Genomic DNA, 72089 nt, shown 5'->3' with positions numbered 1-72089 from the left:
CATAAATCTTCTCCACCAGGACAAAAGCCGACCTTTACCTTTATGAGTTATTTCCATTTGTTTTCCAGTGACACTGCATTTCTAGGATCCCTGCCGCAATGCATGAGCCTGGGTGGTTGTATGAGCCATCTACACACTAAGTTAGTTTGAAAGGGGAATTTTATGTATGCAGGGCTGATATGAACATCCTTGGAAGAAAGGAGGAGAGTCCCATTACTAAGAGGCTGAAAGCACTTGAAACCTATGGGAGATCCTTTCCACTTCGGATCTCCATTTCCAGTTTCCCAGAGGGTCCAGCTAACTCTGAGAAGCACCAGAATGTGTGCACCCTTGTGAGCAGAATCTATTTCATGTAGACATTGTCCATTTTTCAGAGAAAAAGACGTGAACTAATTCTCAGCTGTGTTTTCCAAGCAACCCCATCTAACCATGAAGGGCTACATTTTTTCCCCCAAAGCCAAGGTTTCTAAACAGCTTTATTAAACATCAGCTGTCTGTTTGATGATGTACAAAACATAATTGACTCTATAGGCAGCACAGCCAAAAACACCTCTGCTAAAGTCAAGGTTGCATTTAGGATAAGTTTATCTTAATCTCAAGGGTGATCATTTTTGTTCCATTGCCCTACAGAGGGATGGTATTTCATTAATAAAAGACATTGAAAAGGACATTTAAATTAGATGACAACATGAGGGGGCAGTACTCAGCTAGCAACCAGTCCTATCAGTTCATTGAACAGCTGTGTTTATATGGAGCTGTTTGCAAAATTTACATTTGAGTTTGTTTTAATCTTACTTTATTGCCATTGGAGAAACAATAGATCTTTTTCCATCAAGTACCACATTAAAATTCAGCAGGAGGGGTAAAACTTCCTATGACTCTTCTGCCCACAAATCTCTGATTATGTATATACGTTTTTTTTGTAAAATAGAAAAAAACTGTGTGATCTGAGATGTCTTCTTCTCAGTGAACTGCCTGAACCGTATTTCATCCATGCAGGTTCTTATGCTTTTTTTCTCCCTGTGACTGCCTGATCTTTTTACAGGAGGGTTGATGCTCAATTTCTCAGCCCCTGGCAAGGTCAGACACATCCCAACTGAGTGTGAGCAGGCAAACAAAACCTCGCACAATTCTGTAGGATATGGATTTTAGATCTTCCCTCACGGGAAGGTATCCCCTCTGTGGGTAGGTAGATCAAACACATTATTTCAGGCATCTCCTGACTCTTCTGGGATTTGTCTTACTCCAAGCCATCTCACTGCTTATGACTTCTCCCTTCAGGCCTCTTGCAAGAGAATATCACCTCCTCCACTTGCTGCTGGTTTTCTGCTATATGACTGAGTCTGCTGCAGGAACTGGCCTCATTTCCACATCTGCAGTTCAGGTCCAGGTCTCCTATACCCTGCAGGACGCAGAGGGGATCCTTGTGTGACCTTTCCCCAGTCTACCTGGGAGGACCAACCCCATTCCCTCCTGAGACTGCGCTGGGCTCCAGTTCTTCTGAATCCTTCCGATAATCCAACCCTTTCCTTTCTCTTCCTTGGTCTTCTAATTCCTGCCAGTGACATGCCAGGTGGCTGGGTCTGGTATTCAGGGAGGGTTGCCCTGTCCTCCATCCTCAGATCAAGGCTCTGACTGAGCTCCTCTTAGCTCCGGGTCACTAATATCAGCTATCACTGTCACTGTCATCAGGGCTGTATCTCAGCATCCCCAACATTACCTTCTGCGATATAATTCATATTCGTTCTGTGGCTTTCCACATCCATCCTACCCTAAGAAGCAGGAGTCCTACCACAACTCAAATCCCCTGGACTGCTGTCAGCTGCTTCACTGTTGCTACACATCATCTCTTGGATCAATGCCCTCCTGTATGTTCTGAGAAAAACAGCCACTCCTGGCATCCGCTCTTTGGCCTAATGCCAGGTTATAGTGCCATCAGTCCTGCGCCTGTGTCATCCTGCTTGTCCCTGGCCTTGTTCAACATCTCTGAAAAATGGCCATCCTCATGGATGTGCTCTGCATCATGACCTCTCTTTGGATGCTGCTCATTTCCCTCTGTTTACTAATGCCCTAAACTGAGATTCCTCGGTCTCACCTGCTACATTGCTCTCCTCTTTGGTACTCCTTGAGCCTCTTCCAAAACACTGAGGGGAAGGTGGGGAGGGAAAACCAGCTAAAGGCTGAGGGGGATAATCTCCCCCATCCCTTGTCCAGGTAAGCGGTGCTCCCTGGTTAGTACCTACCAGCCTCTACTTTGCCTCTTGCTGCCAGCCTTCACACCTCAATGTCAGCTCCCTTGACAGGCGTAGGAGCTTTATTTCGTACTTCACTTACATTCTTGCATACTGGTTTCTATCTCATCTGCGCCACTGGGCTAAGCGTAGACCGTTACAGTGGTTACTAAGTCAGGCTGCACTTAGAGGACCTCGCAGCCCTTGATGCGTTATCTCCAGCATCCCTGTCCTCTGGCAGCCCTGTCTTGAGCTGCTCTTATCTGCACATGAGGAAGTGGAGAGCAGAGTGCCGAGGCCAAAGGCACGCTGGAGGCTGGTGGCAAAGCAGGTTCAATTTGGAGCAATTCTCCAAATACTCCATCCCGTCCATATGCACTCCATCCTGGAGCTGGACATTTTAATTAATAGCTGTGCAGACTTACAGCCGCTAATGAGAACTATTTCCTCGCACAGCGTGCAATCAGCCTACATCCACCACAAGAGGTTAAAGAGCCGGACACCAGAGCTGGATTTTAAATACAGTTCTTAATAAAGCTAGCAGCCAACAACAGCTGTGGTTTTGCTAAAGTCGCCTCAAGCCTCTGGATGTGAACACAGGAGCGCTGGGCTGAGGAAGAACCATCCTCACCCTGCCCAGCGTTGCCTTCTGCAGCAGCTAGTTAGTGCTGCAGGCAGGACATCAGGTGTGATGGACGGAAGCTGGAAGCCTTTACAGCAAATTCGGTGTCCCAAATGCTTCCTCAGCTCGTTGCATCTTGGAGACCATGGCAGGTACATTGATCTAGCTGACAGACTAAGGTCCTGTAGCTCAGTTTTATATAGATGAAGTGTAATTTTAGTAATAGGATGTTTAAATAATATTGTGTCACTTTTACATCTCACCTCCCTTTCCTTTGAATGAGAGTGCCTGTCCACTTTTGACAGGCAGATTTTTTTTTCCTTTTCCCCACAAAGACTTTGCCTGAAGGACATCAGGAGTCATAATAATGGTTGATGCTTTCATGAGATTCTTACAGATTACGGCTAAATGGAATGGCGCTGTAATGTGATTACCTCCCCACTTTTACTCCTGCTGTGCCATGTAATGGCATGGCAGGGCTCTCCACTGGGATTAAAGCCAGTCAGACTGAAAATTTACTTGCCTTGGGGGCCATCAAGCAAATTTAAACGGCTACTTCAAGATTCTGCCTGCCAGTGAGCAATTTCTTCAGAGGATTAGCAAAATGAATGAAATATGAAGACGGGTAGGCAGTAAAAATTGTTCCATTAGCCGCACATTCACTCACTCTCCTGCTCTCTAATTTTGCTCTGAACACTAATTCTAGTTCCTTGTGATTTCTCTGTGTTTTGCTTTGTGCTAGAAATGTGGAAGGAGCTCAGCACACAAAAAAGCCAGCGCCCCTGCCTTTGCTGTCAAGGAATTGCAAGTGGGCTGCCGGGAAGGGAGGAGGGGAAGGGGTCTTTCCCTTCTGTTTCACACATTTCCCCTGGGACAGAGGCTCCTCCAGAGAGAATTCACAATACAAAAGCTTGGTTTCTGCCCTGAATCACCCTCAGAAGTAATTCCTTTTGCAAGGCTAAAGCTGAGCCAGGGGAAGGAGTGAATGTCCCCATCACTCTTGTGATCAGGCTCTTCTCTCACTGCATGGGTATGGGAGCTTGTTTCCCATGCACCATAACCTTCTGGTTATCCTGAGACTATAGAACTATATGTCAGCAGAATGGGTAGAAATAGGTTTCTGGCTCCCCAAACATGCTCATTTGAGGTGAAGACCCATTGCGGCAAATCCTCACCGTTAGGCTTGCTCTAGGAATGTCTTAGGCATCTGAGGAGGATTCACACCTACTCCTTTGCCATCTAGTGCCCATTTGGTGGCCCCTGATCGTATATTCCTTTGCTTTCTTGATTAAGTGAATGGGATTTAAGCATGTTTAGGTACTGCCATGAATATAAATGTTTTCCTACCTCAGGTCCATCGTCTGAAACAAACTTCTAAATTGATTCCTTCTCTCAAGAATGCTGAGACTGGACTAGTAAATTCTTGAGTCATTTACAAAAAGACATTCATGAGATGGGACTTTGAATATCGCAGTTACACCACAGCTTTCCTTGGCAGCTCAGCCTATTCTTTTTTTTAGTTATTTTCTTAATATTCAGTCAAAAAATTTCCCTGATGCAGCAGAAGTTTAATTACTTCTTTCTCTATCATTGCTGACTAATGATAATAATTACTTCCTGTTCTCTGGTGCAACACTCTTTTCTTTATCTGCAGACAGTTATTGCGTCTCCCTTTGGTATTATTTCCTCTAGTTTGAAATTGCCGAGAAGCACAGTCCTATTTCTTGTCTAGCTGCTTAATAAACCCCAGAAATATAGCAAGGAAAGTGAAAGCTGGGTGGTGGTCGGGTGAGGGGGACGGACAGGCGGGATGACCCAGGAGACTTGAACTGGCAGAGCGTTTTGCTCTGCAGTAGGTCGCTCTGACAGCTCTTTGACAACTCACACAAAAGGAACTGATGGTCTCAGCCCAGGTACTAATGGATTAAATTCTACATTACAGGTACTGGTAGTTTCTATCTTTATTACAGTTCCATAGCAGAAGTTCAGGCCTGAGTGACTATGGAGATTGACACGCTATTTTTCCCCAGAAAGGCTTTTTCCAGAAAAGGATGGGAAGAAAGTAGCCAGTAGCTCCATTTTAGAGAGGCGAAGTCTGAGAGCTGAATGGAGTTGACAGGGTCACAGAGTCAGGAAGAAGAAATAGGTCCAACTCCCAAATCCAAGGTAACCTCCTTAAATCACATTGTTTAAATTTTTGCAATTTCCTTCAGCATAATAAAACTCTAATTATCATCAGAAGTGCAGGATGAGGTCTCCAAGTCTTAGACAAGACTATTCACATGCTTAAAGCTCCAAATATGTTTTTAAGTACGTTGCTGGCATGGGGTTTTCTCTCTTCAAGTATCTCTCTAGTCAAAATCAGTGTCCACAGAGAGATTCAGTCAGGGTGTTACACTTCTGTCACTGATTTCAATATGCAATTCCTTTCTATGAACAAACTTTTTTTTTTTTTTTTTAATGCAAAGGCTATTTTCTACTTCTTTGGACAGGGGTGTGTGTGTGGGGGGAATTAAAGCTCCATGGGGAAAAAAAAGACAGATTTTGGTGTCTGTTAACAGCATGGACTTCCTGAAAATATCTGTAAATAGGTCTTCATTCAGCCAACAAAACTGGCTACAAATTAAACTCTTCAAAGATTCTTCAAAGAGTCTTTTCTTTCTTTCTTTCTTTCTTTCTTTCTTTCTTTCTTTCTTTCTTTCTTTTTTTTTTACTGAAGGAATGCATTTTTTATTTAAATAAAACTCAGGCAGAGTTCTCCCTTCTGGTAACCCCCAAGGTAATAGCTTCAGAATCCCATTGCTAGACAACAAAGACCTTTGGGAAGAAAGTGTGAAAAGGGGCATCTTTTGGGAAGGGTGAAGGTTACCTCATTGCTGAAAGTAGAGGTAGTATGGCTCATTGGATAAAGCATTGAATTGAGATTATGAAGTTTCTGCTGGCTAACTTGCTGTGTTCACCTTTCTCTTGTTGTGTACTTAGATTAAAATTGCATGGAGGCAGGGACTTTTTCTTAGTAAGCATTTCTATTCCTGATCTTAACAGAGACTTCTATGTGCACTCAAAAAAAAAAAAAAAAAAAAAAAAAAAGGTTAGAGACTGGGCCAGGGCTCTCTTAACTATTTCTTTGTCATTTTCCCTCCATTGTTAGCTCTTTGTATTGTGTACCTTGTCTGTAGGTAAACATCTGAAAAAGAAAGTCCTTGCCCAAAACAGCTAAGATATTAATTTAAGATGAGAGCTGGCAGGCAGTAAAAATGGAGAGAAGGAAGCTGTTATAAACATGGTAATAAACATCTGAAACACGCAACTGGTGAACAACTGTCAAATGTTTTAAAGACCTCATGGCAATTGATTTCCACCGTCACTCAATGACCAGTTAGGTCTCCTATATTTTGGCTGCAGATGATGCAGCCCCTGTGGTTGTTCACCGAGATAAAAGCATAAGGTAGGAACAAGAGAGCTAACCCAGAGGTCTGACAAACCAACAGCGAAGGGCAATCCGTTGGTGAACCAGAGAGCAGAGTTTTCTCTGCGTAGGACAGGGAAGGGGAATGGAACAGACAAAAGAAAAGCAGTTTCTGCTTAATCTACAAATCCAAGGCACTTTCCCACCTACCAGCGAGCAAGTTGCAGCTCGTTATTGTTACGAGGCTAGAGGTGGTTGCACAAAAGAATGGATGAAACAGCAGTATCTTACTCAGGCTGAAATTCTGAAGTCACTACCTTTGGGAAGAAAAAGTCTCTCCAGCATGTGTCCTTGCCTGTGTTGCAGATAAAAGGTGCGGGAGGGAAAATCCTATCACCAACAAACAAAAGCTTTTCTGTTGGAACGATGACAGTACATTTCAGCCAAGGTTAAAGCACCTCCATTTTTTGTATTATGTGAAAATTACATATATTCTGATTTTTCAGTTTTGTCCACCATGACCATGTTGGAAGTTTATCTCCCCTGTTTCTCTAAAGGCAAACCAAAGGATCAACAACCTCAGGAGACTGGAGATGGTGACCTTGAAAGTACTTAGATGGCTTGGCTAAGCACATAAATGCAATGAGGCAGCACTAATTCTTGTCCAGGTGTCCGGGAGGCAAAGAACAATATAACTCAATATAACTAAGCAGTGGGAGGTGGGGTGGGGGGAAGAAGGAAAGCGTTATCACAACCACTCTGTGTTCAGCTGAGCAATGGTGGCTTCACCACTTCCACAGCATCCTGCCATCCCTCTGTCTGTCAGTGCTGTCTGTCACCCGGCTCTTATCCATGAAGTGTGGACAGCAGCTGTTTCGCTTTACTGAGGTTTTGGCTCATAACAATTTTGTGTAAAAGATGTAATTAGAAAAAAATACATTGACGAACTTCCTACAAGGAAATGAGAAGCACCGATTTAAGCAGCTTTTACCAAGCAAGATGCCTCTATGTGTTTCAGGTTGTATCACTTTATGCTGCTCTTGTTAAAATATGTTAAAACATGGATGACTGGACCTCCAAAAAGTGGCACCAGCAAGATCAAATGCTAGGCAAAATTATTCACAGGAACAACCTTCCAGCACCCAGGTTGTCTTTTCCTTTACTCCTAAGTGTGGATTGTAGAAAGCTCTGAGTATGTCTATGTCTTGAAAAATACATGACTTGGGCATTGAGGGATGTGTGCCCCTGCTTTGCCTTTAGTTTCATAAGTAGCCTGTAGTCAAATGGTGGCTATGCAATGAGCTGCACTGAGAGTCATTGACATATGGGCCCTTTAACATCTTAAGTGTGGGAGTCCTCTTTTTATGGTATTACTGCATTCAGAATGAAAAAAAAAGTTTTTTTCTACAGAGACTATCTTTCCTTGGAGGTCTTCCTGGCACATCTGAGAGTAAGCTGCAAGACAAAAGGGACAAGTTGCTAATGGTGCCACTGGAGTAGAATTAATAAAGTGAAGCTTGATCACTACAAGTTAAAGAGGTGGAATATCCTGAAGTGTTTTCAAATGAGCCATTGGGACAGCGAGTTGCAATTAGGACCTATTAAAAGAAGATGCTTCCGATTCATTTCATACAGTTAACATACTTCTGGGTACTGAATCCCTCCACCACCATCAGTGTGTACCACATCCTCCCTTTAGAGAAACTTGAATTACTTTCCAAATGTTTTTTTTCCAATTTCAGACGAAAACTGTTTCAGACAATAGCACAGCAGTGTCTCCAGGATGAGAGTTGTTCTCTTCTATGAAGGAAATTAACGTCTCGTTTTGTTCAAACACTTTCTGTCTTCTCCACACGCTGATAATCTATTCTGAGTTATATTTAATGGTAAAAAAGCTGCAGCAGCTGAAGTCACATTCAAAGTGAACTATCTTCCCATTTAGAAAGTAGAACATCTGTCTTTCACTTGAGATACAAAATGATTGGCCCTGACCAGTTACGGTTGCTGATGAGAGGCTTGCAGCACTACCTAAGAAAACAACTGACCATTTGTTTTCCTTTGGCCTGAAAACCTTGTTGCAGTTTCAGACTGGGGAAGTTCTTTGCTTCTTTCCCAGAGCTTTTGTTTGGTGTTTGTAGCTGCCTTAAAACAGCTGCTGTCTGCTTCAAAGGCAACTGCATTTTAATGGTGGATTGAGGGGAGCCTAGAATGAAGAAATGTAGAAAGACGGTGCTACACCAGAAAGGGATTAAAACATCTGTGTTTTACCATATGTCAGAAGCATTAAGCTGGTAAGAAAATCTTCTAGTTGGAGAAATGAGTCAGAGAACATGGGAATGGGTCAAGGAAGAAAGATGGTTCTCCAGGAGAGGACATTTCTTCTAGTTTCAGTGGAAAACTAAATTTACTAGTTTTGGTGATGTTGTACATCCTATTATCCAAGCCATTTGGAAAGCTGAGGAAGGCAAATCTCTTTATATGGACTTCAGAGTTATGATATCTTTGAGACTAGCTTTCCCTATCAAAGCTCAATTTTTAGAAGAGTTCTTTTTCAATTATTTCAGGTAGATTTCCAGAGGGATTCAGTTTCCCAGGAGCTGACCAACACTGAATGTTCATGTAAAACTGATTCCAAATACAAACTGCATATTTTAAAAATACTATATTAGTGTGAGAGATGGGTAACTCTGACAATAAATAACTCAGGGGGGTTGATTCTCCATGAGTAGGAGGCTAACCATCCCTCCCTGAGGAAAGGGAAGGACTCACTGTGAACTCATCTGTCTTTGAGGTACTTGAGATAATTGTGGTAAACTGATTTGATTCAGAAATGGAAAAAGAGTGTTCTTTTTGTTCTTCTAATTATTCAGGGATGAATGTCTACTTTCACAGCACCTTCAGTTAGTTCTCTACAGACTGGCCTCCACCCTATTGACTAAATTCTGGGATCTGTGTTTGGAGTCAAAGCGTTCCTCAGCTACAAAGTTCTCAGCTAAATTATTTCTTTCAAAAGTTACATTTGGGTAGCTGAGAAAAACAAAACACCAAGCTTGCCATAGTTTGATAATTGCATTTCAACTGTTCCCCGCCTCCCTTCGAGCTGAGCCATGCAAGGAGTCAAACAAGCCATACACTGTCTGCAGTGTTTCTGTTTGATGTTCAAGTTCTTTTCTTTTCCCCCTCAGCAACAAGCAAGACCAAAGGGAGTCTACAGCAGAGTTTTAAATAGCCAAAGCCTAATGGGTGTAAAATTAAAAAGAAAAAGAAAAAAGAAAGAAAAAACCTTTATCCCAGCTGTTCAAGTATTAAAATATGCAATTCTGAGAGAGTGTAAACTAAAGTGCAAGCCAAATCCAGAAGAGTTCAAAAGAATTCAGTGGAAAAAAGGAGCAAGAAGAGCAGAGACACTGGAGACAGATGCCTTTAAGGTGCTGATGACTTAAATATGCTCAGCCCAGGCTACAGCTACGGAAGCACGGCTGAATGCAAGGCTGTGAGATACCCCGCCTGTCCCTATACAGCAACAATTTCAACTCCTTTCTCATCTGGTTTTGAAGGGCAGTTTCCCCACAGCCAGCTCACTGACTGTAGCAGCTTGACTCACTCACATGCTTTTTGGCAGCAATATTATTCTCATATTCTGCCCTTTCTTAGTCCTTGTCTCTTTAGGTCAAATTTTTGCATCCTTTAAGGGAAGAATTTGAAAGTGATTATATATCTGACAAATCAATCTCCCTAGCTACAAAGCCTGAGCTGGGAAGACAGGAACAGGTTAGTCAGTTGTTAAAGCTATTATTGTTCATTTTGACCATTTTTTCTGGTGCAGGACTATTGTCTAAAGTACTTAGGTGCATTTATCCTTTTTATGTAGATACTTAGTACAGTCAGTAGAGGAAGATATTTATAGGAGTGGACAAGTTTTTTCAGTCTCAAGGCAATATTTCGTGGTGAAGACTTTGGAACAAAAGTTTACAAGCTTTTTGACTCACAGCCCTCATTTTCAGGCTCAGGAATCCACTTTCACTTGCATTTTGAAACTCATGACTCATGTTTTAAAGTTGTTCCATTATGAGATCTTTCGTATTTTCAGAAAGTCTTTGCTAAGTTGAAGATTTGAAGACAAAAGGACACCCTGCTCATAAAACCTCAGAGTTAAAAGAGAATGGATTTTGACCAGGCAGAGGGTGCTGGAAACTCCATTTTTTAAACAGAATTTGCTTGTCAAAGTTCATGTTCTCTAGACATCCCAGTTCTGTTTTTTCCTGAAAACGTCATGACATTGAAAGCCCTTCTACCACTGGCACCTTGAACAAATTGCAATGCTTGTGCGGGAGTGAAGGATTATCAGTGCTTGCCGCTGCACAGAGCATAATGTTCCCCGTTCAGTGTGATGCAGGGTGAGTGCACTCAGATGAAGGTAAACTGCGTCCTCTCCTGCTGCCTGAGCAGAAAAGTTCATCAAACCCCCACCGGGGTGAACCTGCTTGTTCTAGGCAGTGCCCCAGCTTTGAGGAACCCAGTGCTGGCCCTGTTTGAGCTGGAAAGTTGGGATATGGAGTGTTGTGAGGCATGAGAGGAGAAGAGAGAAGGGAGAAGGGAAACGTTTCTTTTTACTGTCCTAAGAAACTATTCTGCACCTGGAAAATGCACAAACTGCCCAACACAAACGGTTAACATCTTAATGGAGGCACTTTGCAGTCGTCATTCACTTGAGGCTTCTGAGGTGGATTTTGTCATTTCTAAGTTCAGTTACCAAGGAAGAGTCTAGAAACAGGGGAGCAGGCTTGACAGCTTCCTGGGATTTTTATTTTAGTGTGTTTATTTTTCAAGGAGGTGTTCTTGGTTATCAGCAGGAAATAGATTGCACAAACAGTTTTCCATTAAGGGTGCTTGACCGTAGCCCTGAGCCACAATGGATGTTCAAAGAATTGAATGAGTTTCCCAGAGCATCCGTGAGTTTCTAGGGAGGCGTGTGCAGGCTTTCACGCTGAAGCCTCTGATTAAAGCAAGCACTACGCAAAGGGAAAATGCAGCCTCCTTTTGTGAAGAGCAATTCCATGCACTGTTAGGTAAATTGCTAGGTGCACGCTTACTGCGGGAACAGAGAAGGCAAGGGAAGGGGCACTTAACCACTGCAGCAGATGCAAAGAAGCTTCTTAAAGGTTAGCGGTGGATAAAAAATGTTACAAATGTCAGATATATTTGTGAAGTTCCTGTTGGTCATCGGGATCCTTGATCAAGGTGTTGAAATCTTGCCTGTGTTCCTGCCCCTCTTTCCCAGGTTTAGAGACTAGAAGTGACATGAAGGGAATTGACATACCACAATTGAGACTAAGGGAAAATTTACTGGTAAAGACCCAGGAGGACATAATCACAAGACTGACTCTTCTGAGGATCCTGTTTTCTTGTCCTGGTCAAGCAGATGTGCTGGGAATTCAAAGAGCCTTTGTTCTTACATCTAATCTATCTGGCAAGTCTTGATAAGCCATAGAAACAGCTTGAATACTCTTCCCTGCTGCTACAAGAGCTGTAATGCCCTTCTTAGACGGGGGAAAGTATTCAGTGGATGCCTGGAAGTTCTTCCTAGGAGAAACCTCCATATTTTGCAACTTCAAGTCAGAGAAAAAAGACAGAAAACATAGGCCTACCTATGACAAAACAGGAGGAGGAAAAAAAGGAGAAGAAAAATGAGCCTTTGGATAATTTCCCCATTTTATACCAGGACAGCTACTAATTGCATGATCCTTATTCCACCCTCCTGCCTCAGAAGAGCAAGGAATTGTAGTGGTGCAGAGGGGACCAGGATGAGGTGATGACTGGGGAGGCACCACTCTCCAGGAGGTACCAGGCTATCAAGGGTTTAAGCCTCACCAAGGACTTTCCACCTCTATAAGTCCAGAAGGAATTGGCACTGAGGGCAGTGTCTGAGCTTTGCACTGAACATGTAGGTCACTACTCTCTGTCCTAGAAAGTTGTAGTGTCAGTGCTACTTTGCTAATTGTCTGCAGGCCAGTGAAAAAAAGGGTTTATGCTGAAACTAATTAACTTTCAAAGTTTGCATGAGTGAAAAAGGAGTTCTACAGATGCCATTTTTACATCAGTTTCACTAGTAGAGTCTTAACAACATTTTGTTTGCTTTATGCAGGCCCTGTGTACGTCCTCCCCTCTCCTGAGATGCACCCATGCACCGAGATGCACACTCAGAAACAGTATCTGCGGTGAGGGATTCTTAAGTGCATTTTCCCTTGCAGAATCCATAAGACCAGTTTCTGCATTTTCACGCACTTTAGCAATCAATCACTTTTATAAATAAGACCTTTCTGTTTCAGTTGCTCTGGACAGCTGTGCAGGAAGGATTTTCCCCTCAAAAATACACCACCAGTTTCTCAGCCTTTCTGATTACTGGGTGGAATGGTTTTCCCTTGAGGCTGCCTCAGTGAACATAGAGCAGGTGTGTTATTATTGAACAAAAGCAGAAGCTACAGTGAAGGAATGGAAGTGAGAAGAAAAGAATAATTGGAATTATTCTCTTAGGAATTACCTGAGAATGGCCTCCAAGACTTTAAGAATCAGGGGCCCAATTCTCATTTCAGTCTCCTCTCTCAAGAAGTATCGTGACAGCACAAGGACCTGTGGTCCTTGACACGTGAGAAAATTCCTGTCCCACAGAGCTAGCCGTGTGTACATGTGTGTGAAAGATTTGGCTTGTCAGGTTTGGTGTGCCTCCCCCATCCTTTCCCAGAGGGCACTCTCATGCGAACATTATAAACAAGCAGACACTACATGCGTGCAAAGCAGAGGAGAAATGAAAACAGGATTTTGAAAACAGTCATGTTATAATGAGGGTTTGCTGCATTAGAAAGGCATTAACAGTGCGTTCTCAGCTCTGACTTTTCAGTAGAGCTGAAGTGCTTTACCTTGGATTGGAGAATATTGTTTAGAATGGCTTTTTGTTATTTTTGTTCTTTGAAATTTCTGAGCTTGCCCTATCTGAGACTGGAGCATGTGGACAGGATGAATAACTCTCTGAAAACGCTTTAATGATGGTTTGCTGGGTTATCCGTTCTGACCAATGATCACCTGGACAGATAAAAGGCAGTTGTTTTCTCCTTTCCCCCTACCTCCTCTCTCCAAAAAACACTCAGAAAATTAAGTCACTGGAAAGAAGCCAGCTAATCCCTAATGCGATTAGATAAAAAGTAGGCAATTGCTGTTACAGTTTATATTTAGTTCATAAAATTCTTTTAAATAAGAAATGTCACTTTTATCTACAGCATCCTTCTAGACTTCGCTTCGTCATAAATGATGCCAAATACAGGGAAAAATACTCTAGGCAAAAGTCTTTGTTTGCCCGAACTTTGTTGGGATGCTGCATAGAATAGTTTCAGGGTGCACTGTACACGTGCAGGCAGATGGGAGCTAGTTCTGGCAGAGTTTCAAACAGCATGGGCTAAAGCTCACTGGGATGGAAGCTGTGGCTGGTCTGTAGTCTGATCTGTAGTTGCGATGGAGGTAAAGATCTCAACAAGACCTTTTACCTTGGGTATGATATGGTGGTGACATAGTTTGTGGATGTCACTGAAGCTCACAACTCACACATAAGCTGCTTAGACTTGTTACATCGATGGTGTTATCTGAAAGATGACTCTTTCCAAGCTCTCTCTGGAGCAGAGCAACTAGGCTTCATCCTTGTGTTGCTTTGGCAATTCACAAAGGCCACAGATTGCAACCCAGTGTTTCATTTTGGTAGGAAGAAGGGTTTTGCTGGATGTTTCCTCTTCCATAACACTAACAAGGCCTTTGGAGCAAGCGAAGACAAGACCTATTGCAACTTTCACAGCGAGTCCAGAGCCGGTCATGTCAGCTCTGGAAGGCTACTGAGTGGCAGGCTGTGAAGAAGTCATCAAGTATTGCCATAACTGCTTCCCTGCTGGTATATGAGCTTTCTGGAGAATTTTGCCAAATATAGAATTTGATCAGAGATAATTCATAAACTGCAGAGGTGGTTTTTGTCTTCCCTGGGTGGTACAGCCTTTCATTTCTGTCACTATTATTTCTTGCATCTCTGAGCTATCCTCACCTTTTCCTCAGAGATAGGGGAATAAGGAAAATATTTTCCCAAACTTCCTGGGCCACCACCCTCATGAACAGCAGTATTTCCATGCCAGGACTCACATCTTATGCTGCTATTTATTGCTCTAAGTCATCTCGTTACGCTCCTGCACAGGGGCCGTTAGCATTTCCAGGCTTTGGCCTATTTCTCATCAAGACTATCCCCACTGTAACTCTTATATAAGCCTGTCACTCCAGAGCCCACATCACACGGTAGCAATGGTTTCCTTCTTTTTCGTAGGTCTTGCCATGCTCAGAGGCTCATCAAACACATTTCGAAACTTCCACCCACTTCTGAGCTGCAGGGCAGCAATTCTGCAGTTTGTTTCTCTTCCCTGCTTGGCTTTGCTATTGCCTTCAATCAGACGTGTTCTCTAGGAAAACAAGGGAAAACAGGATCAGGCTAGGCCCTGGAGAAAAGCCCTGCCTGCTCTTGCTGTTTGAAGCATGTGGTGCTGACCTTTTCATTAATGCAAGCCCTGGCAGCAAGGGCAGAACACCTGTGTGCGGGTACCTGCTTTGCCTGTGCCTTGAGTCAAACATGGTTTCCCACCATTCTGTGGAGATTATGGACTTCGATTTAAGAAGTAATTGGAAGTGCTTGCTGACTATGCCACGTACCATGGGACATATCTATCAACTCCTTTTTACTACTAGGATCAATCCAACAGCACAAAGATCACTGCTCCTTTCCACTGGAACTCAAGTAACATCACTACTGTGCAGAAGAAACAGGTCTTCATCTTTCCTAGAGCCAGAAGCTGGAGGCATGCAATCAGAGGCACTAGTGTATTGAATTTACATGTTAAACAGGAATCCAAGGCCCCTGGAATCTGTAACATCATATCAAAGATTGAAGTAGGAGATCAAGGCCTGAAATTTATGTTGTAACCCAATGGACTGCATTTGCCTTTCAGGCCATGCCTTGCACACTACTTATGAAGGCCAGCTTGCCATGAACGAGGCCATAGCCAGGTACTCTGGAGCGACTGGCACTGTAATAGCTGGATGCTAGATCTCATTCTCATGCAGTCTGTGTACAGCAGTCTCTTTCATCCTCGCCCTTAACTTCTGTTTGCTCAATGAAAACAGCACGTAGGCAAATAACATTTTGCATTTTTAAAGAGTTTTAATTTGTAGCTGTTTTCAAAGTACACACCAGGGCTAATGAATAGTCACTCCATTCTCTAGGATACATGGGAACAACTGACTAAAATTATCATTAATTAGCTGAATTACAATAGCACCAAGAGGCTTCAACTGAGCTTGGGGTCTTTTTCACTAGGTTTGGGATGAGCATGCTGTGTGAAGCAGGTACAGGTTGGTGTAGTTGTCATTATAATGTAAGGAAGAGGTGGCCATGGAGTGACTTCAGTCTTGAGATATCTTGAGATGCAGCAGCTGGTGTTGCAGATGCTTCAGAGAACTGTAGTGAGCAGTGGGTCCCGGCTGCTCCTGGGTCATTTGCATTGTCACTTCAATATTACTTCAAACCCATCTCTCATCTGTTAATTTATTTCTACTCATCTCACTGATCTGGCCTAGAGAATGGTCTCACGAGTGGTTGTACTAGCCCTTCTGAGGAGCTGGAATACCACCGTGGAGAAGGGCAGGACAGGAGGGAAGCAAGAGCTGTTGGAAACATCCTCATCTGTTTTTCCTGAAAGAGAAGTATTTAAATACTATCCCTTCCTTCATAGGAGCTGCATGCTTTGTCTCCATGGGCAAGAGCTGCTTGGTTCAGCCAAACAAGGCAAAGAGTAGCAGAGAGAGGAAGGGAGGAAGCATCTTGCTCCAAGCCACCCCCATCTCTGAAAGCAGAAAGTAGTTCAAATCCCCTGTATGGTGCAGGGCTCACACCGCTACCCTCCAACGTTACTGCAGGGACCTAATGAGCTCTCCCTTGAGGGGCAGTTTAAGAAGACAGTGCTTTTTTGCTACTGCTCTGCTTGACTAACTTCACTAGACGAGAGCAGAAAGGTCTTGGAGAAAGGGTCCTTGCAACCCTACCTCCATTCCATGAGATTTCATCTTTAACACTCCCCTGTAAAGAGCTATTATTGTAAGATTTTTTTGCAATAGGCAGCACAGAAAATTTGGTAATAGCTCTGCACTGTGCATAAGGTTTCCCTGTTGTTTCTTTTGTCTTCACATAAACGTTGATAAACATTTAATGCGATCTGAGCATGAGTGAAAAGTACCAGATTTGCAGTTCTGAAGTTAGGCACTCTGTTATCCCTGAGCTGAGACCATCTTCCTTGCAGGTTTGTGACTCAAACCTGTTACGTGAGAGAGGGGACGAAGACCCATTCAATTTGTCACAGTTTTTCTTCTGACCTATCAGCTATGCCTTTCCCTCAGAGAAACTTTTTGCTGGATTTGCTCATTGTTTCTATGCTTTGGCACTGGTCTACTTAAAATTTGACAAAGAAAGCCAATTGATTTCACTCAGCCCCTCTGACTACTGATGGATGATAATTAAAATGAAGGCAATGTCAGGCTGAGATTATGCTGCAGAACGTAGATTGTATATTGGCTTGGTCTGATGATACAGGAATATTGAATATTGCTTCTTTCCAACTTCCTTCTACTTATTGTGCTTCCCAGAATGAGACAATGACCTCTTTGACCAGCAGCAACTCCACTGGTGACCTTACAAAATCAAACAAAAGAGTAGGAGAACCAGAGTTAAAAAGGCAGGTGCAGAGCTAGAGTCAGAGAAGGCAAACAAAACCACAAATACCAAAACATAAAGAAATGAGTGATTCATGGAACTCAGAAGTCTAGACCAGTTCAAATAAATGTTCCAAACTTTTTTTCAAATGACCCCACTCTTCACTAGCTTCCAAAACTACCTTCAGCAAGTTAATTGCTACTGATGGGGACCTCCCTGGAAGCTAATCCATTAGCTGGATGCATCTGCACAGTCCATTGCAGGCAACCACCAACTCATTCTGCCTGTGCTAGGATATTAGTCAACTCCCGTCCAAAAACTGTGTGCCCCCAATAGCAGGGCACTGGCCCAGAGATAATACATTGAACTTTCCCAAAGTTTTTAGCCTCTCAGTAAAGCTAATTATCTCATTTTGCTGCTACACATCTTTTGCCCGGGAGCTGACTCATCTCTTTGATGCATCTTCCCACAATGTACCATGTAGACAAGTTCAGAAATCTGAGGGGCAATTTGGTGTCCCACACTTTCAGAGCAATCACACAGTAAATTTCATCTCTCCTGCACTCTGACTGGAAGAAGGAGGAGGGAGGAGGAGTATCCAACCTACTTCATGTCTCCCAGGCCATGAGGGGTTTCTCAAGGTTTCCCTTCTGAAAAAAACAGGGCTCCCAGAATCTCTCGCCTCCTTCCTCGCAAAGAATGGAGGCTTTCAAGCATATCTTCCCTCCAAAAGAAAGAGGCTCATTTTTTCTCATACCACCTAGGAAAGTGAATGGCAAGGAACAGCCTTTTTTCCTCCCTTGCTTTCTGTATCTTTTCACCAAGGCTTTTGGGGAAGGTCTAGCCGATGGGTCTTTGATGTGATGTATCTGACAGCTAGTTCAGCCTGCCCAAGCCCCGCTCTCAGCCTTAGCAGTCCCTCCCACTTGTGCCGCAGAACTGTACCAGCTGCTGCAGCATGGTCTGCAAGACACAGAAACACATAGACTAAGCTAGATTAAATAAAATAATATATGAATAGATGTAGAGGGGCTAGATTTTCATCCTTTAAGTGGGTCAAACCCACAGGGCTGCTTCAGACTGTGTTTGGTCTGTTCCAAACTCTGGAAGGAGGATTTTACAGGGAAAAGGCTGCTTTTGACATATTAAAGTTGGGAGGAGGGGAAAGGAGGGGGGGATACTTTGCTTCTGCTTTGGAGATACTGTTGCTGCATCCCTGAAGTCCCTGTATGGAGTCAGGGAAATGGTGGTGGTCCCTCAGTTGTTTTCTGGAAGCAGACAGGAATTTATCTGGGGCAGCACTCAGAATTTGATTTAGCCTGTGCTCCATTATACTTGAAATGGGCTTTCTTAATGTTTCTTGCATTAGAAAGTATTTTTATAGCAGTCAGCAGAAGAGAATAAAGCTCTGATTGCACTGATAGCCTGTAGCAATAGTATTGCTTCGCTAAGTGTAGGGAGAGGTCTTCTGTTTTTTCCTTAGGTGAACATTTCTTTGTTGGAAAGACAAAACACCTGACTACTAAGCTAGCAGAAATGTCTAGCTGCAGCTCAAAACATTGTGATATGTCTGTTGACTAAAACACCTTGCGGTCTGCCAGACAGTGCTGCTTTTCGCTGTGGCCTGAGGTCAGCTAATTCACAATCATCAAATAGTAATGACTTGCTCAGGGCTTGCCATTTCCTATTATATAAAAATAAAGCTAAACAAGTGTCAGGTATTCAGGAAGTCAGTGAGTAACATCAGTTTTATAGCTACATAAAAATATACCTTTGTGGATGCATACTCCTTTGAGATTAAGATGTTGGAGTGGAAATTGAGAGAGTAGAAGACCTGTTAGCTTTCTGGTCAACCTTTTTCCAAGGCAAGATAGCACAATCCTGTGTGCTTTGTCTGTTTTTAAATATTTCTATATAAGCGGGAGGAAAAGGTTCATCTCTTCTCTTGGGAGAGTCTTCAGCTTTCATCTCAGGCAGAAGATTTAAAATCTGTAAGAATGTCGCCCTTGGGTTATAAAGTTAATTTATTTGCACTCCCTAATTGCATATGAGATGTGCTCAGTTTACAAGTTAAAACCTGTTTTTTTTTTTTAAGATGTTGGCTTTACAGACTCTTTCCAGAATTGGAAAATAAACAGAATTTTCTGTTTTCAATGCCACTTCTAGCTGTATTAATTTTTCAGGGTATAAGAAGATTATTTCATTGACAAAGTGGGAAGCAGCATAGACTCCTGCTTACCTTCTGTTTAGTGACAGTCACTTTGCAAAGTTAGCTAGAGAAAAAGCTGCATCATAAGACAGATCATCTGAAGGTCTAAACTACTGCAATTTATGCCAGCTGCCCTGAGACACATGCTGTTATCACGTTATTCTAACAAACATTAAAGTCCTAAAATACTTTGGTCCAAAATAGCATGACTCTGCAGATTTTATTAAAAGATACCTTATTTTGCTGCAGCTGAGCATCTGACCCAACAAGCAGATTTTGTGTTTCCAGTTGGAGTCATTATTTGTTTGTCTGTGGGAAGAGTCAGCCCATGTTTACGCCCAAATCAAGAATGTCGGACTCAGCAGTAAAATATATAGACTCAGAGCATTAGTGAACACCTTTGTGCGACATAAATATTCTGATAGAACTGGCCAAACTCCCAAAGTCCTAGCCTAATATTCAGTGTGATTTCATTTATGAGGTGTATCTCCCCCAATGTTTTCAGTGTCTTAGCTGAGGAATCGGGAGAAGCTTTGCCAGGAGAGATGAATTTTCAGAAATAGGAATTCACATCTGGGGATGGACATCCTAGATTAACATTAATAAATGGGGTGGAACATTGGCTGGCTGGTGAGTTGTGACAAAACCAACCATTTTCCTCACCTTCTAAAAGCTGGCTTCAGTCAGTGTCCTCAATCTGCCAAGTGTAACGAGAAGAGAGAAAAAAGAAAGAAATCTAATGGCTATTAAGTCCTGATTCCTACATCTGAAAACATGCAAAATAGCTGTTTCTCTGTCAGTGCTGATTGTGCCACCAAATCTGGGCCATGAATGAAGGAGCAATAGGGTCCCTTCCAGGAGCTCAGATTCCCTCTGTTGTTTGCCTGAAAATAAAGAAAGCTAATGTGCCCTTTGTTAAGAAAAAGCTGTGATTCCTGATGTGTTTTTTGCCCAGGATGCAACTCATAGGCCAGCCTGACTTGGGGAGATCCAGATGGTCCATTTGAAATTTAGATCTCGAGGAGGGGCAGGGGGGCATCAAGCACATTGTGACGTTATCACAGGGTTTCTCCTTCCATATCTGATAGGAGAGAAAAACTGGTTTCCTTGCACTTATGGCTGGCTGCTTGATGGCAGTTTTACAGACCGAACAGACAGCCCTGCTGGAAACTTGACACAGAGGGACCAACACAGGGCTTCTGCATTGCTACTATTATTACACCCCAGGTACGTTGCTTCTTTTTCGCACATCTTTAAACTAATGACTTTTACAAACAAATATGGCCACGTTTCTTGTATAGGCATATCTCGATCCATTTACAAGCAATAGGCTAGAGCAGCAGCTTCCGGAGACCAAACGTCTTTAATTTTGCTCGTGACTCATTTGCTTTGGCAGCATCTGGAGCAGCAAACTAGCGCTATGGACACTTCTAGTGATTGATTTGAGTTACTGAAAAGGCATGGCAGAGGGGTAGAAAGAGGAAAGTACTGCACCTTGGCTGATTTACTGCCACAGAGCCAGGGCCCCCTGCAGTAGAAAGTGGAAAGATGAAGATCTACAGCCACCTGTGCTATCAACCAAGGAATGGAGCAAGATGGCTCACATTTTATTTCAGTTGGCAGCTGCACAGAAAAGGCCTCCTCCCTCCCCTCCTCCTTTGCCTTTTGATGCTAGAATGAATCTAGTGATGGACGCGAGAACCCCTGGTGGGGCAAGCCAGAGAGCCCACCTCCCCCAAGTTAGCAACGTCTGCACTATGCCGGTGAAACATTTTTAAAACAATTTTAGTGCCTGACACTAAGAGAAATAATAACTTATATAAAGACAAAAACCTGCGTGTTGTGCATATTGTCACAACAGCCACAATCTCTGTGAATTATCTACCTTACACCTGGGGATTCAGTCTCTGAACTCCTTTGGCTTCCACGACAACAGAGTGGGTCAATTCTACCCTAGGGTAATATTTTGCAACAAAATTTGGGATGTTTGCATTTTTATTCTTGTTAGACCATTCCAGCTGATGGCATTTAGGGCTTTGAGGACCAAAGAAAGCCCTTTGTGAGGAAAGGAATGGGCTTCCTTTCATCTGTAGATAAATGGTTTTATTGTTAGAGGAGAAACCTTACAAACTGTGAATTTCAATTTTTATTCCTACAGCTGTCGATATTTGCATGAAATCTGTAGAACCTCCAAAATGCTGAGACTTTAACCCCAGTTAAAACCCGATGTTACAAGTTTACAAGTTAGATTGCGACCGTTCTGCTGGGGTCAAGGCTTACTGTACTCAGAGCTGCACAAACAGCTCAGAAGCCATCAGCCAGAGCTGGAGGAGGGAACTCATTCACTCAAATAAAAACTTAATTACACAGTGAGTAAAGGGGTGTGCTGTCCAAATGAGCAAGCTCAGTAGGGGACACCATGAAAGTGAAAAAAACACTTTGTAGACCTCTGAACTTCTTTCTAAATCTGTGAAACAGTGCATGGAGTCATGAGACAGATGCAAGCCTGCATGCAAGGTGAAATGATGGGGACAACATTGCTTGCGCATGTCGGAGGGTCAGGTGGTGATGAAGGGTCCTGGTGGCAGCTGCTTTCAGGAAGAGACCTTCTTGCAGGCCTCCTCTGAGCCACGGCTCTCTGAAGCAGTCCATTCGCCAAGTGCCAGTGGCACCTCTGCTCTCCCGCCCCACGGCCCAGGTGCTGGGGCAGCTGACGGGTCCGTCACAGCGCAGGCTGCCCAGCCACGTGTGGGGCTGGCGGGGAGAGGTGCTGCCCTCTAAACGAGCGAGACGCAGTCCTCATGGTGGGGACCGTGAAGAAGGAGCCATTCTGACAAATTTGCTGTTAACGGCGGTAGCGGCAGGGTCTGGCCCAATGAGCTTTATAAAATCCGGGCAGTCCCACGAGACTGAAACTCGTCACCGTCTTTTTCGGGGGAGAGGGTGGAGCCAGGGGGAAATCATTTGCTGGGTTTTAATGCAGTAGTTTTTCAATCACTTATATCTCAGCGGGCCATAAAAGAGAAAAACAACGGTATTAAGGCACTACATGGATCTGCTGTATTACACTGACCTGAATTCTATATCTTTATAAAGCTGCAACAAATGGGAGCTCCGACAAGGAATACATTCCCCTGTGTCTGTAATATTTCTCTTCTTTTATTTTTGTTGTTGTTGTTGTCTCTGTAAGCGTGGCTCACAGAACAGCCAGTGAGGCAGTTATTATTAACGTAGAAGAGAGCGGAAGTAGTTTACTGGAAAACCTGTCTTATAGCAAATGCAAAGCAAAGGTTTAGGTGAATCAATTTGCTGTTATTATTGTGTCCTTATGTGGTCTCCAGCAGAAAGCTCTGTCGATTTCACAGCCACGGTTTGTATCACTTTGAAATATTAACTACTTAATTCTACTGGTTCTGCTGCCAATGATAAACCAGATGTTTTATCATGGATTGTGGTGCAGATTCCTACAGGTACTTATATGCCAGCTCCTACTCGCTTCCGTAGGAGCCAGGCTTATCTGCTCAGCACTAACCTGAAAATGTTTATGGAGTTCCTGGAGCACGAACTGTTGCCATATTTATCATTTTATCCTGTATCTTGTATTAGGGTCTGTTTTTCCTTAAAAAAAATTTAGACTCTGGAGTCTTGGAACTATTAAAAAAAAGCTTTCATTTCCCTCTCCACCTTTTTTTTTTTTTCCTTTTAAAAAAATGAGAGGCAGAGTTAAATTGCCTTTATGTAATCATTATTGTTGCTTTGTTCTGCTGACTCCAGGGAGCGATTGCCACTTAAACCAGCTGAGCATCTGGAATATATAAAAAAATAAGCCAAGTATACATTATTAGTCAAACCCCAAACAAACTAAGAAGTACATTTTAGACAAACCCATTGGGCCAAGACTCTCGGGTCTTGATTATTTTTATGAATTTTTTTAATATAAATTATTAATTTAGTCAAAACTAAGGTTTCATTTAACATGAAATGTTGATCTTGAACTCTTTTCAATGTTTAGGTGAAGAATTTTCATTAAAAAGTCACAAAAAACAGTGAAAATTAAACTTCCTATTTTTTTCCTTTTTGAATGCATTTGATACATAAAGCATTACTGTTGCATTAAAAATAGTCTTTCAAGACAACAAAGAACTGTGGGAATTTATTGGGGTTGGCCTGGGGAAAGGAGTTTTTTTTAGTTTTTGATGTGTCTTTCTTTGAATGTGTCTGAAGACTGGGCTGGGGCACAGAATATATGGTGACGCTCTTTCCTGCTCGCTTTTCCCAGAACGAATGCTCCCATATGCTCTGCACAGACAGGGGGTCAAAAAAAAGTAGGGAAAAGGAGAAGAAACCATGAAATATAGGAGATTTCTAAGCAGAGAATATTCGTATGAATGACGACCCTTCTGATTCAAGACAGTGCTGGACTTGTGCTATTCAGGATATTTTTCAGGCCATGAACAACCAGATCTGGCTCTGACGTTGGCCCTGCTTTCAGTGAGGGGTTGGACTAGATGACTTCTAGGCCCTTCGGGCCTAAATTATTCTGATGTTTCTATGATTTTGCACCAAGACTGTGAGGAAGTCCTCTTCCAAGAGGAAGGCTAAGTTCAACTTACTACGCAGTTGTTAGACTGAGAAAGTTGGAGGGAAAAAAAAAAAAATACTGTTTTAAAATCAACTTTTTCCCCATCTCTTGGGTTCAGAACTGCTGACAGTTTTGATTTTGGGGCTTAAATTATATCGCAGTGGCTGTTGAAAGCTGCAGACTGAAATGTCAGTGTTGCTGGAATACAATAGCAGTGTGCCAGTAAATATCTCAAGATTTAGCACTTGTGTATTCTCTTCTTTTTTTTAGTATTCCATCAATAACTTTGTTGTACATTCTTTCACAGAGATGGTTCCTTTCTTTCAAGGTGGTTTAACTGCCTAGCAACCTTATAAAAATAAACTTCAGTGTTCTGTAGTAACGGCTGAAAACAGTGCAGCTTACATTAATGTGCCTGCAGTATTTTGAGAGGTAATGCCTGAAAATGCCCTGTCCATTTTCTTGGTCAGAATTAATACTAAAAGGAGACAATACTTTTAAGGACTTAATGAAACTGATTCATAAAAAGTTAAGTAAAAATATGGCTATTAAGTAAATCATCCTACCTAAATGGCGACTTGCAAAGACATCAATAAGAGCTGGGTGTCTACACGTTCTTTTGCCTTTGAAAATCATGTTTTCTTCCCAGGAAAAGTAGTAAATTGAAGCCTCTGGAAAAAAAAAATACATAAACTGCCATGCATTTACCTCACACAGCCTCTGAAGGAGAAGAAGGCTGTTCAAATGTGAATGACATATCCAGTCTTACAAAGGTTTAAGTCTGAAACCACAAACACTTTTCACCAATTTCAGAGCTTGCTACTCTGAGCAGCTCCACCCAGTAGTACTGTACTCGCTATTTCCAAGCAGAAAAGATGTGGCAAGTAGTTTCTAGAAGATCGTGCTTGGGTGAAAATGTGTTCTCACAGGGGTGACTATAGACAGTATAGGAAGATAACTCCTGAATCAGAGAATTACTTAAGTATCTGGTCAATTGTAAGCATGTAAATAGTTCAGCTGAACTTAAAGCTAAATATAATATTCAGGATTTTATTGTGAATCTTGTGGTACCAAAGGCTATAGGAAGGCAATGATCACCTGAAAATAGCAACTGTCGTTTGCAGAGTTTTATTCTCTTTCTTATACTTGCAGAAAGAAACCTCACAAGTGACCTGAAAAAGACCAAGATGCAGAAAGGAAATAAAATGAAGCCAGTGACCTGAGCCCTCACTGTCAGGTGAGGGGCAGGACATGCAACCCAGGGCTCAGAGACTGTGTCTCTGAACTATGCACACCTTCCTTGCACTGGGTCTGTATTTTTATAGCAATACAACATAGATAGAGGAAGCCATCAGCCTTTTTGGCAGCTGCTTCTTTCCACCAGGGCTGCGGCTTCTCACCCGTGACTGTTGCCAGGCAGGCAATGAGCTGGATCTCGGAAGAGAGCAGCTCCATCCGTAGGCTCCCGAGATGCTCTCATGGAGCCAGCTGCATACCAAAATCCAATGCTCATTTACGGAGGAAGTGGCAATAAGGGGTCTGTAGGTCCCCATTAACACTGTCTGGTCTGCTGTGCATTCGCAATCAGAAAATCAGAAAGCAGTTATGCAGTTCTTCCTCATCGACACTGAGACTTCTTCCAACCTCCCAAGCCTCAGGGCTCTGTAACTGACCTTGCCAACATGGGGCAGGGGGGGTATTGCTTTTGTTTGCATATAGTATTATAATAAATAATTACTATCCAACAGGTTGGGTGAGCCCTACTATCTCTGGGAAATTCGAAAACCTCCTGCAATAACTGAAAAATACTTTTCAAAGAAGCTGTTTTTACACTATCAAGAGAAAGGATCAACAGCTTAGATTATTAATTAGGTATCAATAATCAAGCACAGCAAAGGTGAAATCAAAGATGCACTACTCTACAGGTATACCAATTATGTATATATATTATAGTGTGTATGATGAATCAGGCTTATGCATTTTTTATTCTTAACAGTGTTTTAAAAGAAAAAAAAATACACCAAGAACTAAGAAAAACAAAGAGAATTTGACCATAACTTGGAAATAAGAGCACCTGAGGTTAGGCACACAAATTCAGGAACTGACCATGTTTAATTGGGCCTGAGTGTCTATAGATGTCTCTACAATAGCTCTTTAATTTGTATCTGAAATGCACTCTTGAAGCAAATTGTTCCAGTGGTCTTCCTTTCCCGCCCTGTGTTTTGTATCCCAGAGCAGTCCTCAGGTGTGCAAACCCAGATTCATTTCAGAAGAAACTAAACTGGAAGACGACGTCTGGGGGATTCCCTTATACAGTCCTACAATTACTGGGCTTTCAGTTCTCGGGACCAGACCAGAGCTAGTCCAGAGTAACCCTTTCCCCCTGCAGAAGCCATGTACCTCTGTGCATCAAAAGTGGATGTTCACTCTTCAGCATCAGCTGAGCACACCATTTCACATGAGCCTGGGTTTGCACACTTGAGGACTGCTCCAGGGTACAAGACACAGGGCAGTAAGTTCCTGGCTATGTTTACATAGCTAGGAAATGTCTGTTGGCACTGGAACTCAATTGTCTACCTTTTTAAATTATTGGAACTGTTCTTGACATGTTTTTACCTATGCAGCACTGTCCCAAACTGATCCTTGCCACAGCTCAGTAATTAGCAAAGGCGAGCAACCATTCCCAACAGGCAGTTTGCATGCAGGTACACTTTTCTGGAGGTAAGTGAGTGTGGTAGTTTGGACATGGGTCGTTCAATGCCCAGGTGTCTCAGTATGCCAGGATGGTCCTAAGTACGTTTAATTTCATAGTATAAATCTAGCCTATGTATCCCGATTTCCATACCTTCACCCTAAACAAAAGGTCATCTGGATATTCAGTTGCGAGCTTAGCTATTGATATCCAACAAACATCTAAGGAGAAATGGAAACATCTAAGACTGGAGAGAGTGAAGTGATGAGGTGGATCTTGATTCTGGGAGTAGGAGCTCTATCTGCACAGATCCAGCTGCAGGCCCATGACTGGAGAGTCCATGTTGCTGGCCTATTGGCTGTTGTTCCAGCAATGCAGCAATGCAGTTTTATTTCCTCTATCTTTAAATACCTTTTTTTCATTGCTTTAAAAGGAAGGCCCTGCTTATGCTAGAGTTTTGACCTGGTGTTAGCAGCTGGACGGCAACCACTCATTAAACTGTTGCACTCCAAAATGGTAGTAAAATGCCAATGGTTTGATTCACTCCAGCTGAGACAACGGGAGGTCTGCTACTTACGGCAATCGGAGAAGTTGTAGGCTTAGTGCGAGCAAGGGGTTTGCCTATCTGTGTTAATGGTTTGTACTGGGGTAGCTGTACCAGCGATTGTAATACGGGAAAACAGTCAGTATAATGAAAACCCAAATGTGTGATTCTCATTTGGTTGTATAGACTATGGAGAAATGTTATTACTTATGTCCTAATGCACTGACTCAACTCTTAATATTTATGTCTCTTTCTCTTGATGATGTCAGTGCACTATGCAGATTTGCAGCAGGTAAGGAAGAACTAGGAAAGTGAACTGTCACGATTATACTAGTCCAGGCATCAGTGGGATCCTTTGGAATTCTTTATATTTCTGAGGGCATTTTCACTAGGTGGTACCTGAAATTATGTTTCCAGTGCAAAAGAATCAGAATCTTTTTTTTCTTCAACTATTCAAAAATCACGAAGTACTGTTTCTAAGCTGAAAAAAATCCAATTGGGCTGAAAGCCTCTCTGTTCCTTTCATCTCTTCTTCAGTATTATGGATTTCATTCTTCGCAGAGCTTATCTGTTGTCCCAGCACTTCTATCTCCTAGTGAGGTCCTTCCTTAGATCTATGATATCCATAGAAGTATTTGTAACCATTAATCTCTGAGACTGGGGTTCCTTTATGTGGGGAGTAATCAGAAACTGCGGATCTCCTGCTTGAATTAACTTAGCTGGCGACAGATTTCACTGTTTCCTTCCTCCACCTGCTCTCTGTAAGTGCAGTAAGTCCAAGCTCACAGACTGGCTTGGAATCAGTTCTGCTTAAATGCCACTGATCTTAATATAATAAATCAAAATGAAAATGCTACATAAACAGGCCAGAATAAAGCTTGCTTTGCAAGCTGCCAGCCTACCTGAGGGAGGCCTGGAAGATATTCTTAACAATAACATTTGTTTTATCTTATAATAGTTTAACAAGCTTATGTATTAAGAAGAGATATATACAAGTAGGCAAATAGCAGGGCAGATCAGAAAAAGCTTGATGAAAACTTTTTCTGTCAGAACACACTGTGATTTTGAAATGCTTTGCAAATCAGGTTGACTTTTCAGGAATTCTCGCTCAGAAGAAAACCCAGGAGGAAAACTCTGACCTTTTGACATTTGCAGAGACAAATATTTCAATTTTTCATTTTGCTACAAAGCGTCCTTTCAATATTTTCATTTGGTGTTCAAAGTTATTAGATAATGCATGCTGTGGTAGAAATCCATATTAAAAAAGGTTGGAATCTAATCAAAACTTTTCAACGTAACCTAGAATGCTTTGTTTTTAACTATCTTCACGTCGTTCTGATATACGTTCTCCACGGAGAAGGTGCCATGATGCTAACCTTAAGCACAGCATTAATCTCTTCCCATTTGCAGCTCCTGACCTTGGTGTCTCTTTGAAGGGCAGTCCACAAAACAGACTTGGTGTTTCCTGCAGCAGGTGAAGGGCAAATCAGTCACTTCTGTGGTGATTAGCTAAGTCCAACAGAGAGGAGTTTTCCTCTTATTACTTTGCAGATCTGGTGTCAGGTCACCTCATGTCCAGCCACAAAACCCATAGAAACGTCAGCTAAATGCCTCCCCACTTCTCCACATTTCCTGCACCTTGCCATGCCTTTCGCACTCCAAAGATGTAACCTCATTAGTTCCTTTTCCTCCCATTTCTGGTGGATCAATGTAGATGTACCTTAATCTCTTCTGATGAACTCAGAGAGCCTTCAATCTGTAACATTAGCTCTGGGAATCTGCAGTTGGCCAACATGAACTTTTGGGATCAAATTAAACCAAGTACAATAATACAGTTACAATAAACAATTCTGGTAAAGTACAAGTAGAACAAACAGTTCTGGTAAAACTGAATTAGGAATAATCTGGGCATCTATATTATAACAGGCAAACTGTTTTCTGTTTCACACATTTTCCGTCATATAACCTGTGATATGGAGATTCGGCATAGGTGCCCACAAAGTTAAACATGATACTTGTAGATAGCATCAAGATGCCTTCACGCCATAGGCAACGTATCATCAGAAGACTCTGAAATGGAGCAGAACTTTACTGAGGTTAATGTTTGTTTAAGATGTAAAATTATCAAGGTTTACCAGGGAATTATTAATAAAGGAAAGACTAGAGGTCTGACAAAAAAAAATCATAAAAAAGAGAGAAATTCCATCTTGAATATGAAAGAGGTTGGGAAATTATCAGTAATGTTCCAAAGTAAGGAAAATCCATTACACTTGGTGTATGCTCTGGACATGGCCTCTACTTGTTACTGAAACCAGCATACTGAAAATTCTTCAAGACATGCTTATGTCAGGGCTTAAAAGAGTACAGTAGAGGTATTGGTTATATTGTATGTGTCATATTTCTCCTTTCTGATTAAAAGAAACATCTGCAATGACCCTCCTGGCACTGCAGATTTAATGCCAACACAGAATAATTTCATCATATGCTATAGCAGGTGTTTAGCAGACTATTCAGGACATTAGCAGAGAAAAGCACCAGGGCTGTTGTCTTGGGGAATGAATAGTTTGATGTGAGAAACAGTGCAGTAGTTCCCTGCAATGATATGAATATCTTGATACCCTCCACACACACACCTAATGTTATGAGACTATAATGAGGTATTCTGTGCTGTGAAGACACATTTGGGAATTCCTGAAGAAATCTGTGAATGTTTCTTTTGCCTTTGCAATAACCTGTCTTCCCATACTGACCTAGAAATAGGCTTCTAGGATGCATGAATATCCATTTTCATTGCTGCCTCACCTTTCCTTTTGTCCTTTTTTGGAATATCTTGCACATAAAAACATTCTGGAAAGGTTGTATCATAAATTTACCCTAATTATACATTTCATCTTCTTTCAAGGAATAATCCATGAGCCTGAAAGACTTGTCAGTATACAGCTGTAAATGAACCACTCTAAACTGTATACATGTGATCCATATACTATGTATAACTGCTACTGTTCAATTAAATATTCCCACTTTAAAGACAGGAGGACTTAAAGTTTTTTTACCCATGAGAAGGAGTGCCTAAAGAAAGGAGAATGTTACCAAGGTGAGGGAAAAGTATGTCCACATATCTGCCAGAGTACTTCCAACACAGTGATCAGCATGGGCAAACAGCAATCCGAAGGCATAGTTATTCCTCGCTTATAACTGAAGGAGGATGAACATTTGAATCCTTTTCTTATTTTAATTATTATTTTTGGCAATAAGTCTGCAGATTTTGCTTCCTGTGTTTTATGGCGGATGTTCCACCTAGGTGGAACCATCTGTGGAGTGGTTGCCCATCCATGGAGACAGACAAACCCCCCTGCCCCCGCTTTTTTTTTTTTTTTTCTTTTTCATTTCCACTTCTCTTGTAGGGTGAATTTCCTACTACAGATGCCTAAAAGACTCAATTAGGTGGTTACAGTTAGGTGAGCTGAACCCTGTTCCCAGTTCTTCACTGGTGAATATCCAGCATGAATGTCTACAGCATAAAATATTACTCTTTATGTAACGCATGGGAATGAAAGTGCTCTGCTAAAAGGAACAAAGAGAGATTCTCTATCTGATTAACCTAAAGCCAGCTGACCAGAGAGGGAGAACTGGGTTCAAATCCTTACTCTAAATGTGTCAGAGAGTGGATTTGAATTAGGGTTCAAAGAGGAGCTTCACCTTCCCAGAATTTCTCCTGACCCATTTACCTTTCCCCTCTCTCTGGAGAGTGTTCCCAGAAGTGGTGATCAGTTTTATTTCAGTAAAACATTTCCCTAACTATCTGCAACTAGACCCCATTCCTTTAAAGCAAAGAATCCTTGATGATTTTGTTGGGCCCGGGCCTTGCAAAGGCCTTTTTCCTTTATCAAAAAACAAAGCAGCATTTTTTTTGTTGTTGTTGTTCATCTGAAAGTTTTCAGAACTGCCTCCTTACATCAAAGAAAGAATGTTATGAAATAAAAAGTGGTAAATTTCTCTCAGTGCTGCCTGGAAGCTAGTTCTGAGGTGCACTGGCAGAGCTGTGAGGGAAAAGCTTACACAGCTCCTGTCCAGCCTTTGTGTGACAGATGACTGTACCTGTGTTGTGATTTATAGACTTAGCAAGGATGTTCTAAGCAGTCTCAGGATGAGCATGAGACAGATTGCTGCATCTGAAAATATGATGTATGATGTTGCACTAAACCTATGAGGCAACTGAATCTTAAGCTTGGTGTGATTTCTATAGACGTGTGTAGCTGGTTACTGAAGGCAAATGAGTCATTAATATGCAAAGCCATTTCTTCAGAAAATGTTTGCTCCTGAACACAATATGGAGTGCGGACCCTTTGGATGAACTCCAAGTTGTCAGTTGTAGAGTTGAGCGAATGATTCAGAGCAAGTAATGTGCCTGATGATTTTTTTTTTTTTCCTGCTTATAAAGTGTCTTCAAACACATCAACATTTCCTGAGACTGATTTGTCTCAAACAAATTGTGGGAGAGGAAAAAACACCCAAACAAACCTTAATTCTACAGACTGATAATGAGAAATTTCCTTGAGAATACTCACTGCTGACCTGCGATGGTCTAATGCAAAGCATTATTATAATTATTATTATTATTATTATTATTAATTTGAGAGGACCAGAGGATAGATGTCTCCTCTTATCAGGAATTTGCCATGGGGAGTAGGAAATTCGTGGTGTTCAAAAGGGTCTGTAGGAGACAAAATTCTTTTGTGTCTGGCTTTGTTTGTCAGGAGGTGCTGGGTTAAAAATCTGGAGAGGAAGATGATGTGAGTACGACAGCTGCAAAATGACTTTTGTAGGTTTATTTTGGAGGTGATCCTTGTTTGTTCGCAGCAAGGGGGCAGTTACCATTCTGAAGTGGTTCTTTGAGACTGATGGAACAACTTGGTTTTATGGACATCCATAGCAAAGGGCCTGTAAGGTTTTGGATCCATTGATTCTTATAATACCTAGTCACGAAGACAAAACCATACTGTTTTGCAAAGCATGGTCTGAGATAGTTGAGTCTCGTCCTCCTCTTTTGCATGTAACTCTTCTGAAAATCAGAGGTGTTTAGATGAAGATCCCAAGCTTCAGTTCATGTTTCTTAATGGGGGGTTTGGTCTGGGAGGTTTCTCACCATTTATGACTAGCTGTGGTAAGCACAGAACCAGCCCCCACCTATAGGTTGCCCCGCTGCACTGAGTTGTGAGGCCTGTCCTGTAAACGGGCAGCTGCAACAAGGGGTAGTAAGGCTCCCTGATGACGGGAAGTAGTGCAGTCAATGGGACGTACTGGCAGGACCCTTGAAGATTTGCTGTCTAACTGGTGCTCTCCTGATCTGCTTCCTTTCCGTTCTTTCTCCCCTCATACCTTACCTGCTCAGAGTGGAAGCTGTCTGGAGGAGGGTTTAGCTCTCCGCAGGCAAAATTCCTATTACAATGAATACTCTGGGCTCAGAGAAGACCTCCAAGTGCCTGTGTCCTAAAAGTAACAGCTGGAAAATCTTCCGAGTTATCTCCATGCTGCCATACATGGAATTCTTCCAGAAGATTTACAGCTTATCATTCAATGCCCTCATTTGACAATTCTAAAATAGAAGAAATATTTTGGGGTACATAAAGTGATACTTGTTTGGTTTAAGAAAACCCTTTCCTTTAAGATCCTAAAAAGAAAACTGCTGTGGAACTACAAAACAGGTTTTTCATTAATGGTAAAGGCACCTCTGTCAGCATAATGAAGGAAGATCTTGCCTCTTACTGAGCTGAATTTTTTCCATCAATTACTGTTTAGTTAGTAGTGTTTAGACTGCATCATTATAATCTTTTCCTCTAATAAATGCTTCAACCTTTGTACTAAAGCAAGGTGGTTTATGTGTGAGTACACTGTAGAGCCAATCTGCAGTGCCTTGTGGCAGTGTTTGCAAAGGATGTAATAAGAGTTTAGTGCCATCTCTGGGGAATTGGACAACGATTATTTACAGTCATGTGTATGTAGCTCCTTGCATATCATTTCTGAAATGTCACCCTGATACAGTATATATATATATAAGTGTGAAATTCTGTTCATGTTTGTGCCATCAAATTCTGGCATGGATTTGGAATTAGAAAAGCAGAAACTGGTCCCACTAAATAAAATGAACTTCATGGAATCATGCCAGCTGCTTTCTGCTAATGTGACCTTTTCTTCCATGTTTCTCTTTCCCTGTCTTGCTGATGGATAGGATGATTTTAAGAGGCTTTAGTACATGATAGGGCTGCCAGGTTTGGATCCACATCCAATTATTTCCAAAGGTCAGAAGCTCTTGCACTGGGCATTCTGATTTGCGTTCCTTCTCTTAATTTCCGGGAACGTTGGGGACAGAAATAAACTGGGGGATAACTCTGCTGAATATACAGTCCTTTGGCTAGCTATCACTGGTATCCTTATTATAACATGCATTAAAAAGGAGGGCAAGTTATTCCATAGCTGCCTGCTGAATGCGCTTTGTGTACCTGTCTCTTCTAGCATTGGGCTTCCTTGGAGACAGAACAGGATTTGAGAGTTTGCTGGAGTGATTCAACCTGGCAGTTCCAGTGTTAATATTGGTCTTAACTTCTGGAGTTGTCGAACAATAAATAAATAAATGCCAAAACAAATCACATCAGGGTTCTTATCTCTGACATGGTAGACAAAGAAAAATCTGCAACACATGGACTCTGCAACTCATTACAGTTCACAAGTATAAATATCAGGGGTATCTGTCCTCTCTTGGGCAAAATGGTAAGCTTGCAGTTTTAAGGAAACATGAGTAAACACAGCACAAAAGCTGCTTAGGGCTCCTACTCTGCTGTATCTGTCCTGAGACAGAAGGATATTGGTATAACCTTTTCCAGACCCACGGTCATGAAAAGCTTCTGATCAAATGAATCCAAATGAGTAAATCATAGATTAAAGTCATATTTTGGACACTTGAAAAAGAAAACAAAACTCAGGTTTATGTTCCATCAGCCACGCTTTTGTCTGGAGCCCTATATGCTGGCTACAAAATTGAAAGATTCTGTAGCTCCTCTGAATTATTTTTGTATTTTATCCTTCTGTGGATCCAGATCCCTGCTAGAGAGAACAAATTTCCTGAGGACTGTGGTGTGTCAGACTTTGTGCAAGCTGTAAAGTTCCCCTGAAACCATTTTCATTAGTTTTGCAAAAATTGCAGCCTTAAGGCTTTAAAAAGTGCTAAGCAATCAGCAGTCACTCATTTGGGAGCCTAATTACGGAGTTAGGAAACAAATATATCTTGGTCTATCACTTTTCTTGTATAATGTATATAATGGGTTTTAACCACACACCTGCTTGTACAAATGTGTAAATAGCTATGACTGCTGGGTACCAGTGCAGAGATATCTCTGAGGGTGCCACTAAGTGATGTGGGAAAGCTTCCATCAGGACCCGCCAATCCATTTTCATAAGTCTCCCAGTAGCTGAAATAAGGATTTCATGATTCCAAATTGCACTGTGGAAACAGGTCTTTGTTCTCCTCTTGAACTGGTGCCTATCCATTTAGAAAGCTACTTGGCGGATATTATCTCGTTAGTTGTTTTTACCTGAGGAGATAAGTGATGATCTCGGGGTCATAATTTGATATGAATTCCTACATGGCCTATTCAGCATTGTGAAAGCAAAATCCAAACATCACCTTTTCAGATGTGGAATAAATAGAATTAAATGAGATAGGTTGTTCTCTAAATTGCTGTCTTTTTAGGGATATTTCTCTTGTTTGACAAACAAACTCACCTTAATTCCAGCAAACATTTTTATTTTTTCCTCCCATCTTTCATTGGCAATAACAGTAGATACTTGGCTATTGAAGGTAAAGCAAGATTACTCTGAACAAGTTGTCACTGACAGTCTGACAGAGGGCTTGGAAGAGTGACCAAGCCTTCTTGGGTGAGCTACATGAGCCAAGACCTTGGCTCATTTGTCCTTCCCTCCACCTGCAAATCTAGGCTGATTTTTTCCCCCTAGAATCCCTTATTTTCCATTTTTTCATAACCTGGGGTTATGCTTGCCACCTAGCTTGAGAATAAGTGGCTTTTAGAGGAAGGCACATGGGCTCCTAGGAATGAGATGGATATCTCTCAAACAAAGCTGAGGAGTTTGCATGAACCTACTACAGTGAAAGGGCTGTTTTTGCTGTCCAAGTCAGCACTTCCTCATTCTTTGCAGAGACAATAGCTTGGCATTTTTCAGTCGTTCTCCTCTACAGATGAGGTGTTCTGACTGGTGGCCATGACGTGCCATTGCTCCCAGGGCACGCTCGACTGAGGTGTGCCTGCCTCCAAGCCTCGTGCCTCCACACTGACATGTATCTGCTCCTCTCCCGGACTCGAGACAGTCACCAATGTACCAGAATGAGCTCCACCTCTATTTTTCTTTTAGATAGTGGAATTCTTTTTGCTTTCATGCCCCATAACTCCTTACAGTGTGAAAAAAAAAAAAAGCCTCCTGCCACAGTTTCTGTTCTTACACATATCTGTGTTGCCAACTGTGTCTTCTCAATGGGACTAAACAGCAGGCTGTGAATGCCACATTTCATGAAAATGGTGTAACGTTTTCAGAAAGATTCAAGCAGAGAGGTTCCTCTGAAAATATCGAACTCATCTCCTTCTGAACACTTCCTAAAAATTGGTAAAGAATGATAAAGGCCAAAGGTTTGAGTTTAGGTAAACTCTCCTCTACAGTGATGGAACAAATGGTGTTGGTCCCCATTGTATTTAATGATAATGAACAGGGAAATAAAGGCATCCTAATAAAATTTTCAGGTGATATTAAAATCAGAGGAGTCATGAATGCCAGAGCAGACTGGAAAATAAGACAAGGAGCTCAAGGGATCGGAAACATGGGAAGGGGGAAAAAAAAGAAATGAGACTGAGGAGAATGCAAGCTCTGATCTGGCTACGTCGGGCAAAACTCATCTCAAACACCCACCCTTTAATGGAAAGGAGAAACCTCAGAAAGAACAAGGATGAGAGAAACCTTGATGCGACAGTGGGCAGGGCACAGCTATCAGATAGATGGATGTGAATATGAGCTGCAAACCTCTTATCACAAATATATATTTTTTTCCTGCTCAGCATCTTGAAGGGGGCACGTCAGTCAGTTTAGGGTACCACATTACCAAAAATGCACCTGGGATCGCAAAGCTGCCGATGGCTAAATCCTACAAAACTCTGTAGAAAGGGATATTTTTCTGGTACTCCCAACCATGCTAATCCCTGGATTTTTGAAGGACTGGGGGTGGGTTTGCTAGGGAGGTGGTGAGGAAGGATGGGGCTAATGGAGAAGGTCCGTCCCCTCTCCCTGGTGAGAGCATCTCCTGGTGGTGTGCGTACACGCCTCTATCACTGAATGTGATTTCCTCTATTCTGTTGCGAGGTCCCTCCTTGTCAGACAGGAGATGGGTTTCCTCCTCTCAGGTGACTCGCTGCTAAATGCCCTGTATTGTGAGGGCTAGGGAAACATAACAGAGATATGTCAGGAGAGGCTCAGCTTTATGGAGACAGAGAGGAAAAGGAGATGTGAAGATTATTCTGGCAATGAACTCATGAAGAATAGCTCAGAGATGAAGAAGAAAAAAAAAGAAACCCAAACAGGAAACTCCAGCTGAAGATTTCAAGGAGAGGAGTCAGAAGTGCTAAAGCTGTTTTTAGAAGAAAACAGGCTACAGAACAGATTCTGCTCTGAGCACAACTGAGATTTGTAATTAGAGCTGGTCAGAAGACAAGGCAGCTTAGCTTTTTTAAAATAAAAGTCCTGTAAAGAATTGACCTGAAACATCATTCAGGGTCCGACCTATCATCCACTTCTCTGTCACTTTACATCTGGGACTGCCGGCCATCAGGGATTTAAGAGAAGAAATCCTCACCTTAGCCAGAATTTGGTCACATAGTAGGCTTCCTCCTGGTATCTGATATGAACTTACATCCCCTATTCTCAATTGCCAGTTTAAATCACCTGTTGCTGATGATTAAATTAGCCTAGGCCTAGTCAGATATCTAAATATTTAACCCCTTTTGGAATTACATTTATAACCTGTCAGACTAGGGAAATGTAGGAAAATACCCTACATCATCCTGAGAAGAAAAACTAAAAGTTTTTCAGTTGCAAAGAGATGAAGTACAGAAGTCTGTATTGGAGAGAGGACTCTTAAGAGTCTGATTTCATTTTTATTTGGGGGAGCATGGTGAAATAAAGCCCAAGCACGTCAAAACACCAACAGGGCTAGAATATTCTGAAAGAACCAGACAGGCCTTTTTTTTTTTTTTTTTTTTTTTAATTGACAAAGTAACGTGAATGAAAAATGTCAACTAGTTCTATTTATAACTGGGGCTGGGTAAAGAAGATGCATTTAAATGTGGATGTGGGAAGTGTTCTTGATTCTTTAGTTTGTGAAGGATCTGTCTGATTTTCCAAGATGAAACACTGGTCGAGCCGGTAGAGTCTAATTCTTTACTGACATAATCATTTAAGTATAGCTGAAGTCATCGGAGCTATGACAATTTATGCTGAACGAGCTTTGTTTCCTGATACTCTAAGGTTCCTATCCTTTGGTGCGTAACAGAAAACACATATTTTAGCTAGCTTATTGAAAACAGCCTGGCTACTGTGTTGGCTGGTGCGAGTACTTTCATTGCATCCTTTCCCCAGCATTATTCAATATATTTAAGTCAATTACTATTAAGTCCCCTCTCCTTGCCTGTAGCACACCTCCATTCAGTCTTCATCCAGCAAAGCAGTTTCTCATATTCTTAGCTTTCAGTATATGCAGTCTTTTTAATGCCAAAGAAGCTATTAACAAGCTTCTAGATAAAAATATGTTCAGATGTTTGGCTGAATCAAGCATTAATCTGGCACTAAATGCAAGGCACTACTTTAATTTACAGGATTTGAGCCTGCTTTGGCTTGTATTATTTTGTCTCAGGGATCATTCCACTGCTCCGCAGAAGCAAGGGAAAGGAGATGTAGATAGACAGTATTTGGCTGCAGAAAAATGTTGAAATAAACCTTTCAACTGAATTACTATTTGTAACCAGATTCCAGTGACCTTTTACCGCCCATGAAATACTCTGGATATTGCAGTTGCTGGGATTACAGGCTTCAAAAGGGAATCCATCCCCAAAGAGAAGACAGCGTACGTCTCCAGCAGCAAGCTGCAGATGACATTCCCCGTTAGACACAGTAGGGCATGCCACTTATTATGGCCTTATTTCCCGGTGTGACACCAGGTGACATTTCTCGATCTCCCCTGCTAGAGAGACCTGTGTCAGGTGCTGAGATGTTTCATTTATAATCAGTCATTCTCTAAACAGGTTAAAAGGCAGAGCTTTTACTGACAAGTCATTCATTACTTCATTGGATCAGTCACTAATCCGCCTGTCAATGTTTGGGGCAGAATTATATCTTGAAGTAACTAAACGCAGGAAAGGCTACATCCAGCTTGGTTTTGGCTTAACCTCTCACCTCACTGTGTCTAACCTCGCCAGCTGCCCGATTTTCGGAGCGCCCACAGCCTCAACCGAAGCGAGCAGATGAAATCCTGGCTTCCAGCTGCACAGCCCTCAGTTAAAAAAGGATTTTACCCAGCGGCGGTCATTCAGCGCCTCTGAAAATCAGGGATTTAATGACTCACCAAAGGTCAATGCAGGAATCAGTAGCAGAAAAAGTACTAGACCCCTGGAGTGGTCTAACTCCCAGAGCTGTCCCAAACGCCCAAGGTGCCTTCCTCCCAGGCACCACGTCCCAGATTTTCCTGCCATTTCTGAGCCTGTTTTCCTCGTACATGCTGGGACTGGGGAAGAAGCGTGACAGTACGCCGATAAAGCTACAAAGATGCACCAGCTCCTTTAACCCGCAGCACGAGGGAATTTAAACATTCTGGGAAGAGAAATGTCTCCAGGCAGGAGAATGGGAAAAAAAAAAAAAAAGAATGAAGTTTTCAAAATCTCAAGCTGTAAGAGGAAAGTGAAAAACACAAGCTGTTAGAGCATGAGAGGTTGAAGAGGGTAGGAGCACTGATGCCTTGAGATTTTAAGAAGGCCTGTGTTGGCTTAATAGGAACTTACTCTAGCTTTTTTCCTACTTTGAGAAAGGAGAGCATTACCCAGGAAAAGAAAAGAAAGAAAGAAGCCTGTCGGCTTTGAAGGTTGTTAAGTGTGCTCACCTACCGGGGAAAGAGCGAAAAGGGAGAAGCAGCTGGTGAGAGCTGCCAGTGCATCAGAAGCGAGCTGCTGTTAGCTCTGCAAGGCCAGCAGGATCACCTTGATCTAGTTTAACAAGTCACTCTGCTAATCCAAAGGTTATACCCTTGTATTTTGGACAAATGTCAGGCTGCAGAAAATGTTCCTTGGGTTTGGGGGCAAGGCTGTTAATACAGCAGCCAAAAAGAGAACAAATCTTTGATTAGCGGGACACAAAGGTAGGAAGCTGTAAAGAAAAAGCAAACCTAATTGAAATCCCATTCGCGGCAGGGTAAACACGGGTTTGTTCCAGATTGACACTAGCATGAAGGAGACGAGATTCAGTCCTGACACTTGTCACTGTAACATCGCAGTCTTCTGCCTACCAAGTGCTTGTGTTCTCGCTCTCCCTCCTGAGTACCCAAACATAAATGCAGTTCATACTTGCATTTGTGCACTGATGCCTGTGTTTTAAAGGCCAGGGATTTTGGATGTTTGTTTCTTTTTTGTTGCTTTAATTAGGAATACTTTTTCTGGAATTGCCTGCAACATATCGTCTAAAAATTGCCCCCTTTCAAAGCTCTCTGGATACACAGAGTACGTAGTGTCCAAAACTAGTCTGATGCATTATGGGTGCTTTACAAGATCTTTGCACTCAAGTTGGGGAACTGCTAATAAGGTAGCTAATGAAGTTCCCAGTTACCTCTTGGGGACAGAGGATATAGTTAGAGCACAGCAGGCTGTAATCCAGAATAATGCTACGTAGCGACTGCTGGAAGGATTGCAACAAGATTTGGTTTACTACATCCCTACCACTTGTCCCTCACCACTTCCAACCCTGCAGCATTGAAGCATGATGAAAACTGAGCTCTTGCAATCAAAGGATATAGTTTATAGAGGCTCAGTTTTCGACATGCTTTATCTGCAAATAAACTTTGTGTCTCCATCTGTAACGAAACTTGTACTGTGCAGTTCCCCCTGTGGTGTGCATACTCTGGGTAATGCAACGGTACCAAAGACGTCTGAGCTAGATGCGGAATCACAAAAATATGGCTGTGGTTAGGACTTGAGCGAGCAGCACTATATGGCCCTGCACTGAGCCGTCAAAGAGCTGGAAGGGTGCCTTGGCTGTTTGCACGACCCTGGAGACTGGTGCTACCTTAATACAAACAGAAAATAATTACTTCCGTAAGCTCCATTTATTATTCCGTAGCTCCGACAACAGAAAGCAGGTTTTGTTCTCCCCTGAGAAGCTGGATAGGTGCAGGTTACCTACATTTTGTGCCCACAGTTAATCATTTAAGGGAATAGCACGTTGTGAGAAGGAATTTTCAGCATTTGCTCTGTGGACTGGCACGCTGTCAAGTAACCATAGGATTCACTGAGCCTGGAAGAGGCTCTGTGCTGACCTGCCACAAGTAAATGATGTTGTTTTCCTTACTCAGTCCACCAGAGCTGGTTTTTTGAGTGTCCTTCATCTAATTTTCTCGCATGCTGGAATCTGACAAATATAATAATGGTATTTTTCACTCTTTTTCAGTAGCACTTTTCTTTCAGTCGTATTGAAATACTCCTCAAATGCCATACTTCTTTGGGAAAATATTCACATATCAATTTTAGTAATATAAAACTATTATTACTGCCTATCTCCCAGGGGTTTTGTGAGGCTTATTTAATTGAGGTTTGAACTGTCATTATTTGTGAGATGAGATTATCTATCATTCATGAGCTTTCAAATGAATAACAGTTTGTCTGGGAGAAAAAATGCTGGCAAATCCTAAAAGTTTCATGATTTTCAGCACAAATAATTATTCCTCCAAATATTCATGCTTTATAGTTTGATATTTGTTACTTGCTATTCATTATCCACAGTTTGTCATTTGTTATATTCCTGTCCGGAAAACTCAGTCACCCAGTCAGGTACCAGAAGTAATAGTATGTGACTTTTATGACCATTCACCCACCATAAGTAACATATACAGGAACTTGCACAATCAAAGCAAACAGTGCATGAATAACGTGTAGACAAAATTCGTTTACATGAACTATTTCGTGAATATTTATGAACCAGAAATATGTTTGTACAAATTGGGAGCAGAGGGCAAAGAGGAAAGCAGGGCCAAATTTGCAGTCATTCAAGTGCTACCCATAATTCATTATTATGTCTGAGTTACAGATGGATGAACTCCAAGTTGAAGTTCAGACAAGTGGCACAAAGTCATATAGCGGATTGGTGGTGCCGGAAGGGAAATGAGGTGGTGGTGGTCCTTTGACCCCATGCGGTGATGCCTTTGGATGCGATGAGGAAGGCTAAGGCCTGTTTGGAATTAAATCTGGCAAGAGATGTCAAGGAAAACAAGAAGGGCTTCTTCAAATACATCAGCAGCAAAAGGAAGTAGCAAAAGGAAGTAGCAAAAGGAAGACTAGGGACAATGTGGGCCCGTTGCTGAATGGGGTGGATGCCCTGGTGACAAAGGATGCAGAGAAGGCAGAGTTACTGAATGCCTTCTTTGCTTCAGTCTTTACTGCTCAGGCCAGCCCTCAGGAACCCCAGACCCTGGAGGCAAGAGAGAAAGTCTGGAGAAAGGAAGACTTTCCTTTGGTCAAGGAGGATCAGGTTAGAGATCATTTAAGCAAACCTGACACCCACAAATCCATGGGCCCTGATGGGATGCACCCACGAGTGCTGAGGGAGCTGGCGGATGTTATTGCTAGGCCACTCCCCATCATCTTTGAAAGGTCATGGAGAACAGGAGAGGTGCCTGAAGACTGGAAGAAAGCCAATGTCACCCCAGTCTTCAAAAAGGGCAAGAAGGAGGACCCAGGCAACTACAGGCCAGTCAGCCTCACCTGCATCCCTGGAAAGGTGATGGAGCAGCTCATCCTAGAGGCCATCTCCAAGCATGTGGAAGACAAGAAAGTGATCAGGAGTAGTCAGCACGGATTCACCAAGGGTAAATCATGCTTAACCAATCTGATAGCCTTCTAGGATGGAATGACTGGCTGGGTAGATGAGAGGAGAGCAGTGGATGTTGTCTCCCTTGACTTCAGCAAGGCTTTTGACACTGTCTCCCATAACATCCTCATAGGGAAGCTCAGGAAGTGTGGGTTAGATGAGTGGACAGTGAGGTGGATTGAGAACTGGCTGAATGGCAGAGTTCAGAGGGTTGTGATCAGCGGCGCAGAGTCTAGTTGGAGGCCTGTAGCTAGCGGTGTCCCCCAGGGGTCAGTACTGGGTCCAGCCCTGTTCAACTTCATCAATGACCTGGATGAAGGCACAGAGTGCACCCTCAGCAAGTTTGCTGATGATACCAAACTGGGAGGAGTGGCCGATACACCAGAGGGCTGTGCTGCCATTCAAAGAGACTTGGACAGGCTGGAGAGGTGGGCGGAGAGGAACCTCCTGAAGTTCAACAAAGGCAAGTGCAGGGTCCTGCACCTGGGGAGGAATAACCCCATGCACCAGGACAGGTTGGGGGTTGACCTGCTGGAAAGCAGCTCTGCCGAGAAGGACCTGGGAGTGCTGGTGGACACCAAGTTAAGCATGAGGCAGCAATGTGCCCTTGTGGCCAAGAAGGCCAATGGTATCCTGGGCTGCATCAGGAAGAGTGTTGCCAGCAGGTGGAGGGAGGTGATCCTGCCCCTCTCCTCAGCCCTGGTGAGGCCACATCTGGAGTGCTGTGTCCAGTTCTGGGCTCCCCAGTACAAGAGGGATGTGGCACTACTGGAGAGAGTCCAGCGAAGGGCTACAAAGATGATGAGGGGACTGGAGCATCTCTCTTATGAGGAAAGGCTGAGAGAGCTTGGCCTGTTCAGCCTGGAGAAGAGAAGGCTGAGAGGAGATCTTATCAACGTGTACAAGTATCTGAAGGGAGGGTGTCGAGAGGATGGGACCAGACTCTTTTCAGTGGTGCCCAGCGACAGGACGCGAGGCAACGGGCACAAACTGAAACACAGACAATTCCATCTGAACATGGGGAAAAACTTTTTCACTGTGAGGGTGACAGAGCACTGGAACAAGTTGCCCAGAGAGGTGGTGGAGTCTCCTTCTCTGGAGATATTCAAAACACACCTGGACGTGATCCTGTGCAACGTGCTCTAGGCGACGCTGCTTGAACAAGGGGGTTGGACTAGATGATCTCCAGAGGTCCCTTCCAACCTCAACCATTCTGTGATTCGATGCCTCCCTGTTCACGCTGCTGCCTCATCTTCCCTGTAAGATGACACTGTGGAAGTCCAGCCATCGCCAAACACGGTAATTTCCTCAAAAATCTCCCATCGCATCATGGTAGGTGGTCCTCACTCACCAGCGGTAGTATGGGAGGAAACCATCCTACAGACTGGAGGTGTCTCCAATGTGCCTCAAGGTCAAGGAGGCATTGCGGCTCCATTGCCCTCTGTGCTTCCAACCAGCGGAAGCCCGGTCTGCTCTTAAATACCCACCACTTAACCCAGCACGGCTGCAATAATTGCCCAGAGCATCCAGGTAGACATTTTCTTTGCATGCAAACTTTTCTTTGACACGTATGAAAAATCAGAGCTTTCACACTTATGGATTTCCTACGTGTTTTTACACAGCCAAAGGATCACAGGGGATAATGCTGCTCTGCATTATTTCGTAGTAGAAAAGGCATCTTCTTACCCATAAAATTGAGCAGGGACTTAGATTAAAAGCAGACAAGAGCCTGAGAGCATAAACAATGAATTAAAATCCCCTTTTGTTTTTCATCTGAGGAAGAAAAAAAAAAAAACTACCTCATGTTTAAAAATACAAATGTTGCATATTTAAAAACAAAACTTGTATGGGTTATACCAAGCAGCTGCATTAATCCTAGTGGCCTTGGAAAATTAATGTTTTGTTTTAAGTAAAGCCGAAGTTACTCATGTTATTTCACTCTATCAATAGCAAGTACATTAACATTATCTAGTGTCTGCAAGCACACTATTAATTTACCTTGTACTGTCCCAATAGAGGGAAAAGAATTGTTCAAGGCAATGAGGCGTATCCACTTCCACTCCTTGGGACTCCTTACTTCCAAATAATCAATATTAATGTGGGGAAGGGAGGGCAGAGAGAAAAAGGATCCTCTGCCTGATTTATCAGCTAAAGTCACATCACGGTGCAACGAGAGTCTGAAGACTCTTTACTAGACTGAGCAGAGACTAAATGGTTTATCAAGGATGGAGGCTCTGTCACAGTATCCACCTGAAGCCAGGATTAATATGACATTTGGCAGCCAGGAAGCTGACAGATGTAACTTTCCTCTTCTCAAATGATACCTTCTTGGTAGTAGAAAAAAATCCAGTGAGTTCTCGAAAATACCTGCTTACTTCGGTATTAGATTTTTTTTTTCCATTGGGGGAAAAACAATTTTTATAGCAAAGCTGGTTTCGTTCTCTGATGAGAACTACTTGCTGTCTACAGGTCAGATGAACAGTGCAGCCCAGTTCTTAATGATATCTGAGGCAACAGGGGCAAAGTACGACTGGCAGGAAGTGGGAAACTGAAATATTAGGATTAAAAAATATATATTTTTTAGTAACATGACTTGAATTTTCTTTTTTAAACCATGGAAAAAGTGACTGCCATGGAATGACCTTTTGTCCCTTTGACCTTCAGCAAGCAAAATGTTACTTTTAAAACTGCATTATGATAGTAAGGGCAGCAATCTTTATACAGGCTAAAGGCAGAGAGGGAAGACAAGCACACTGCAGCCATACTAAAACATTTGCTTCTGCCTGTCCACAGTAACACATTCTTCTGCTTGAAAATATAGATAACATTCACAAAAAAACTCAGCTAGGGGGAAAAAAGATGACTCAGGGACGGTCAGGAAACCCAGTTTATTTTCTACATATGACTAACCAGAGTTACAGTTCTGCCTACTTAACTCACTATAGTAAGATATGAAACACAGGTGCTTAACCTTCCCCCTTCCATTACAAATTATTATGTCAAATTAAGCTGTAAGATTAAAGAATGCTTAAATTAATGCTGTTACACATAGACTTACTACCCGTGAAAACACTACTTCATGCGTGTCAAACCTGCACTGGGAGTTTCCAAAGAAGGATGTCCCAAAGTTAGAACCTGAAAGCTGTTCAAATCCCTCCCCCCCCCCCACAAAAAAAAAAAAAACCGCTTAACCATGAGCCTGGGGGTGCGGCGGTGCCTCAGGGCCATGGGCGGGCGCTCTGCAGCCTGGAAGCGGAGGACCTGGAGAAGACCTGTCCCCTGAGACGTCTGCCGTTTTGTGGCATGGTTTGTCGCAGCGACCCGAGAGGGAATTTATCTCACCTAGCTTTAGATACCTGCAAGGTGGGCTTTTACATGTGAGCCTGCCAGAAAAGACCCTCTTTATGTGTAGCCAGAGAGAATTGGGCACTTTGAGGACACAACTTAACAACCTTCTTCAGATATGTATGTTGGGGTCAGAGGAATTGCACCCTGGGCTCCGTTCATCACTTTTAGCCAGATGCAATCTGTTAAGCTGTATTCTTTACTTCTTTTCGTAAACTGAAGTGGGGGCACCGTCCGCTGCAGACTGTGTGCTGCACGTCTTGTGTAGTGGATAACACAAGTTGCATCTGCTTGTAAATATGTGGCAGGTTTATGCAGCCAAACTGTGAGGATTTAAAAAAGTGAATCAAGGGACCGTAACTAAGAGTAATGGGATGATATTAAGTCAGGCAAGTGGTGCAGTGAGAATCGAGAAATGCTCTTGGGTGTCGCAGTGGCTTGGACCATGGAAGACGCTCTCGGGGGACTAGCACAACATAACGTGCACTTAACTGTATCTAAAAGGCACAACACTGTCCTGACTGGTGTCCAGACTAGATGGTATCTCAGGTCTTTACTGTCCTTAATTCTAGGTACTGGGCTCTAAATCGTTGTTTAAAACCTATATGACCTAATTCTTTTCTGGGGTAACTTATCCGAAGTTCTCAAGGGTAAAATTCAGCCCTCACAAGCAGGAGAGAGGACTGCGAAACCTAGAGGCAACACTAAGAAACAATTGAGATTTTAGTAAGAGATAAATTCAGTTTAGCTTGAGGTAAGAAATAATTCCATTTCTCCCTCGTTTCATGGAAATTACAGCCTAGAAAAACTCCCCTAAAGGATATTCAGTTACAAATAGTATGTTAACAGAAAAAGATGTCATTAGCTGACGGCATATTTCAAACTTTTCTCACCTGAGTCTAAACATAAAGAAAACAGGAAAGACAAAAATCTCAGTGAGTATATCATAGATTAAATACATTTTTAGGGAAATGTGGTTTTAAAATGTTGTTTGAGGAAGAATAGCTGCTTACAGCAGCTCCTGGAAGCATGCTTCTTTCCATACTTCCACCACTATTACTTGCTTCAACCATTATGAAGAAAGATTTTCAAATCCTGCTTTCCTGACATTCCTTGCACTTTTAGTGAGGATGACTTTATCCTTTTATCTTCATCCTTAATTGTCCAAGGCTTTCTTGGACTCTGATGGGTACACTGGTTTTGGAATTCAGCTCTTTGGCATTGCTCAGTGACCATGGCATCTGCACAATGTCCAGGTTAATGAGGGTTTGCGAGTGGGGGAGGCAGGGCAGCGCTCCTCCCAAACAGATAGGAAAACTCACTAAAGCTAAAGCTAAAACTCACTAAAGGTAACTCACTAAAGAGTTTTTTTTTTTTTTCCCCCCCAAAAAATATTGTTATCCTGTTCTGGAACCTGGCTTTCTAGAAAGTGCTGAAGAAATCTGCCATACTGGATTTCCTTTTAGCCTCCATTTTCATATTCCTGTTTGGAAATACCAAAACAAAAGAAGAGCAGCAATCTATCTGTTACCTTTCCATTCTGAGAGGAAGTTCAAAGCTTCAGAAATCTTTTGAGAAAATCTCACTAGATTTCCAGACAGTTTTGTATCTTCAGGATATTCAGGGATTCCAAAGATATTCCTAAAAGATGTATGATACCTGCTGAACTGCACTGAGACGAAGATGGATGAAGGTAGCTCTAGACACATGTTCTTCAGCTCTTCAGAAGTCAATAGCAGCAGGATCAAGTCCTAGCCCTGAATGACTAGAAATAATTTCTAGTTAGTTATTGTTAGTCTTAACTGGATAGTGCTAAGAAGAATAATCCTCTCTTACTCTCACGTGAACAGTAATTGCAGTACTGAGTGCAGACATGGTTTGGAAAAGAGGATGAGAGAGAGGTAGGTTGTGGCTGCCCTGCTTGAAGGAAACCTCCAAATGTCTTCTTCTGGTTAATGTAATGCTTGTGTTGTAGACTTAGTCTTCTGGAAGCACAGCAGTATGTTTGCAGGACTTTGTACTCCACGGCCAGCGCGGGGAGGTGTACTGGGGACCACACTGCACTCCCTGTGTGAATAACACGAGGAGATGCGCTCCCCTGCAGAACCGGTGCTGTGACCACATCGCCAGCTCTACGCCTCGACTCCGCTCTTCCAGCTCCCACACTTGCAGGTTTCAGCGTTGCTTTTTCTCTAGAAGAGGTGATGGCTCATTGAATAACTTGGCCTCAGTGACACACAGAGAAGCAGGGGAGATTTCTCAGGCAGCAGCGCTTGAAAGGGAAGATCCTGTAATCTTTCCACTTCCTCCCTGCATATGCAAAGCCAAAAGAGAAGTCCAAGTAACCTCCTGCTCTTAGTGAGCAGCTGCTGCCTCATTAGCCCAGACGTGCTCCATTCCTCTTCTCTAGGTGTAAACCTGTGCTCACATCCTCCTTGCAGCTTCTTCCCTCTCATTCACATTTATTATTGATATTGCCTATCAATAATGCTTTCCACTGCTTCGAGAGTTTGACCTCTCTGCTGGATCCTGACTTTCAAAAGTGCCCTTTCCTTCACTTCATTATATTTTTAATGATATATATTTTGTTTCTTTCGTTTCCCTCCTCTGCCTGTCCCCTTGCTCAAGAAGGAAGGGAGAGAAAGGAGATGGTGGAGAGACTGGCAAGGACAACACTGTCAGTGTTTTAAGCAGTTGCTCCCACACTGCCCCACAGCCTGTTATCCTGCTCACCAGCATCTGGTCTGTTTGTAGCCTGGAGGGGCAGAAAATGGTGTTGCTTGATGTCTTACTTAACCATGGACATTTTCTTGGAATGACCACACAAGAGGGAAAGACCTTCTTGTTTCCCATGGCTTTGCTAGAAATAGCTGCATTGATCTCTGAAAGACAGTCCTCTTCGTCAGTATTCCCAACTTTATCATTTGCAACCTTCGGCCCCTCCTATTTTTTCTCCTGTTGTTTTCTAAATCCGGTCACGTCTTTTCCTTTTATATTGGCTAAAGTCATGTCAGGCTACTCAGAAGACATAGCATCATTAGTATAGTCATATCTGAGAACAAGATTACAGCATCTACCTGGAGACAGCCTGAGTGCCGAACAGATGCAGGATTAGTAAATTATTCTAATATTTGTTTTGACAATTTTGTATAATTGCCAAATGAGGAACCTGAACTCAAAGGGTTCGCTGGTGTGTAATTCAGGCACACATATTTTCAGGCCATGGAGGAAGTTCTTTATCCCTGTACCTTCTAAACAGCTCTGTCCTGACTCCAGTCTAACACAGGATTCTGTCTCTTGCTGCTATTTCCTCTGTCTGCTTGCTCTGTGAGTCTGTTTGGGTAAAAATGCACATGTGTTATGCTTCCAGAAACCCAATCAACCAATTATGTCATTTCCCATTAATACAGTTATTTAATTAGATAAGAATAACAAGAAGGGGGAAAAAAAAAAAAACAACACCCATGCAAGATCCAAGTTTCATGGAGAGCAGAGAAGTCCTGATATACTGGTTCTGCCCCCCCCCCCCCCCCCACTGCTTGTCCAGGGATTTAGATTTTAAGTGTGACTGCCAAAGCTTTGGGATTTGGTCAGCCTGGAGCACACAGGATGTGAAGGTATTGCAGCCACGTGCTGTCGCTGGTCCTCCAAGTCCTCATGACTCCAGGGGGAAGCAAATGTGAATTTCAGAGTACGTATGGAAGGGACATAGTTTGACCTTATGAAGGTGCAAGAATTATAAGAGGCAGGAGTGAGAAGAAACAGGAGAGTATTGGGAAGACATTGAAAGCATCTGAACAGAGAAGACAGCACGTCAAGTGCTCTTATGCTGTTTGAAAGACATGAACACACTTTACAACCAAGCAGACATCCTCCAGTTAGGAGTCAGTGCAGTTACTCTGCTGGCTGGGTATCACCAATATGTGCATTTTTCCGTAGTTTGTCATGGAATAGTGTTAGCCACAACCAGAGATGCACAGGGATGTCAGCTACAGGTGAGATGCATCTTGCAGACAGTCCCTCCAGCACAGGCGGCACCTGAATCCAGGAAGGAAAATAGCGCACCCAATTTTATGGTCTTTGTAGAGCAAAAGGATGGCCTTGAATGCTGTCTCCATCCTGTCCTGCCACTGGAGGAATCCCTAGGACTCTCAGGCAGGGCAAGTTTTCCATTTTGCTGTGGCGAAGCTGCAGTATGTGTCTAAACAAAGGGGCAGATCATTTATTTTCTGGTCTTACGTATCATAATACCAAGATTTCAGGATGCCAAGTAATCCTGATCTCTTACTTGTATGAGTAAGGCACTGCATGAGTGTGACTCGATTTTGTGCCTCTGGGTGTATTAAAGAATTTATAGATATGGGAACACAAATACAAGGATTTTTGTATTATCAGATTGATGTCCTCTATGCTCATACCTTCGCAAGAGCTGTGATAATTGAGATAATCCCCATCCCTTACAGCAGCTTTTTAAGCTGCGATTATTTTGGCAGCACGGCTCAAGTTTTATCACTCTCAGAAATGCAGAGGAGGGAAAGGACAAAACATTTCTTCTTTTTGTTCAGCTTTAACCCAGATCAGTCCAGGCCACTGAAAACAGGAAACATCTCCTTCTCACAGCCCTCTCCTGAATACTGTCCAGGCATTCACACTTGTTAGAAAGTGCCTCTACAATTGTTTCAGCACTTTTAAATACCCTTAACCCTTAACAAACTGAAAGATTTCTAAAATACGCAGGCCTGTGCTTTGCAGAGACAATGATCATGCCTTGAACATGGGAACTTCACAGCAAAATCCATGAGTCTCAGGAGGTCTTCAGGGCAAGAAGTTTGTCCCTAGCTCTCCTATAGGTGAGCCTTAATAACTGAGGTGTATTGAGACTGTACTGAAACAGTCATCTTGCTAAGCTAGATGGACACAAGGTCAAAGACTTGCTACTTGCTATTTGCTACCTTAAAATCCCTCCTGCCTCTGTTTACTGGCTTTTGAGGTGTCTTATCTGCCCTGACAATGTGTGGGAAGTCTGAGGGTCTAGTCAAGGCTGCAAATTTTCTTAGGCACAGACATGACAGGTCTTTTTGACTCCAGGCTCAAACTACCCATGTCATCATTGAAATAAATGTTTGTATCACCTTCAATTAAGCCTAGCATGTGCATATCATTGAAGTGCACAGTGTATTATCAATGTGGCATGCAGAAGAGATTAAAATTAAGGGTTAAAGTGACAAATCCGGGCACTACAACACACAGACCTGTTAGAGGAATCACAGCCATAAAGTCGGTTCCAGTGCACAGTAAGTTCAGTCTCTAAAACCAGCATTCACAGAAACCACAGATCAAGGCAAAGATGTGTCCTAATTTATACCCCTTCTCACCCCAGGCCTTACATCATGAGTTATTCTCCAGGGCTTACAGAAAAAAGGTGTTACCCGCAGAAGCCATTTCCAGGCTCATGAAAGACAAAGCGATTAGGAACACGCAGTGCGGATTTACCAAGGGTAAATTATCTTGGACCGGTCTGGTTGCCATCTGTGATGAAATGGCAGGATCTGCGGACAAGGGAAGGTGGGAGTTCAATCAGTTACATTGACTTTAGGAAGGCTTTTGACACAGTTTCTTTAGTAACCTTGTAGCTGTAATGAGGATATATGTACTGGATGGGCATGCTGCACAGTGGGTATAATATTACTTGCAATGTCAAAGGTAGTGGTCAACTGTTCAAAGTCTAACCAGCAGCAAGTTAATGACTGGTTTTCCTTGGTGACTGATATTGGGGATTGATAAGATAGTGCTATCTTATCACTTTCAAATGACCTGGGCTATATGAACACACCCTTGGTGAGTTTGCAGGTAACACCAAATTGGGGGACAATCTGATGTAATGGATTAGCTCTGTCTAGAGCAGATTTGTCTTGAGAAGATCTAGTTTTAGCAGTCCAAAGTGGAGCCAGAGATAAGCTAAGAAACAGTGTAGACAAGCAGGGATCCATCAAGTTGGAGGATTGGTCTAACAGGAACCTTAGGAAGTTCAACACAGACAAATGCAGATTCTTGCAGCTGGGATGGAATAATCCCATACAACATACAGGCCAGGGCTATGGAGCTGCTCAGCACAAAATGACCTGGAGGCTCTTCTGGACAGCAGGCTGAACTGCATGGTGGGCTCCATTAGAAAGAGTGTAGACAGTAGGTCAAGGGAAGTGATTATTCCGCTCTGTTTGGCAATTGTGAGACTGCATCTGGAGAACTGTGTTGAGGCTTGGGTCTGCCAGTACAGGAGAAACACTGATGAAGTGGAGCAAGTCCAGTCGAGGGCCACCTGTGTGGTTATGAGGCTGGAGCACATGATACACAAGGAGTGACTTAGGGAACTGGGTTTCTTCAGCCTAGAGAAGAGAAGGCAAAAGACCTAACTGCTGTCTTCAGTGACCTGTAGGGCAGTTATAGAGAAGACAGAAACAGACTTTTCTCAGATGTGCCCAACATGGAACAAGAGGTTAAAGACACAAGTTGCAACAAGGGAAATTTCAGTCAGATATATGGAAAAATTCTTCACAACAAAAAATACTCTTCACAGGTTACCCACAGAGGTTGTGAAATCAGCCAGAGCCAACTTCAAAGCTAGTCCTGCTTTGTGCAGGAGGTTCGACTACATGACCTCCAGAGGTCCCTTCCACTCTAAATTATTCTCTGGTTTTTAATATTTTGTGAAGCAGGAATGCAAACCAAGGACTCCCCTGCCTCGGTGGGATTCCCTGACCACAAATTACAGGTTCCCATGCTTCTTCTCAGCTGAAAGAGGAGGGCAGCGGACTGATAGGCCCCTAATAAAATAGCAGCGACTCAGGTGGCCGCAGTAACGTGGTGCCCCTGGAACAGATGCTGCAGGAGTCCTTGTTGTTGTCAGAGAAACATCAAGGAAGGCAAATGAGAGCCAGAAAGATTGTACCTTTGGGACTGATTTCCATCTCTGGTTTCCCCACATTGCCACCCTATCTAAGTAAGTGAGAAAAGATCTTTAAACCCAAGGAGCAGAAAAGGGAGTTCATCTCAAGCCCGTCTTCCTCAGCGCGTGCTCTAACCATTCGACCGGCCTCCTTCCCACCACTTCGCCTTTCTGACACGGGCTAGTTTGAGGCAATGTCCTGTAACTGTGTGTGTATAAGTGTCAGGAAATGTCAGCCAGAAGAAACTGTAAGGACTCCGGTATCAGGAATACGGTGAGTATTCCCGATGCTTTTTAGGGGCCATAAGCTGAGAAAAGGTCTGGTTTCTGGATCCCAGACAGTCTTAGCATGAGACAGAAGCCAGCTTGCTCAGCCCTCTCAAGACTATTGCGTTTTGTGAGTGACTTGAGGCTCCCCAGAAGCTTTAAGAAACAAAAACTCCTCTGGAGTTTAAGGCCAGGCAAGCAAAATCCTTCTTTTTCAGACCTGGAGCAGCTTCTCCCTTCTCCTAAAATAGTACTACTGTATTTACATTTCCAGATAGCTTTGTTTCTCTTTACTGTTCTGCAGTGAGGATAAACATTATGTAGTTGGCTGGCGAAATATAATGCGAGGTTCTGCACTGAGTCACTTTGGCTTGAGATAACTGGCAAACAAAAAAACGAAACCAGAATCACTAAGCCCTGTCATACTGTAAGCCTGTGTGGCTGTGTGGGCACTTCATAAGAAAAAGCTTAATTGGTATTTTCACCTCTCCATCCTTTTGTCTTTCGTTTTCTGTGAGCTTTTTCTTCTGTCAGCTCGGCCTAATGTTTTTTTCCCATCACTATAATCTTATCATTCCACTACTCTGCTTGCCCAATGAATTATTAATATTGTTTTTTAAGCTAAATGTCCCTGCCTCACACATAATTTGACCTTACTTCCTGAACGAGTAACTGCGCTAACCCCTCAGGACATATTACCCACACTCTGTCTATGAAACTTATTTCTTGCTTGTGTTTGACTTAACAGAAATTCAAAACACTTTGAACATGGTCACATGTCTACTTTTCGATTAGCTTTTTGTCATTAGGGAATAGGAAACAAAAAATAAAACATTAACCTTTCTGGAAGCTAATTACATTTTTGGTCACCAGTGATTGTCCCCGTATTTTCATATTGCCATCTATTTTTGAACGCACTGAGAAAGTGAAGAAACTAAAACTTTGCTTTTACTACATTTAAGACTGACTTCACCATCCAGAAATAACCAGTGTAGCCTTCAAATACTGTTTAGGAAGGACCTGTAGTTTGTATTCACTTCAGGATAACTGGAAAATATATCACTTTCTCATATTGGCTCTCTATTCAGCAAAATGTGTGCTTATACCTATCCCAACCTAGTAAAATTTTAATCCTGTACTGTGCTCAGCAGGAACAATTTAGAAAACCTGCTGTTCCTAGCATAAGGACTACCATTTTTCCTGTAGGCAGCTTAGTTTCATTTCCATGGAAAACTTGAAAAGTAATTCCAAAAGACTTTTCTCGGAAGATGTACCTTTACTGACGATCCCCTTCACTTCCCGTGAGAATAATACAGGATGTCAGACACTTTGAAAGGTAAATGTTTGCTAATGACAGCCCTTTACCGAAGAAACAGCTAACAATCAACCCAAAATGTTTGCCAAGTTAATTATTATCAATATGGTTAATCTCATGTCCACTGAAATATCCATTTTCTCTGTGAGCCCTGATACGTTCTTGCTTCCGTAGCGCTCCATGGCAATGAGTTTCACAGCCCAATTAGGTATGCATTTTCTGATTTGAGCGGTATTATTTCTTCCAGTTTCAACTCTCCTGATTGCACATTACTCCTTAACTATTTGTATCAGGTCTGCCTTGTCTCCTCACCATAATAAACAATTCCAGCCTTTTACAGTGCTCATTACTGGAGATTTTCCTTCATTACTGCACTCATTTCCACTGATACCTGGATTCCTACCGAATTCTTTCTGTGAAGCAGCGAGAGGCACTTCAAATGGGATGAGTCTGTCACTCCAGGTGATTTTACAGCCGCTAGCTCATATTTCTTCTTCGTCTTTCAACCATTTTTGATTTAAGGGTGTGCTCATAGCTCACTTTCAGTAACTCTCATTCCATGTGGTTTCAGGAGAGAAACAGTGACAGACTGCATCGCAGCCCTTTCTGCCCGAACGCAAGCGTGGAGATCCTTCTCCACGAAATTCATCCCGTCATGGCTAGGGGGACTCTGTCAATCTGACTTGTCATCAGTATTTCTTTAAGTACAGCTAACAGCACGTACTTTCCTGTTCTTTCATTCAATCCCATTGCAATTGGCCTTACCCATCTGCAAACCAGAGAATATACTTCTGCGTGTGCACTTACGTGTGTTGTATGGGCCCATGAGGCTTAAAAAGGGAATCGCTGTATTCTCCATACGGCTTACCTTTTGCCATCGAGAAAACATGCTTTATTTATATGCAACAAAGTAGTCACATCCTCACAGTAGCATCCATAGGTGAAAAGCTTAGTCTTAACTGTGAAACCACAAACAGCAATAAGGATTTGCGATTATTTATACTCACTAGATTATTCACATTATAAACACTGGGTAATTATCATTAGGACAAATTGTTAAAATTAAAAGACGTTGTTGTTTATAACCAACCTGAATGTCATTTATGTACTAGCATTTTGAAGAAATTAACTTTCCCTCTCTGCTTATTATCCATTCGAAAAATCTGCTAGTTAGAATTTAATTGTACATTTTTACATTTCCACTGGTAATCAAAGTTTGTTTAGACTCTGTTATCTGGCTCTGACACTCACTTTACTTTGCTTTTACATGAGTGCTGCATATTGCAGTCTTATCAGAATACATTCATTGCAGGAAATATAATAGACTTTTCCTAATAGGCACCTTCAGTATATAAATTACTTTTGAATGCCTTAAAACCTGGCAAATTATATCTTCCACTTCTGCCATTGTGCATGTAAAATCAGAAGGAAAGAGCCAGTACCACACAAATGATTATTATCACAACTTTTACAGTAGATGCTTAAAAAAAAAAAAGTCAATTAATTTAAATGTCAGTGTCAACTCATTGTCAAATTATGTCCTTAAGAATTTTATTTTATGTTTCCTCCTTAAATTGTCAGCCTTGAAATAACATTGGTGTGAAATATTAGATTGCCTATCCGGATCCTCGTTACAAGATAAACCACTGGCGAGGACTGCATTGAGACTGCTCTCTGAAATAAATGTGCATTTGAGAGCATTTCTGTCCTCTGATATTGGCGTGTGATGTCTACAGGTGGGCACTGTGAGTCTGGCCAGGTGGGAATCCATGTGGGCACAACTATTTCCATGGCTGGATTGGCAATACGTGTTGGAGAGGAGCCAAACATCTTTAATTCCTTTTCCTTTCTTTCTCTTAAGACAAAGGCAAAAGAACAGGATGCAAAATACCTGCACAGCCAAGGAAACACCAGTGCTTCTTTCATCATCTTCTTTTCTACTGGTTTTCCTAAGGACAAATGTGTTTCTACCCAAGACCCGGTCCCTTTCTGCATGTGGAAGTGAAACGGGCAAATCCACTCCAGCCACAATTCACTGACATTGGTAAAGATTTATCCGCTGACACAAGGGCTGAATTTGAGATGTGAGGATGACAGGTTACAATTATCTGGAGCCGTAGTGGTAGTACAATTGCTACTGTAATTATATTAGATTTATATCACATATCAGTGATATTTGAGTTCCACTTCTCCATGGATGTAGAGTTCCCTGATCACCTGTGATTAATGCACATGAGGCAGAAAAGACCTATGCTATAATGTTCCTCTTGGCTCTGTTTACCTCAATTACAGGAATTTTTTGGCTTGCTTTTTACCAAGTTATTACCTTCCTGTTGTTCCTATACATTCACGTCAAAATTAATAAACTTTAGTGTTACCATTCCTACATTTTTACAGAGTTTTTGCAGCAACTTAATATACCTTTATGCTACTAAAATTAATCAGTTCAGAGTCCAAATTCTGCTGTGAACTTTAATGAGAGATATAACTTAGTGGGCAGGATCCTATAGCAGAAGGTGGCAAAGCACTGCATGAAGTATTTATTTGACTCTGGCAAGTCACCTCTCCATCTCAAACCCAGCATCTGCCCATCTCATATACCTAGCTAGCAAATTTGTAGCCTGTGTCGGAAGCGCAGCGTTGTAGCAGGTGATTATTGGAAGACTGAATTAGGGCAGTGCTAAGTCTTTAATATAAAAATTCGAAACAACAGAGAAAAGAGCATGTGGAGGAAGGAGGCAATGGGAGATGTTACATCTCTTATCAGGCATACGGCATCCAGGCAGGCTCTGCGAACCACCTTTTCATCTTCTTGCTCCACTGAAGTGTGAGTCGCTGATGTTGCTGTTGTTTTTGTTTTTAAATGATGCAGTTTCAGTGCATGCATCTGTATTCCAGACAGGCAGGGCGGCTGAAAAACAGCCAGGAGACTTGGCTCTATGTACATAAATGCTCTAAACACCTCAGTACAGTGTTGATGCTGCTGAACGATGTGTTATTTAAGCTATGATTTGATAGTGATCACTGTCAGTTCCCCAAATTTGAGATAAACCTATTTGCTGTCTTCTTTCCTTTTTTTCTTCTTTCTTCTTTTTTTACCACCTCTGACACAGAAGACATATTAGAAGTGAAATATTAACAAGGCTCTTGTGCCAGAAAAGCTCAGCTCAAGAGGGTGAGCTGGGTAATTCAGTTTTAATTTCCCCAGTTTCTAATGTGTCATATGATTGTAGGTCAATCAGCAACATACAACCCAATGGTCTGCTTTGCATTAAAAAGGCAATTTAAACTCTCCTTATAATTAAAAAAAAAATTGCCTGATTTAACTGACTAGTGGAAAATTCGACAGTATGCAGTGGACAGCGATGGTTATGATTTGTAAATCCCCAGTGAAATGTGCTGTATGGCAGCGCACATCTTTCACTGTAACATCAGCTAAATGGAGACTGAATACATCCAGGAAGAAAGCAAACTAACGCTGCTGCAAACGGCTGGGAGATATTGAGGGAACAATGGCAGGAGAATCATTGTCGTCATTCGTGACGGGAAATATGAAGAAGTTGTGAACTTCATTTTCATCTAGATGTAGAATGAAAAGTTCAGCTGATCACCTGGCTGCTTTCTTGCCAAATTTTGCTGGTCTGAAATCTGACTGGAACTCTAGTTCCCTTACCGTTATCATTTGTTTTCTTTTGATATTTCTAACATCTTCTGGTTCCATCTGAGGTGTAAATCACAGGAGATGGGTTTCTCAGGTGGTCATGCCATATTTCTCTTTCCTATCTTTGCTGGCAGTAGGAAGTGTGGAGGTGTTAGTGAGAACAAGCTCACCCTTCAAGACAGCTTAATTTGCAGATTCTGGTTTTGTTCAGTTTCTAACACAAAGACAATCCAGCAAACAAAACCAATAACTGATTCCCACCAGCTTTAGGGAAGTTGTTGACCTGGTACAAACTCCAGTGTTTGATCTCATCACAGTCATTGTTCATTCACAAGTCATAAGTTTATTCTTATTTCAGGTATGCCCGAATTTATTGTGGTTTTGTCACTCATTCTTTCTGTTCACTCACACACGTCTGTCATTTCACAATGCCCTTCTACTATCCAGTAGCAAATTGGCATTGATGGTATAAGACTGAGGTCTAATTTGTTGCAAAAATTATATTATACTAAACTGTAGTTGTCTAAACTAAACTTGGAGACTAAACTGGATCTACAAAAATAAAACTGATGTTCTGCAGCTCATCAACATTGTCCATTTAGGTCACACAAGCTGGAAATGACATACACCAGATGCGTATCATAGTTACTAATGGCTGATACACAGTTAATAAAATTTAAGCACATTATCAGCTTTGGTGAAGGTGGATCAGGAAATATTGGGCACTGGAAACCAGATAACCATGGAGCTCTGTCATCTCAGTCATGTGATCCCCATTCTTTCTCCCCAGTCTTCCTAGCTGAAGCATTTGTATCTTTTCTCCAGTTTTAAATACCAGTGTGGCAGAAGGAATGTGTTGTTTGTTATTTTGCTTACAGGTTCAGCACCTGTGCACCTCAGACCCTGGAGGAGACTGGTGTTAACTCCTGATCAACTTGTCTGGAACTGGACTGTTTAGAAAGAAAAAACAGAGGAGTCTGTGCCCCAGGGCCTTGTGGAAGAACAAAGCGTTCAACAGAAAAAGTATGTGAGCCCAAGTAAGACATCATCTCTGTCACCCAGCAGTTAGTGGGGACAGGGTAAAGCTGACCAAAGAGCTGCCAGAAAAGTCTGAGGTACCCAAAATGTTTGTTAAAAAGTTCATTGGCCATGGCGGTATTGGGCAAATTGGGCAGTGAAAGATCAGATACAGAAAGCTCCCACACTGTTGACCAGTCTGCTTATTGCTCCACCATTCGCCCTTTCTCTGCCTGCCAGAACAAGTAAGCATTCCTGGGTCCACCTTTCTTGATCTCCTATCTTCTTCCTCCTCATCAGTGCCCTCGGCCATGTCTCCTCTCCACATGACAGCAGGGAATTGAAAGCTGAAGTTGTAGCTGTGGCTGCTAAGGTGGCACAAAGTCTAACCAGCCGCTTGCTAGCCAGGTGGCAAGAATAGATGAAGCAACTTTGAAGTTGGTTTGTAGGCCAACTCTGTTCCAGAAAATAGCATAGTCTACTATAATGTTTCCCAGAAGTAAGAGGGACCTTCAGACATGATCACAATGATACAGGAAAGAATTGCACTGAAGTATTGCACTTACTGTAGTGTTGCACATATGTCACCCAGAGAGCAATCTGAACATCCCTTTGCTAATTAGTTGGAAGAACAGAAGAGAAAAGGTATGGCCACTATTGCTCTAGAGGAAGAATACATTGGACAAGATCAGAGAACCTTGCCCATTATCTCTTACCCAACCCAACTTACATCATGTTTCCAAAATTAATCTTTTTAAACATAGCAGATGGGGTTGGAACCTAAATGAAGACAAATGGGTTTAGAAGTCTACTTTTTCATGTCTGTGTTCTCAGTATAATTAATGGTGATCAATATTAAGTCTGCGTTCAGTCATCTAAACATGGGCATCTATTGCCACCTGAGATGCAGTGGGGTATCTTGTCTGGTCTCCTGCTGCTGGTCCAGAATACCTCAAGTCTCTCATAGGTCCTGTGTTGTATCTGCCAGCCTCATTTGCCTACGCTGCCTCAAATGCCATTTCAGGTGCAATCCTGTTTGATTTCCAGCTGCTGCTACAGGTAGGCATAGCCATCCCACAGGCTCTGTGTAATGCTTGCCATCCCCATGAAGATGTCTCAGATACCTGTGGGTGTTTCAAATAACACTTGACACCTCTGAACAGGCAACTGACTCAAGCTCCAAGATTCATTCAAACAGCCTATCCAAAGAAAGGAACTTCCAACACACTGATGCGTTATGAAATGCCGTGTGCTAGATTCTGCATAACATAATTGCAAATAATAGAGGTAAAATGCCATTTGCCTATACTTGCTATGAAGTCATAATACAATCAACAATAACCCAAGAAAGAATGCCGGTTGTCCAAAAACCGAGAGCTATAAGTAATGCTCAAAGAGCTTTGACGCAATTTAATGAGAACTGGGATCAGCTTTATTAAAAAACAAAAACAACAAAAAACTACTCTGAACTTCTTAAACAAAATAACAGATAAACAGATCCCAAGAAGAGGACAAAATATGTATGCAGTGAGGGGGTTAGTCTGATGATATAAGAAACGGGGAATAGATTGCCAGCTCCCTGGCTGAAGCCCTGAACTCTTCAATTTAGAAGACTTTCACGTTGAGCTTTTGCTTTTAAGAAGTTGTCTAACTTTCATTACAAAGGGTAGTGCTGGTGGTACAAGCTGGCTTCCACTGAAATTCTTTTTTTAGCAAAGTTTCCTGCAAGGAAAGTTCCATTGTGATTCACTAGGGAATTATTCAGTGCAAATGGATAAGAAGTTCTTTTTTTCAAGAGCAGGGCATACCGATCAGCTGCCCCTCCCCAGGTGCATTTCCTCCTTACGCTGTCTAAAAATCAGTTGTGACTTGGCATTTGCATTTATGTGACATATAGGTCTTATCCTTTTTATGCATTTGCTCACTCAGTAAACATCATCATTATGCCTTTCTTAAATGCACTTTTTTTCCCACTTTTTTTTTTTTTGAACATCCGTTTTAGCTTCTGAAGTTGGTGAACCTCAGATGTTTGTTACTTCCTTTCAGCCAAAGTGTGGAAGTGCCCATGTGAACTCCCCTAATTCATTTTGGTGCAAATGGGAACAGGTTCATGGAAACCAACCTCAGCTGTGCTGGTTTAAATCACCTTTTCCAAAGGAGTGAATGGATCTGTTTTACTTTGCTCTAATGAAAAGTAGGAACCACACATACCTGGCTGTCATGTCTTGGAGGGCACAGTAATGAAGAGCTGAACAGTGGTAGTAAACTGTTGCAGTTGCTGTAGTTATCCGTGTGTATGTGACTACACCTTAGACTCTCATAGATGTTTCCTGAAGCAACTTGATATATTTTTACTGCTTGTATGTGATAAATGTATTAGGAAAAGATAAAAATCACAGACTTTGACAAGATATAATATCAAAAAATCCTGATGAAAATATAGGTGCAGATTTTTAGAAGGTATAAGTTGGTAAATTTCATCAATATCCATGGAATTACACTAATTTACATCAGTTGATGATCTGTCTGATGAAGTCTATAATTTTTCATCAATGGTAGAAGAAAATCACTGCTAAATATAAGAAAAAATGTAGTTTTGTTACCTTATATTTAAAGAGGCTTTAAAAAGACTGTCTCAACAGTAGTTGAAATTGCTGCCTTGTGTTCTTCTCCTTTGCAAATTCATCTGCTGTTTCTTACCTTATAACCGAATTGGAAATCTTGCTGGGCAGGGAGCATATTTCTACCCAAGAGCTTATTTCTAGCCATATTTCAAGACAAAGTATAATGACTTAGTGATCCATCACTGAAGCTTGTAGTTAGTATTAATACCACTATTATAGATTGTTCCTAATTAAGTGGGAAGACGAATCATCTGAATAAGTAACAAAAACAAAAAAGGGGGGAACACAGAGGAAAATCTAGTTAAAGTTTGAATCTACTTGTGATTTTAAAACAAAAGAAGAAAACAGCTAGAAAAATTGAGACCAATAGTGACTGAAGATGAAAAGTCTCATTTCTACCTTGCAACTGAGATGTCAGGTCTCTGTCCAGAGTTCTTTAAAAATAGCTGTGATGACGAACTACTGAAGTTTGCTTCTGTAAAGGACAACCTGACAGAAGCTTAAGAAGCTGGTATCAATGTATAGATTCTCACAATGCTGATTCTTTAGGAAATACTGAGAAAGCTCTCTGTTTAAAAGACAGTTATGGGAAGAATGCATGTTTGCACAAAGCAGCTTGGCCTCAGAAAGATGCATATAATCGAGCTGAAGGCAGGAATAAAGCACCAGGGGCAAGGCGTTTCTCGCACGAGCATGCTGAAAGGGAGGCTGATAACACACATGATAATCATGTTCATTTATCATTTGTTCTCTTAACCTTGGTAACTGAATAAAGAATCAAAGGCATGATGTACTAAACCTACAGTTTGACACTATGCTGCCTGCAGAGGCAGCAGCAGATAGCTATTTGTTCCAAAATTTTCCTGTGTTGTTTTCCAGGCAGAAGGGTAAGTTCATCACCATGACATTGAATATCTTTATTTATTCAAACACTGCGTATAACGCAGTCAAAGTTAACTTCTTCAGTGTGTGACCGTGTGTACATTGATGCAATCATCTGTATAAAGAGATCCAGATCTCATAACATGCTCCATGTCTGACTTCTCTGTTGATACTCTTCAACTGTTAAAAAAAAACCAAAAAAACCTCTCACTCAAAAAAAGTAATGAATATATTAAAATAACCATAGCTTTTCCTATGCCAGATTTTGAGCTTTTGATGAAAACCTGAAAATATTTGGACTTGGAAATGCCCCTGTGGTGCTTCGGTGCACTTCAGTTTTATCCAGGAAATCCAGCTTGTAATGAAGAAAGTGGACCTAAGACACAGAAAGCATGAATCTATGTCATAGCAAAGCAGCTATGTTTCATCTGAGACTGAAAACCCAAAGCAGCCTGGGTCTGAGTTATTTATTTTTCTGAGTTGAAACTTCCGCAAGAGACACTTACATGAACATTTCATCGAACATTCAATTTTTCCTTTAAAACAGCCTCAGGAGAATTTTTTTTGGACTCGCTTTAGTTGAATTGCCAGCCAGAGAGACTACAGATATAAACACCCATCCATTTGGTCTAGCTTTAAGATCAGCTTGTAATTTCACAGTGGAACTGGTCACTGAGATGTGAAATGTATTCCCTGCCACTAATTCTCTAAATTGTTCAGTTCATTAGTTTAAAATAGAATATAATTTTTCCTTTCTTTTGCTGTGCCCTATTTGAAGCTATAGATTTAAAAGCTCATCATTTTTCTCATCTTCCTCTTTTTTAGTTTTAATAGATCTCAAATCCCACAGGGATACCAGTTCAGCTCTGAGAATAGCATGGATTAGGGTATGATTCTGTTGACATATGTTAGGCAGTAAATTACCTTAAGAACTTCTTGTCTCACATTGTCTCAGAACCAAGAGGCTCTGGGTTATGGCCAACTGAAAGATTTCCAACCACAGGGTTGCTTCTGACTTTGGCTCCCAAGGAGCATTTTCCAGGAGGTGCTGCTGAATGCTGTTTCTTGGAAAGTGATGGCAGATGGAAGGATGTAATTTGGGTGCTGTGGTATAAAGAAGTGAGGCTAGAGAGTAGGTGGGAGCCCTGCAATGCGGTCTTACTCTGAAAAATAATGTCAAAAGCAACATCTACTTGCTGAAACTGCTTCCTGTGAGGTTTGAGCCTTTAGGCAAAGGGACTTGCTTCTGTGAGGATGTCTCATCTACCCAGGACAGTGCAGCCCTCATTTTTGATTAGAGCAGCACTTTAGGACATAACGAACAGTAAAATAATGCACCATCTCTCCCCTTTTTAATACAGCATAGAGTTGCAGAGCTTTGAGAAAGAGAAGGCTGGATAGTGCACAAACAGTAGGACCACCAGCTGAGTGCCCATATACTTGTACCAACCCATTGGAGATCACATTGTAGTGCCCAGGTAGTTTGCTGTGCAGGATCGTTCATCGGCCAGCAGCGTATGAAATGCAAAGAGCCTAATTGCATCAGAAGGGATCATTTCCTCTATTTGGAAATGCAACCCTTCACTTTGGAGAGTGGACGACTGGTTTAGGATAGATGCATAACTTGTAGATGGCTGGAGTCAAATGAAATGACTCTGACCCCAAGTGGCTGAAAGTGAGGAGATCATATAAGTTTGAATCCGTAAAACACCGCAACAGGGAATTGCGCCAAGTCGTTTTTCTGGATGCTTTCAGAATGATGTCACTTCTTAGCTTTGCTCCTTCTGTGTGGTTTTGTGGGGGACTATCTTTCTAAGCTATCAGGATTTACAAAATGCTACAGTTCTAAGTCCTGAAAAACTTAATTTTCTACAGAATAGCCAAACTACAGAATAGATTTCTCTTTTTATATAAAAACACACACAGGCATTATCATGTTATCAGAAAGGGCTCATAGAAATTAGCAAGATTGAGTTTTAAAAGAGAGGTAGAGAACATCAGTATATTGCTCACAAACACTTAGGGATTGAAAAGAGTCTTTCTTAATTGCTTGGAAATAAATTTCCAATTAATTTAGGAAAAAAAAAAAAAAAAGACGATGAGCCAGATAAGGACTCTCAATTTATAATCCTGAAAACTGAACTTAAATCTCAGTCATTAAACTCATGTAATGTCTCTGCACCTAATTATGATTTCCCCAGAATTCCTTTTAAATTTATATCTCACATTATCTGAACTTAACAACCCTCTTATAATTGGAGAAGATGTAAACTTAGCCTTAGCCCCATGCATTGGACAAATCCTCATTGAGACAACCTACCACTTCATGTGCAATATAGGTAATAAAGCAAAACTGGGCTGAATGGGGAGGGGAAGGCTGTCAACATCTGGAGACCACTAAACTGAAGAGTGGATATTCTTTTTTGCTTCCTTTCATATAACCGTTATTCATGGTATTTGCTAATATCTTAAGAAATTTAAAAAAAAAAAGTAGAAAAGACCTTTTCTTCATACTCATCTCTAATCTTCCCTTCACAGATAATGCAAGTAAATATATTATCTTTGAAAATTGAACTAGAAGGAACCTGACATGGGCAGCTAGACTGGAGACTTTCCCCTGCCAGCTCCTGAAGCTGGATAGCACAATAGGTATTTCACGGACCTCAACCCCACTGAGATTTTGCTTTGTGCCTTGTACGGTCAGGAAAAATGACCGATCTTGACCTGTTCTGTTCTACTGATTCTTAAACTCGTTCTTAAAAGTTATTTGTCTAATATTCCCTTGTGGACATATTTCGGTAATGATGGAGATTCCACAGTGAACCTGGAAAACTTGTGTTAGTGCTGTAGTATCCTATTAAAAAGTACCCCTATAAACTGGATAACTTCAGGCCCATGTTTATGCTTTGCGTGCATATACAGATGGGTGTTAAGGCTCCGTAAAAAAAGGGAAGTTGGAGAGAAAAACCTGCAATATCTAGTACCAACAAAAAATGCAGAAGCCCCAAAGGTTTTTATTTGGCTGCTGAGAGGTTCTAGTAAGGTTTATGGTTCCAGCAAGAGAGACTGCTGTTAGGATAAATGACTCTAGAAAGATTGCCTGACTAAGGAGAGAAGAAAAATGGCAGCCAGGTATCCATTTTGTGAAAACCACAATGAGAAAGCATACGTCACAGAAATTATGGGAAAGTAGAACCCAGGTTAGATTTTCAAAAGAGCAAAGGAAAGGGAGAACCCAGTTCTTGTTTTGTTCTGATGGGAGTTTAGTGTCTTTGTGATGGGACAGGAAGGTCTTTAAGAAACAGGTGAAGTGAGAGGTAAAGGATTCCCTTCGTGGTATGACCTTCACAAGGCAATGAAAACCCACACACCATAGGAACAACCCCAGGAAGATCTCAGACAGGATGAGGAGGACATGAACCAGTGTCTGTAAGGCATTCTGCTGACCCATCACTGCTGGTGGAGGCATCAGACTTCAAATTCCAATGTTATTTGTTTTGAGGTCTGCTGTTTGTAACATGGTTGAACCAGTAGTCTAATCTATTCCAGATAGATCCCACCCCAGATCTCACATCCTTTCTTTTCCAGCCGCAAGGGTATTTAATTTGCCTTCCTGTCTGACATCAACCCAGAGCAAGAAAACAAGAAAAGTCAGAAGAAAGCACTTCACTACACCCTTCTCTTCCTGGGAAAAGAATTACATAAGAGACACATGACATATGTCCATCATGTGAAATACACTGTTGGAAAAAACTGCAGAGGACCATTTTGATGATGGCTATAAGATCATATGGAACTAGAAGCAAGAACAGCTTGTCCTTTGCATATTGCTGAGTCTAAGGCCTTGCTACATGACCATTTCACCTGGCTGCTGCTAAGAGCCAAAAAAAGAATTGGTCTTCATTATATACCTACCACAGGTAGAATAGAAATGAAAATACAGTTCCTGTCTCAACTCACTGGATGAACTATCTGAGGAAGATATCAAGTCCTTTTAATACGTTATTGTGGATCCTGACCATGCTTCTCGCCTTTCTCTGTTGACAGAAGAATTTCTTTAGTCAGTATTGTTAACATAGTTTACTTAATTCTGTGTCCTGACCTCCATCCAGACAAAGCTGTGTCTACATTACTGCTGTCATTAGAAGGGTTTGAAGCTGGCCTTTCTGTGAGTTCTCTATGAGCTTTCTCAGAAACAGCAGGTTTAACACTGGATTTTTTTTTCAACCAGAATCAATAAATCTGGGATAAGCTTCTTCAGTGTTCAGTGGATTGTAACGTGTTTGAAGGAAGATGGAAAATATTTCCCTCTAACTGAGGCATGGGTTTAGAGTGTGACTAGTTGCTCATGATTTTCTTTCACAAGCCAGGAAGGAGATAGGTCAGATTCGCAAGTTTGGGATGGAGTACCTCTTAATACGTCAAGAGCTTCTCAGTAAATCAGTGTATGGAGCTTAAGGAAACAGTGATAGATGGGCTCAGGTCATCTGAGAAGCCTTTGCAAATGTTTGTGACCTATTCAACAGACCGGGATCTCAGCTCCTTCCACAGTGCTCAATTCAATAAGCTGAAGATGTAGTTTGGGTTGGAATTTATGCATCTTCATAGTCAAACAATGGCATCTTTCATGTTCTGGGATGGAAGAGTTTTGTCAGATGTCTGGTCTGTGTCTATTATCTTCTGTAGATTATCCAGGGAGCACAGAGTGACCGCAGTCCTAGTAAAGGTGCTGTAGCTGAACTCCCAACACTAGACAGGGTAAATTAGGGTCACAGTGAATTGGGTAGATCTCACAGCAAGACTCTCTTTTGACTCAGCCGGAAAGGGCTGCTGAGGAAAACATGGGTCAGAGCTTCACAGACTGATACCGGTAAGAATCAATCCTTTTTCTGTCTAACGCATATCTTTAAACACAAGCAAATCCTTTGAGTGTCTTAAGATCAGATTAGCTACTGTCTGTGTAACCACAGGTACCAGGAACTGTAGCTCTCATTCTTTCTTCGATGAGTTTTTTTTTTTTCCTCCTGCAACATGACAGGATATTTTTCCTAAAGCAGTTGGAAGCTGTTTACTTCTGGATGTGGAATTCTGTAGTTTCTGGCTACATTTTGATTTGGAACCCATTTCTAATTACATGCTTGCTGAGGAATTTCTTGATGAGTAATTTCTTTCTGGTTTGTTCAATATTACACTGCATGTTTGCATACTGTGAAGCAGAAGATAGTTATCTGTGTTTTTTTCGAACTCCAGAAGAAACTGTCCTTAACAAAAAAAAGTTACCACTGCCTGTGTATTTTTTAGCTGGTGAGGCCTAAAGATCTTCTTTTTGTAATGGCAAAACCAAGAGTGGTATTGTGGTTTTGTGGTATCGTGGTCTAATTGGAGAGGAAGAAGAGAAAAGAAATGGATAGGTTAGTTCAGGTGAGGCTGAACATAAAGTTGAACACAATACACCAAATTCCATCTCTATTGCACAATGCAAGTCTCTCAGCCATGTTCGCCGATTGACTGTTTGTACTGCAAAGAATATCCATTGGCTTGAATTAGGTTTTTTTTATACACAGAGATAGTAGCTCACAATGGTGGAGGGATTCTGCTGAAATTTCTGAAAAATCCACAAGTCCCACTCAAAAAGCTTAAAACGGTCCTCAAGTTGGTTTCTTAAATACAGGTAGCTCCCACCCAGCACTGAAGAGCACATAATAGAGATCAACAGGGCAAAAAATGGAAAACTGTATCTTTTTAACACCTTTGTGATTTTCAGACTGACTTGATATCATCTCCTCCTTTAAAAACAAAACCTGTTTTCTCCTTAACTTCCTTCCTTCCTCCCCATCAAAGCATGCAGCAGTTTCAACTATGGCTGATGAAAACTGCTTTCCCATATCCTTTCCATAAAGTCTCAAGGAGGCAATTTCAATTCCGAGCAATGTATGAGCTACGGCAGAGAAGTAGTTAAGTCAGCGGTTCCTGAAGTCTTCCTGCAATAACCAGTTGAATCTGCAAACCTATACCAACGTGTATGTTACAAACCAGGGGTGGGGGAGGGGAAAGACTGTATTTTCTTTGGTCTGTCTTTTTTATTTTTTGTCTTTTTTATTTTTATTTTTTTTTGCAGTGGCAGCATGTTTGTGACTCATGAATTTTGTTTGGAGGAATTGCTTTCATAATTTAACCTTGCCAAAAGTGGCTGTGCCTCTTAGTAGTTTTTCATTATAAAAAATCCTCTGTGTCACCCCTGGATATTCTCAAGCCAATAAAAAGAAAGTCATTATTACTTTTTTTTGTCAAATGGAAGAAAAAATACCCAGTGTGCTATAATAATAATAGCAATAATAAAAGATACTGATGGTACTCAGAGATCGGCTGAATAAGCCCGTTGACTGCACTATTTTGTTGGGGGATTTTCATACCCCTTCTTGATGAGGCTGTTGGAGTGTAATGTATTCTGCCTTCCAGATGACACATTACTTTTGACTTTTGCGTACAATATAGGCTAATAACATCTCGCGGCTTTTCAATTGCAAACCGTTCTTTGATAAACTGACAGTGATATGAGCACCACTGCAAGATATTATTTTTGGAACAATGGAGTGAGAGCTGGAAATTCTACGATTAGTGACAAATTTTCAGTGACAATCACTGTATATTTCCAGTGCCAAAATCAATAGGAGAATTCAGGAAATAATGTTCTCCTCCATGCACAAAAGGAATGTGACCCATCGTTAACACCTTCAGGCAAATGAGTGATGATTTAGGGCACTTGACAAAAGTTCATTTGTCTCTTAGGCTTTTGAAAATGGGGCAAGAATTGTAATTACAAGAGTGGGGAATTTTCTGAGCAGATGGGGAATTTGAGATAGAAATTGCTTGTCGCAGTATTTTTTACTGTACTGTTGCACTTAAGATGTACTTTGAAGTTACATCAAGGGCATCCAGAGTGCACAGATAAGCAGTATCTGTCACATCTTAACATTAAAAAAATGAATCATAGAAATAGTCTGTTAGTTAGAACAGGTGTTTTAATGTTACCATTATAAACGTAAAAAAAGCAGAGCCACCAAAGTTAATAAATGTCAACAAAGAATGCCACTGAGATCATGAACCACAGTGTAAAAATGAAATGCAAACAAACATTCTCATACTGTATTAACAGCGCTCTAGCCATCGTCATACGCTGTTAATCACAGTGTGGGTCACTTAATAATCTTCCCTTTTCTTCTACAAATGAAGACCAGTAAGAAAAAAGGAGGAATAACAGCTTCCATAACATTCCTGCATATGCCTTCTTTCCAGGTGGTTTTCTTGTTTCAAAATATTTTATGCAGGGTCTCAACAGGGGCTTAGCAACCAAAGGAGGTAAAAGCCTGGCAGACATGCATATATCGATTAAAAAGAAGACTGTGTTCTTTTTTTTCTTTTTTTTCTATGAGCAGAACTATCAGCCTTTTGGAGCACTGCAGGGAAAGTAACATCTTTAGCCTGACAAGAAAGGATAAATTTGTGAGCAACCGATAAACTCAGTTTAGGACATTCTGGTGTCATACACATCAAGTACTTCACATCTTCTAACAAAAGGCAAGGTTCCAGGTCAATATTTTGACTAGATAAATCTCTGCATGTTCCTTCCACCAATCCCTAAAGGGAACATCCTTGTCAGCCAGGTGTCTCCATGTATTTGGGATCTCTTCCAATGGCACTTTATTTCATGCATGCTTTGAAATTCTTCTATATGGGTCTCAAGCACTTCAGATATCCTGTCAATACTTCTGAATGAGTTTCTCTATTCCAGCTCCTCCATTTCATACTTATAATACTCTCTTATTATACATACTTATACTCTCACATTATCCTGTTTTTCTCCTTCAAGAGGCTGCACAGAAAGAGTACCAAGCCATGAGGTGATTTTCCAAGGTACATTAATCATCTCACTAGGGTGTAAGAACGGGCTCACAAGCGCTGATATTCAGAGCTGAGTGTTGTGCTTGGAGGTGTCCCAGAGCTCTTAAGGAAGGTCAAATCACATGCAATAATGCACATGAGAATCCTTTTCTCTAACTGGTTGTTCCTCATAATGCTCCATAAAATGAACATTGATATAGATACATTGGATCTAAAGATGACCTTTTTTTAAACAGAGTGTGGGAAGAAGACATACCAATCTCTCCAGCAAATACATGTGATACCTTTTAGATTTATCCTTAATTACCAGCATTCATAATGGAATCTGAAACAAACTCAAGCAGGAGAGTAGGCTCTCTTCTGATTTGGAAAAGGCAGCTTAATCACTTTTCATTAAATTCAGAGGATGAAACTTTTTCTGGTGGTGACAGTGGGGAGATATTTCATATTTGCAGACAAATTCTTAGATTCCACTGGAAGCCACATTCCCTACTTGGGATTTGGGATACCCCAGCCTAGCCCCAACAGACAACGTCCACCTCAAAGTAATATAGCAGATCATTTCTTTCCCTATCCGTGTGCAAGCCCCCAGGATCATCCATCAGACAAGCAGGCATGTGTCATGCTCCGGTGCATGCAACACCAACTACATCAAGGCACTAGTCAGCGTCTGGAGATTGCACTTCCTAAGGAAGCCTCTTGGAGTGGAATCCAGGTAGGAACCCAGAGCCACTGCTTTCCTGATTGCCTTTTTGAGTGGAAAAAGGCTGCAGAGCGTCTGTGTCACTACATACACAAAGAGTGGAGAGAAATGAGAGAGAAATGAGGTGGGAGTTAACCGCGAGTCTCTGTCTGAAGGCATGAGACCTGCCAGCTCTGTACATGGGAAGGCAAGTGCCTAACTCTGGCGTGTCTCTGTAAATGTTCTTTCTCCACTGACGAAAATTTCTCAAATATAGGACCAAATCTGGATTCCTGCCTAAAGAAACTTCTTTGCTTTCAGGCATATTAGAGAACACTTTTTTTTTTTCTTTAATAAGGATTCATCCATCAAAACACAGACAATGGTAAACGTGACTATCATGGCAAGTTTATCTGATCATTACAGAACAGGAGTGGGAGAAGATGACAGCTGTATATTTAGAGAGAGAGGACAGGAATCTTAGCTCCCATTTATTTGATTCTTTGCTTTCACTGGCTATTGCAAATGGTGGAAAGACTGCAATGTCTTCATCCCCAGAACAATGTCGACTCCATAAGGCCTCAACCTTCACAGAATTACTTTTGAATACAGATATCATTCTCAGTCACTATACAAAGGAGATTAATGCTGGGATTAAACTACAGAATGACATCATCCAAATTAATTTTCTCCCCTTCCATCTCCTGTATCTCGTCTGTAGCATGAATGGAAATTAATTTCCTATAGAGGGGGACTGGCTGTGAGAAATATTGAAGCAATTAATTACTGTTGATTTTATTTTTCTTGTCCAAGACATTTTTATTTTCTCAACACTTAATTGAAGCACACTTTGTGAGTACTGGGATAGGGAGAAGCTGAAGCGATATTATGTACAACTGTACTAGACTCCACTTCTTCCTGCACTTCATCCAGAGAGTTTGCTCATATTTTGAAAAGGAATTTCTCAAAGCTAAAACTTCTGGACTATAGCATATAAATCCTTGAGAAATAGATGTTAATAGTACTCAGTCACCATTCAAAGAATGAGAACGCTACAGACACTGAATGCACATAGGCAGTGTAACACAAAATGCTTGAAATCTGTGAATGGCTTTTAAGCAATAGCCAATATATATTAGATCTAACTAATTCAGTGTATATACATGCAGTTGTATTTGTCTATGTCTGGATTCTTC

The sequence above is a fragment of the Apteryx mantelli genome, chromosome 2 (assembly GCF_036417845.1).
Source record: "Apteryx mantelli isolate bAptMan1 chromosome 2, bAptMan1.hap1, whole genome shotgun sequence".
NCBI lineage: Eukaryota > Metazoa > Chordata > Aves > Apterygiformes > Apterygidae > Apteryx > Apteryx mantelli.
This window is presented reverse-complemented; position numbering follows the sequence as displayed.